Source organism: Thermobia domestica, chromosome 12 (assembly GCF_964235325.1).
Source record: "Thermobia domestica chromosome 12, izTheDome1.hap1.1, whole genome shotgun sequence".
In the NCBI taxonomy this organism is placed as follows: domain Eukaryota; kingdom Metazoa; phylum Arthropoda; class Insecta; order Zygentoma; family Lepismatidae; genus Thermobia; species Thermobia domestica.
This window is the reverse complement of record NC_137465.1, coordinates 216985858-217057946: the sequence shown is the minus strand read 5'-3', so window position 1 is coordinate 217057946 and position 72089 is coordinate 216985858. Positions and strand designations below refer to the sequence as shown.

Genomic DNA, 72089 nt, shown 5'->3' with positions numbered 1-72089 from the left:
ACTGTCAGAATTACTATACAAAACAATTACCCATACTTCACTTAATAAATGTATTCTGCCCGGATATTACAAGAATCGATGGGAAAACTAAAATTGCCGTTAAAATTAAAAAACTATAGTATTAACATATATAAACTAAACTATTATAATATAAACTATAACATTTAAAAGCAGATGATTATGGAGGACTAGCCACTTAGATAAAAATAAAAATATCTATCTTTTACATCATTCAGTCTATTACTTAATCATAATTTCCCAGATATACAACTTTTTGGTTTTGAAGTCAACAATAAGCAATTGTAAATATTGATATTCTTTCTTCTACTATTCCAGATTATCATTTTTGGTCCCAACTAATCCTAGATAATAATGTTAATTATATAATGGAAGATTATAATATCCAGTAACTTGCCTGAGGAAGTTCAAAAACGAATACGATTGGAAATATCTAAGTCGAGTATTATAAATGTAACCAAGAAAATTCTGTCAGTTTTTTTGTAAAAGTCTGTGGTCAAATGATCCTCACACCGTAAGACGAATGTCAATGGAGATAAGGCGAAGGTCAGGTGCTGGTGTGCATATATCCAACATACTACCCGGTTGTGGCAATTGAGTTACATCGTGAACTTGCATAAGGACAAAGTGAACATTGAACCTCTACAGAGCGTCATAAGGACTTGTATGCTCTATGAGTAGAAACTAAGGTCAAACGCTGCTGCAGCGGGGTGGAAGATATATCAGACTTTTAGTAAGGGTCTCGTGACTACGTGGACAGTGCAGCGGAGCTCTGACAAGTTTACGGACGGTGACGAAACACTCGAAGACCCAACACGTGCCGGAAGACCAACAAAATGAAGATCTCCAGGCAACAATTGAGGCGAACTGTGGGCAGACATATGAGGAACTGAGACTACAGTTCAGTGTGAGTGGAGAAACCACTCGGCAGTATCTCCTTCAACTTGGAAAGCAGTACAAGGTGGGTCAATGAATCCTATATGATTTGACTCCGGGCCAGAAGACAACGCGATCACACACCTGTGTTTCTTTGGTATCTTGTCTGAGGAAGGAGCCATTTCTGGACAGGGTTTTGACATGTGATAAGAAGTGGGTCCTGTACAAAGCTCCATGGCACAATTATCATTGGTTACCATCCCATGAACCTGTTCCAAAACAGCTGAAACATGCACTGCACCAGAAGAAGGTTCTCTTGTGTGTTTTGTGGACTGCTCTTAGGTGACATATTGATGTTCGAAGGTGGTGGGTGAAAAAGCGACAGAACTTTCTTGGTTACTTTTATATTAGATTCTTCATATCTAACACTTAATAATGGCACAGCTACCAGAATCACTTAATATGGCAGTAGTGTACCTGATGTTACTATTGGCAAAATTCAATATTTCATTCAAGCATACCGGACTGTTTATTTAGACCCGTTTGGAAGTGATTATAGACCTATCTTGATTAACACTCATTCTATCGATTCTAATCTACCTTTACAATATAATAAATTTGTATGTAAATGTACTTCTAAAATTAACAAAATTACCTGTGAACTCAATTGGTAAAACTATCAACAAGAAATCTCGGAAAATTTACATTCTTCAAATACGACCAATTGGAAGATAAACGTTCTAAACCCCGTCTCCTTTAGCCTAACCGGCATAACCGTGGGACGTAAAACTCACAGATTACATTTCATTTTCAAACGTTCTACACTATCTGATCTCACTGTCAGTTGCTGCAAAAGAAAATAATGACACACAGAACAAAGGAAAAGATCTGATATCAAAAACCCTGATCCATCAGCAATATCAAAAACCAATCTGGTAGAACAGAAAAGCTCAAGAAGCAATTTATAGAAACAAGCAATTAAAGACCCAGCTTTTAAAAAATTCACTCAATCGAAGAACTTACAAGATTTCTTAGCGTGCAAAAACATAAGAGCATTTACAAAGATTACATTAAATAAAATTAAAAGATCTAATTGGGAGAATTTTTTTGTAACAATCTATCATTCCAAATATTAAAAAAGTAATATGGAAATGTTTACACCAAAATAAAAAAACAAGCAATTCGATTTCTAATAGCTTGTATATTACTGATGATGATTGGTTAATTCAGTTTCATACTAATCTAACACCGTGCTATGTAAATACAAATAACACTGTGGTTTCTTAACTAAAAAATAACAACTCTATAAATAAGGAATCACCATTCACTGTTGTAGAATTAGAAGTAGTTCCCAAAAATATAAAAAAGAACACATCACATGGAATAAATAGAATTCATAATATAAACCTTCCTACAGAAGGTAAACAATTATTTCTGACCCTTTTGAATCACATATGGGAAACTAGACACATACCTGAAACATGGAAAAAATCTGTAATAATACCTATACTAAAACCAAATAAGCCTTGGAACAACGCAAACAATTACAGACCTACGACTCAAAATGTTTGAACAATTAATTTAAAATCGACTCCAATGGATTATTGAACATAACATGATTTCTCAGGATAACATTACAAGTTTCAGAAAAAATAGTTCTACATACAATTCGAAAGAACAACTTATCATGAATATATGAAAAAACGCTTCAACATCGAAGCTTCTTGGTTCTTTTAAGGATAGATTTTCAGAAAGCCTATGATTCCATTAATTTAGATTTTTTAATCAAAAAAACTTTTCAATTTGAATATTCCAAAGCAGTATATTATTATTATTATTATTATTATTATTATTATTATTATTATTATTATTATTATTATTATTATTATTATTAATTTATTATACGACAGACAAGTTTACATAAAAATCAACAACTAATCAAATAAATCAACAAACCCTCATATGGTTCTATGTTCTTCAATATTAATTAATCATTCTTTTACAACAAACCACTGATAATTCAATATAATTCAAAATTATTTTATCTCCACTACCCTTCTGTCCAAAAAAGTACAATTCTAGAAGCAACCAAGAATATTCCATTAGAAATAACTAAAATTATACGAACTGCAAACTTTTTGTTATCTAGAATGGCAAAAACATCATCAGACCTAATATATAAATTAGCAACCTTGGCTCTTTTGAACCAAAACAAAATATTGCCATATAATAAATATTTGCCATGGGTTTATAAAGTGTTTACAGAAATCAAGGAATTACATACAAGAATATCAAAAGGTTCAATCATATCGGCTTAAATATTTCAATATGAAGTGAATTTAATCAAAATTCCAACTATAGTCCTAAATATCATACAATGTCATAAATCAAAAACTTGCCAAAATTATATAAAAATATTTGGAAGTTTCATATATCGCAGATTCTCTTCCGCAAGAATTCCAACAAACTTTTACTGATGCTTCCTAACAAAAGAACAAACCAATGGGAGCTTCTTTAATAATTCCAAATATGAAAATTAAAAAATAACTTAAATTACCTAGAGCAGGGGGTTTTTCAACTTGAGGGTCGCTAGAGGGTTTCGAGGTGGTCGCGAAGATAAGAGGAAGAGATAAACATATTAGAATCTAATACCAGAAAATATTTTAAAATATTAATTTGAATGTTATGATAGGCATATTTTTATTTTTATACATAGATCCTACTGTTAAGAACAAAAACAAGTAGGTTTACTGAACATTTTCAACAGGTGCAAAGTTGTTTAAAAATCAATTTAAGTGAAATAAGAAAGATATGAATCTAATGAGAACTGCATATTGAAATACCAGATAAATACAAATGCAACAAAACCTGCATATTGAAATGCAATTAAAATTGAGAGCTAATGAGATACCTGAGCATAGTGGGATTTCACAAGTGCGGCAATGTCGGGTTCAGTCTTCGTGACGAACATTATCAAGTCATTTTCAATTGATAAACGATTTTTTTGTCTTTGTTTTAATTCTTACCATGGAAAGAAAAAGCGCTTTCGCATAGGTACGATGTAGCAAATGGAATTATTAGTTTTAAAGCAGCAGATACCAGACCAGGATATTCTTCTCTCCTCTTCAGCCAGAACTTACCCAAGTCTTCGTAACAGAAAACAAGTTGCAAGGACTTGTCGCACGATAATTCTATTAGTTGGTTAAGAAATTGTGGACTTACATCATCTACTTCGATGGCTCTTCAATAAAAGGATATAAATCCATCTTGAACCAGCAATTTCATTGTAGGGTGTAATCGTTATTTACGTCGTGGTTCGGAATAACTTTTATCTCTCATATATTCCCCCTTTTCTTAGTTGTGATTCCCAGTTACGCCATGACGAATACGATTACTGCCCATGCCTACAGTTTCAACTTACGATGACTGGGAGCATGGCAAATGAAAATGTAAGCAACGTAAAGTTTGTTGTTAAGCTACACGTATAAAGAAAATTAAATATTAAACATATGACAAATGATAAATCGCTTTTCAATAAAAGAAATATAATATTACTATATGAGCATAAATATTACATGTATTTACGTTTTCAATATATTCACAATTAACAATTTAGTACTAATGATACGATGATGGCGTGGCTTTAATAATAAATAATGTGGTGGCTTAAAATGTTAGTAAACACACGTGTTTCTTCGGCTAGCCTGTCGATGTTGCGCCTTCGATGTCCTGTATTCGGGTATATCCGCTTTTCTGAAGTTGAAGTCCCAAGGTTGAGTCCCAATCGTTTCTTCTTCACTAAGTTTTCCGGGTAACGCTGTGCGTATGTTACCAACTTCACAACCTCGATCGAATCGTGTTTTGAAGCTCCGCTTACATTCACAATAATAAAGGATACTCCAATTGATTAGTAGTATGACAATGTTCTCGTGAATAACTATTACGTTTAACTTCCAACACTAATTAATAAACTGTTAAACTGATAGTGCATGCCTCTTTATCACAATCGAGCTACAACTCAAAACGAACGGGCTACATTCTAAGCAGCAAGGTACGCTGCTCTTCGGAGAAGGGCGCGCTACGACGCGAAAACTGGGAGTAAGTAGGCTCCCTCAAACTGTCCACTGTAGACTGAATGCTTTTTCCAATTCACTGTCATATACATGTTCTCGGGGCTGGAGCTTTCCGGTGATGACGTATGATAACAAGTTCACACTCTTTGGCTGAAGAAGTGCGGACATTTTAAATAATCAAATCAGCGTTGAGCAATGACAAGAAGTAAAGTGTTTTTGCGACTTTCCCGTTCTTCTGGACTCAGAGAGCGTTCACAAAGGAAATCACTGTCTCTGCGACGGATGTCCATATATGGTCACAAAATCTTGCCCGGGCTCACCAACACAGACGAAGAGACATACCAAAGCGATGACAAAAGGGTTTCTAGAACATTTGGATCTATACGAGGGTTGGTTAATAAAGTTCAGAATAAGTCTATTTTCCCTATATTTCTTTTAAATCGCAAAAATGAGCTGTAGGACGGTGACAACCAATTGGGGCCTGAACAGTGTCCGAGCAAATTGATTCAATTTGTGAAGAGAACCCTGGCCGTTGAAGGGTTAATAGTCCATACTGGAATGTCACTTGAGGGTCAGTGTATTTTGGAACGTCCTGTATATAAATCGACTGTCACTGAGAGTTCACCATAAAGACTCGATATATCGGGACTGTACTGTATTAACACCACCATTAACAAAATGTTCATTATTAATTTATTTGTATTTTCAGTTTATAGTTCCTTTTATTTGTTTACTTATTTTTTCAAATATCGGTTTCTCACCATAATTAAATGTACTTCGATTTACCTTTCAATTATTTTTCACTAAACACATAATATATTAAAGCATGCAAAGCCAAATAAATGTACAAATGAACATTGACACAGGAAATACTTAACTACTAGACAATAATGACAATGTGTATATCAATTTCGAAAGTGTAGCTTAACAACGAAATAAACGATAATGTCGGAATTCCTAATATGTAATTTGTGTAGTGTAGTGTGTATATATATGCACCTTTTTACAACGAACTTAATTAATATTTAAATTTTCTTATTCAAAATCTTTATGACACTCGATTATCAAACAAAAGTTTAATACAACATAAAAATGATTATATCAACTAATATATATTCATACGTATAAAACATTAATAATCCAAAAAAATTTCAAACAAGAATTCGTAAATTAGGTATAACATAATTCACATACTAATTATTCAAAATACTATATTTCAACTTATTAAATATCGAAATACTAAAAAAAATTTAAAATCAAATATACTATCAAGTTTTAATAATCATATTTCTCAAACAACAAACAAAAGATTCATTGATTTGTTTCAAATAAATTTAGAATCACATGTCAACTCACTTTTTTTTTATCAACATTACTCACAACAAATGTAAACTTTTATTTTATTTCTTTATTTATTTATTAATTGCAAGAAGTATGTAGACATCAACATTAGTGCACGGATCTTATATCACATGGGCGAACATACGATTTTCGGCTGATACGATTATAATCTAATCTCATCTTCAACAAACATCTTATCAGCAAAAGCAAACTACAACTCGATTCTACGGGCATTAGTCGCAAACGCATATCACATAACAAGGGGAATTTACAATCCACCTCTAAACGCATTAAACACTTAAAACAAACTCTCTCTACTCTCTACTCTCAAGCTAGGTATTCAAGGAGTGACGAGGAGCATATATCTCCGAACGTGAACCGCCCTTTAATGGCCTTTGGTTTCACGTTAAAGTACACGTACACCGTAACAATAAATTCATATAAGAATGCCGCTCTATACAGCCTTTGGCATCTTAAAATAGCCCTAACTCACTCGTAATGCTCAATTGCCATTCGGTTGAACTCAAACGCATACAGTTCAAAATGCTTTGCACACAATCATTTTGTTCGCTTGATGACCATTATCAAGATCAACGTGCCAAATATGTTTAAATCTGATTGCCTCAACATACTATAAGCAGTGGGATCTGTCAATTACTATTAACTTGTATAACAAACCAATTTATTTCCATTATTATTATTATTATTATTATTATTATTATTATCATTATTATTATTATTATTATTATTATTATTATTATTATTATTATTATTATTATTATTTTCAAATTCTCAACTCTCAAAATTCTCAAATTCAATTTAAATTTTTCTTACAATCGTGTGAGTCTTATAGACAAGTGCTAATTCGAAACAATATTCTCTCCTTTCAAACTTTTGAACATCAAAGTAATTCGTTAGTCTTGATCATTCTATCCCAATGAACTGTGTAGCGAAAGCTTCAACTAACACTTTTTTCATATTGACATAAATGAAAACTCTAACAAAATGAATGAAACAAAATTTTACCACCTGTATGAATTATTTAGGACAAAACGAAACTAAATTAGATATTCTCTCCTTTGCGTGAGTTGTTGAGCAATAGATAAACTTGTAAAAAACTATGAAAGCAAACTTTTTCTTTTCTTTTTTTTAAATATGTTTTCCACATTAAGATTACTTCTTCATTTCTAAATGTCTGTTTTCCAGAATAATGATTGGAATATACGAACGTAATATATAAACGTAATATGATATATGAACGAAATTCAAGTTCTGATTACATTTTCTCACTGAATATGCAAAATCTATTCATAAAACTAGTAAAGTTCAAAACTAAACGAAATATGCCTATATACTAACATTTTTTACGTATTGTATCATAATATGCAAAACAATTAAAACATCAATCTATACACTTGCATTACATAACCTAACTAGAAGATTTTCAAACATTTCATTATATACATAGGTTAAAAGGCGGTTAAGCCTGTCGAAGCGCCATCCTGCATGCCATTAATTGACAGAGCAGGTCGTAAGTCATAAATTAAACAGAAATAGGTTAATGAGTTGATCCCGAAGATCAATGAGAGCTGACTTACTATTTTCCTCTTACAGCTCGAAGTGTGCGGGATCGCCAACCTTCCCGACGATTTGGATAAAATCGCTTCTGCACGAAATCCTAATCCCTCCCAGCTGAATGCTTCACGCATTACAGCTATGTCATAATCGGGTAAATTTTTCCAACCCCAATTGGGCTGCCAGTATCTAGACCTGCAGAAGGTATTGAGAAAAAAATATGAAAAGGACAAGAAGAATACCCTGGGGGGGGGGAAGTTCGATACTACAGCCCTGCACCTCAATATCATCAATCACTCAATAACTATTAATTGTTTTAGGCCCGCTCATACCTACAAAATTAGTAGGTTTACAAAATATTCTTTTAAAGAGCGCTAGCCAAAAAATGTGCGGCCTCCTGACAAAATGCACTTATCAACTCCGGGTTATGTAGTCACATCCGAGGTTAAAGTCACAATCGAGAATATTAGCTTACACATTTGAGGTTATGATTATCTACAATTCAAGATGACAATTTTCCAGCAGACTGATAGAATTATGAGTGCGTAAGGGAACGCTAATCGGCATCCAGCACAAATGTGTCATGCTTATCTTTCTTTCTTTCTTTAAATGAGTAATGAAAGATGAATAACAGAGTTGTAATGACCTTAACGAAACAAGAGAATAAGGTCAATACCACGAGTCCGACCATGATAATCAGTGGGCTGAAAAGTATACAATGTTCAATTAAGAACCAACAGACTCTTCTCATACAAGAGAGATTGAAAAGAAATGAAATTGGAAGAAAAATTTTCAAATCTTGAATTAATCGTTACATTCGACAAATGTCATTTAAAATTGAAATGTCATATTCGTGATTTAACTAATTCTATTTTAAACAATTATTATTCACATTTTTCATTTCCGAGAACAAATTTATTTTAAAATTTAAAACAACACTTATCAAATTTTGTTCAAAATTACCGACATTAATGAATTTCAAGGTTGATAATACTTTTGATTATTCAGTTTCCATAATATTTTACGGCCAATCTATATATATATTATATATATTTTCCATTTTTATAAGCCAATTTTATCACACTTCCAATTTTACAATCCAAATTTATTATAGGTAATTGCTACCTAATTAAAAGAAAACATTTTATACTTCGATACCAAATTGTATCGGTTGTTATTAGTAGTTCAGTTTCCGTGAAATATTATAACAAAGCTTACAATATATTATATTTTCTAACGATACTCCATGCATTTCTTATTATTTTATTTCACGAAAACTGGACTACGTGAAGAAAAGAAGAGAGCAAAATTATTTATTAAAATTCCAAATAAATGTAATTTGTTATCTCTTTTACGTCAATTAAAGATGAATATCTAATAAAATATTAAATTCTTAGCGTCAAATTAAATATCTTGTTCTTAAATATATATTAAACGTCACAAGCCGAAAGAGAATTTTGAAGTGTGTGTATACAATTGCCAAATCACACACTAGCTGAGGCCCAATCGGACGCTACCCCGATTTCGTCACTTTAATTTTGAAAGAGAATAGTAGTGACGCCTCTAAGGGTTGAATCATATTTTTCAACCTTTTGCCTCTTCTTAGCTTGTAAAACAGTTTTTATAATTAAATTCAACTAAATTCGAACTTCATTAACGTCGTAACAGATACCCACTGACTTTGCATAACGAACACTATACGTGAATAAATTCATAAACAGATTTCTTAAATTCAGCATTATTTCCAATTACTTTCAAAATTATACCAAGTAATATTTAATTTTCAATATTTCGACGCCTAACCAGTTTGATGTTATGCATTCAATATACTTTTGCACATTATTAATGACAAAGTCAGATGAAAAGATTCATTAGCTGAAAAACACTTTTTTTTCCAAAAATCCAAAGTTTCATAATCAATTGTAGTATTCATCAATATTTCTCTAATTAAATTTCAAGTATCTCTAATTGCCTAACATTTCTCTAAATGCCTAATGGTATGGGGACAGCTAAGTGTTTATATAAACATAAAGGTAAATGAATAAAACTCAAAGAAAATAGAATAGTAAAATTTTTATTAATGACGTTTGGTCCCCAAAGCCAGAAGCACCTGAAAAGAAATAAGACATACAAAACATAAACATCCTAACAAAATTTGATACAGAAGTTCTGTATCCAAAACGGGATAACTATAGTTTTCAAAAGTGGAGGGGCATTATTAAAATTTCAAAGTCCGAAATCACGATCTAAGTTAATTACCTATTTAAAATTTCCAATACTGTCCTTCCTCTGGTTTTCCCTTTCATCTCTCATCTCCAAAAACTGCAAAGAAAGAATAAAACATGGCATTTAAATGAACATACCTGATTATAAATGGATACTGGTGGTTCCTGTGGATGGGCGCGTCGGTGACGGTATGCACACACTTGAAGCTGAAAAACAAATTCCTAACTTTCGAAATTCGATGGGGTATAATTAAAGTAAAAGGGTAATAATCTCTATTTTCATTCTCTATGAAAGCTTAAAAGTCATATTCGGTGTTTAATTTTTTTCGTCTTTTTCGGGATTCAGTCCAAGTCCAGGCAAAGTTCGCGCTTTGGTCATGCTACAACTTTCATTTTCCACCGGTGCCGATTACACTTGTACGCCTGCAATTTCATACGCTTACGAGTACTCTTCCAGTTACTTTTTGTGATTCGTCGGGCTTTTCTCCCTTTTGTGGCGTGTTTACTAAATTTCCACGCGATAATATGTCTTCGTTTACGGCGCTTAAATGTACGATGCATTACGGATTCATGCACAGATTTCTTTTTGCGTTTACACCTATCACTGTATTCGCTACGTAATTTGCTACACAATAGTCGCACGTATTTACGCTTGCGCTTTTTAGCATTCTTCGGAGCCGACATACACTTTTTTCGCGTCTTGACTTTCTCACAAGTTTGCTGATATACCAGCTTTACTTTACGCTTAGGTCTCTTTCTCTTGCGGTCGCTTGGTACTAACTTTCGTTTTCGAAGACACTTTTGTTTTACTCTTGCCCTGCTTTTCGCTGCATTTCTAATGCGGGATTGTGCGCGCTGTGAATACATTTTACATTGAAGTTGACGAGCATGAACATAATCACGAACGATCAGCTTTTTTCGAGTAGATCTACATTTGAACCTTCGTTTTCTACAATTTCGCAATGATGACGTATTAGCTTGATAAAAGGTGACCATATTAGAATCTAATTTACTCCTTTCTACAGCATGTTTACGATTGGTACGCATTGAGATCGAATTCAGATAAACTACCGAATCAGCAAAACCCAACTGGTTACCGTAGACTATTTCACTGTTCTTCTTGACCTCGGTATTACATTTTAACTTTTTCACTGATGGCCATTTCCCTTGGTTTGCATGCACTTGAATGGGAATGTTACCTTTAGGCTTAGTTACCGTAAACGTTTCTGACCGATTGTTTACAAACAAAGCGCTTGCCACGTACAACACAATTCGCTGGATAGGCCTACACTTCAAACTGTTAATTTGGAGCTGTTTCTTACTACCGTACTCGAAGTTAGTAAAGTCGGAATGGATTTGCAGCACAAAAATGCAATTCGCGTTCGGCGTGTATGGTACCAAAGACAGATTTGAATGCATTAGGTCGCGCAAGACCACTTGCCCGCGACGTAAGAGCAACAACACTGTAATTAAATCATCACACAAAAACAACAATTCAACTCTCAAGCCTTCCCTGGCTTCTCGGAGAGGGTGGGTACGCGCATTCCCAACGCTACCATTCGTTGTGTGTGAACCATCGGCATCCCTAGCCGGTAAATCAATAACGCTAAGTATACTAGAATCACAATTGTCTACAGATACACATAACGAGCTTTTGCTTACTGCTACTTCCACACTACGTATTTCCTTTTCCTGACTGTCACTAACTCTCTGACTTATTAGGCATCTACCTTCCGCGATGTGAGCCGGCGCAAATTCAAGAGTGTTTACGATTTCACTTTCGCCTTGCACTTCTTTGCGATTAAGCCGTGCCGTCTGCATGCATTCATGAAACTCAACGAGGCTTTTCTTACATTTTGCTACACTATTTTTAAACTCGGCAGTTCCGGAATCAACCTGATTGGTTACCTCAATTAATCCAGAGTGTACCTCAGTTAAGGAGTTATTCATCACTGCAATTTTGTTCCTCAACTCATCAAATTTATTATCAAATCTACTATCACATATCATTAAATCATTTGTTGATCCTGTTATAGCCTGCTGGAATTCACCTACTAATCTATTTATCTTTTCACTGTTGTTGTCTAGTTTCTGTTCTAATTTTAGCCCAAATTTATCAAAATGTTTCTCTAATCTATTGAACTGCTTTTCTAATAATGCCTGAATTTGTTCCAATACAATACCACTCTCCATATTTGCTCAACTTACAAGTAACCAAATCACAATGTAAAACATGCAAAAAAATAAACACTTGACTTCAATGACGTAATATAAACAAACACTTTTCTACAGCTAATGTAATTTCAATTGCACAAAACTTACTTTAAATTTTCACTTAATGAAGTGTTTCAATAGAAAATTGACACAAACATGAACGAATATCTTACAAAAGGCACATTTTTTTTTTCATTCCTTACTTTCTAAGGTGCATATGGATACAATTGTGTGTGTGTTTGTGTGTGTATCTGTGATCAGCTGTTCGATATGTTCGCTTATACGTACTCTAAAAGTTGACGGAACAAAAAGTTCGCGAACAAACAACAAGATGTTTTAATTTCGCACGAAACAAATTATGCTAATGATATTTCTGTGGTAATTAAATTTACTTTCTGTTTTCTTTTTCAAATCCTATTCATTATATTCTTTTTCTTTTCTTTCTTTTCACAAGTTGAAGCGATCTACGCATGATTATGCACCAAGTTAACTACTTGTGACTACGTGATTCAAATGTTTACTATTTTCGTATTTTAATAAATGAACGCTGAAATAATTAAATACAGTTCTATCCGAAGATTGAAGTATGTCCTGTCACGGTCGCCATTTCGGGTGTAATCGTTATTTACGTCGTGGTTCGGAATAACTTTTATCTCTCATATATTCCCCCTTTTCTTAGTTGTGATTCCCAGTTACGCCATGACGAATACGATTACTGCCCATGCCTACAGTTTCAACTTACGATGACTGGGAGCATGGCAAATGAAAATGTAAGCAACGTAAAGTTTGTTGTTAAGCTACACGTATAAAGAAAATTAAATATTAAACATATGACAAATGATAAAATCGCTTTTCAATAAAAGAAATATAATATTACTATATGAGCATAAATATTACATGTATTTACGTTTTCAATATATTCACAATTAACAATTTAGTACTAATGATACGATGGTGGCGTGGCTTTAATAATAAATAATGTGGTGGCTTAAAATGTTAGTAAACTCACGTGTTTCTTCGGCTAGCCTGTCGATGTTGCGCCTTCGATGTCCTGTATTCGGGTATATCCGCTTTTCTGAAGTTGAAGTCCCAAGGTTGAGTCCCAATCGTTTCTTCTTCACTAAGTTTTCCGGGTAACGCTGTGCGTATGTTACCAACTTCACAACCTCGATCGAATCGTGTTTTGAAGCTCCGCTTACATTCACAATAATAAAGGATACTCCAATTGATTAGTAGTATGACAATGTTCTCGTGAATAACTATTACGTTTAACTTCCAACACTAATTAATAAACTGTTAAACTGATAGTGCATGCCTCTTTATCACAATCGAGCTACAACTCAAAACGAACGGGCTACATTCTAAGCAGCAAGGTACGCTGCTCTTCGGAGAAGGGCGCGCTACGACGCGAAAACTGGGAGTAAGTAGGCTCCCTCAAACTGTCCACTGTAGACTGAATGCTTTTTCCAATTCACTGTCATATACATGTTCTCGGGGCTGGAGCTTTCCGGTGATGACGTATGATAACAAGTTCACACTCTTTGGCTGAAGAAGTGCGGACATTTTAAATAATCAAATCAGCGTTGAGCAATGACAAGAAGTAAAGTGTTTTTGCGACTTTCCCGTTCTTCTGGACTCAGAGAGCGTTCACAAAGGAAATCACTGTCTCTGCGACGGATGTCCATATATGGTCACAAAATCTTGCCCGGGCTCACCAACACAGACGAAGAGACATACCAAAGCGATGACAAAAGGGTTTCTAGAACATTTGGATCTATACGAGGGTTGGTTAATAAAGTTCAGAATAAGTCTATTTTCCCTATATTTCTTTTAAATCGCAAAAATGAGCTGTAGGACGGTAACAAGGGAATATATTACTGCTACTGTATCCACTATATACAAGAAATGGATTCAACTATTATAGAAATAGATGGATATCGTTAGATTTCCGTAACATGTATATTTAATATCCCACACAAACTTATAACAACTAGAAATCATAAGGGGGTGGCTAGAAAGAGAATGTGATAAAATAGGAGTCGTGATAAGAATTAGGTTGAGAACCACTGACCTAGTGTCATGTCTATATTTCAAGGAGACTCCTTTGCAATAAGACACGCCTTGTTATATATTAAAAAATTTAATCTCAAATATACTTGTATTTGTACGGAGGCGTTAAGTGTCATAAAAGTATTAAATAACTCTAATTGGTTCTCACAAAATTCTTGAAATATAATGTTAATTAAAAAATTATACCACACATTAAAAAATAACAACTTTATAAATACATTATTATATACAAGAGCTCACGTACAAATACAATGAAATGAAGAAGCAGACGGTATACATGAAAATGCATTTCTTTTGGGAACAAATACTAATATCAAAATTCCTTTCTGTAACTTTAAGTATCTTATTATGAATAAAATGAAAGGAAAGATCACTCAGTGGAAAAGGAAAACAAAGAAGGATCTGGAACTCACTATTGGAACCTTACAGATATAAAAGAGGAAAATATATGGGATTCACTAAAAACCTTGACAAGATCAAAATTAGTTTTATGACATCGAATAACCTTTAACACTGCCTTAACTCCTACTAAACTCAATGTATTACGAAAAAAGAAACAAGTTATTGCTGATGTGGAAAGAAATATGCACAATAAACCAATTATTTTCCAATGTGAATTGCTTCAACTAAAACGAAATACCTTCACTAATCATATTACAACGAAAATGATTCTATATACGAGAAATTGGGGTTTAATTAAGAAATTACTGTAATTTAATCAAGAAAATAATTTAACTCTATATATAAAAAAAAAGCTCTAACAAGCAGAGGGTTGATCTTCAACATAACTGTATATCAAACCACCTTAAATCAAGCAAAGGAATGACTGTGATATCTCTATTTACCCTATCTAATACAAAAATTATTTTCAGAACCATAATGTTCATAACATAACGTATAATTGTTTCTCGGTTATTCCATTGTACAATGTTTACTGTAAAGAGATAAACTAATTTCCTATCATTATAATTATAAACACTTATCACATCAATAGGGAGAAGGCTACGGAATCGGAACGTTTGGGCCTATGAAAATGGTGTCCTATGGGAAACCGAAATGAAATGGAATATATCTTTTGAAAAGGTTCAAGGAGAAAATACATAATTTAATCATAATCTGCTAAAATAAGGTAAAAATTAGTTTGAAAATTGTGTTGATGTGATATAGAATGGCGCGTTTCAAACTACAGATCTTCTAATTAAATTTATAAGTATCTGTATAATCAGTATATCAACCAGTTCGATATTTTAAACAGCAGTTTCTTAGAGTAGATTAGATTTTATCATTTTTTAAACCTTGTTAGCTTCAATATGTGTTAACAGTTGCAGAACTTGCCAGTAATTATAGAAATGCATGTATTACTACAGTAAAGTACGAGTAGACAATACAATAGGAATAGATGGAAGTATTAATGCAATAAGTGCATAGCACATAGGAAATAGTAACACAGATCACATAGCCTAACGGCAAGATTGGTAACTACGTGGAAAAACAAGCGTATCAAGTTCGTCGCGCTTGCAGTGACATCTAACTCTCGCTGGCAGGATAATGTAACTACTCACCAGCAGTGTAACTATCCATCTAAAGAATTCACCAATATAAGCAGTAGATCCATAGGCATAGACTAGTTACCAACATTAACAGTGTATCCATACAGCACCTTGACGTAGTTTATAAATAATATTTGCCATTAAATTCAAAATGCAAATATGATGTCCTTCTAGTAGTCCTAATTTCCTATCTTTATTCATCCGACTATTTTAATCGAAGGTCATATTAATAAGAGTTGAAATGTGGTTATTGTGTACCATATTCGTATAATTTAGAAATTGAAGACACTCATTTTTCACTCTATGCTTTAAGTACGAATTCAATAAAATTCAAAGAGAAAAAAATGCTAGACTTGTCTGGCAATCGAATCTTTCCTCTACTCTTATAATGCCGGTGAGCTATCATACAATTCCAGTTCCTCCCCCGTTGGCTCTTCGCTGTCCTGAACATTGAATTAGGGTTAGTCTGGACAGTATACCGATACAGTAAGCTATAGACCGGAATACGACCTCTTGTACTCTCACATTTTCATTGTTCTAAATTCATTGATTTCGTACCTACAAGAGATACAGTGAAAGAAAAATCAAACCTTTTCCCCCAATTTCTTAATAAATAAAGTTATATATATGCACAATAACACAGTTAAAATATAATACTAACACGCTTTCCATCGGAATCATATAGTAAAGCTAAAAATTTCCAAATTAAGGCTGCTAGAAGGTAAATATAGCTATTTAACTTTAATTAATGTTAGGTAACTATTAATACTATAGTTCTAACTATATACATTTATTAAAATTTCATTTAAAATTCTCTTATATCTTGTTTGAGTGCATTGTATTGCCCTTCTTGCAGATAATACAGGTGTTTTTACCAGCGGCGCAAATCTGTCTTCAATATTGGGTGGGTGGGGCGGGAAAGACCGTTCCCATATTTTTTTCTAAGCGTTGTTCAAAATATTTATGAAGTTGAAAAACAATGCTGTGGAGGATCAGGGGAGCAGAGTTGTCTTTAACATTGGGAGGCGGGCAGATTTGAGGCTTATTCTGGGGGGACATCAATTTCATTGCACTTTCCTTTGTGGCAATCGGACACAAATCATCACATTTCTCATCGAAAAACACATTTCAAATCAGATTATTGGGGAACAGTTCCCCTCAGTTTTAAGGTTGGAGGGGACATGTCCCCCTCATTTCCCCGGGATTTGCGCCAGTGGTCTTTACATTCCCAGCTCGCAGGACTGTTTATTTACTTTAAATTTCTCTGTTTTCTTAAAAAGTAATCGTTGTAGATTTTTTTTTTATCCTCTCTCCCTAAGTAAGTAATCAATAAATTTCCTAACAAAGCTTGCTTAAACATGTTGTGTTGAAAACTTTACCGGGAAGCGCGATGGTAAAGCGTTCACGTCTAGTGCATGGGTCTCTGGTTCGATTCCAGTTCGCGCCGAGTTAACTTTGTAGTGGACAAACACCGCGTGCATGAATGTTCTCAGGGTTCTCCCCTTTCCTCACCATTATCACCCATCTCATCATGATTGCATGCCTTGGCGAGCATTAAAAAAAAAAAAAAAAAGCTTACCTGAATTTCAGTCTCACCTAAAACAGTCACTCCTTCCTTGCTGTTCCATAACTAAAAGGTTGACATTTCTGCCAGAATAAATTAAGATAACATTCAACTTGGGAAAATCTACATAGATGTAATAATTACTTTTGCGTTGTTTTGGAATTCTCAAATTATGTGAACATTATCATGGAATGAAGCTCCTGAGCCCGTAGTGATGGAGCTCTAGTATTTGTATAACGGAAGTAAATCATGCTTAGGAGAAATTGACGATTGTAAATAAGAATCATAATTACTGCAGTTCCTTTTATTTAACATTAGTACTATGCACTTATTACACAATAGCAATGGAACTTAAAAGAGCAGTCTTAATTTTACTATCTCAGCCTTATTCTTTCTTTTATTTTCCATTCTTCAATTTACAGATACAAAAACTTTATAAAATTGTCCATGTTTTCCACAACATTCATTTAAGCACTGATAATTTCAAAGTGGAAATAAGATTGCAATACAAATACAGATCCCATTAAATAGGATACAAATCTGTACATTTCACAAACAAATGTGTATACTCAAATATTTATAAGATGTATAGCGTACAAAATATTACACACTTTTTTAACTCAGTAAAGGATAGAAAATCATGGAAATAAACACGAAAGAAAGCAAACCATCAATTTCCATTAGAGGCAACGGTAACAAAAATGTATAAAGCAATAATTACTTTTTGTTCTCAATTTTTTGATGAGTCATAAGTCTAGCAATATTCTGGTACACAGTCAGATTAACATTCAAAGTAGACCTATAGCTCTTCGAGTTAATTATCTGGAGCTATCTTCTTGCTAGTTCCTGGTTTCCACGTCGATAGCTAAATAAGAATATCATTCATATGGGGTAAAGCCCATTACGCTTAGTTTTGTAAGCAGTAACAAAGAGAATACATGCACCTACTGTATCTACAAACTTGTATAATGGTAGAAATAGGCTTGCAATCTAACGATAAATGATTAATACTGGTTACAGATTTCATACATAAAATAAAGAATATTATTTTTTGTCAATAATGACTGCTTCTGTCGTACAGACTGTACAGATACTCGCGTCTTCTATTCACGATTAAGGGACTGTGAAGTAGGTGGAGACAACCGATTTCCTTCTATTTCACACATAGCGTAGTTGAATCGGAAACACTGGTTCAAATCCTGAAGAGTGTACTGACTGCGAGCATTAATACTGACATTCACATTGTTGTCACTATGTGATACAAGGACGTGAAGACTTAAAAGCTTCTAGGAGTAACAACAGAACAGTTATGGTTCTTGTTTCCTTCACGTGAGCGAGAACCAAAAAATAAGGTATTTGTGACTCATCGCATTCTCTCAAATGCAGAAATAAGAGCTATGACGTTTATTCCACCCAATTAATGTTCAGGTTTCTGTATAAGCTTAATGCTTCTGTTCACTTCTGATACCTGTCAAAATAAAGAGCTAATAAAAATAAATGAGATAACGAAGAGATAAAAAAAGAGAATGAGATATATATGTATTTAAATTACTTCGTGGAATTCGATTATGGTAACCTGTCTTATTTCTAAAATCATCGTAATCTTAAAATATAAGATTAGCCAATATTCGCTATTTTTTATTTTAACACATCACACAAAGTAACTCTATTCGAGATTATGAGGGTGCTTAACCACTTTTGACTCATTCTATTGAACTTAGTATTGACAGAAAGTAATTAAGGACATTCATATCTACTTATGTATGCTATGAGGCGCGTCTCCTAATTATCCATATAGCCCAAACACATCTGTTATAGACTTTAATAACTAGTTCAAAGTGAACATACATCTGGTGTTGGAAGGTTCAAGTATCAGCAATTCTCTCATTATGTCATTCAAATTATCGGAACGATTAACCAGCTGTCGACATATAGTAGCCAAAACGTTGTGAAATATTACAGTACGTTTGTTTTATCTTTTCACACTTCCCGCCAGTGCACTTGGTTTTCCTTTAAAGTATTTTCTTCTAGCACTCAAGTGAACGTTTTAATCCAATAGACGTCTTATTGCTTTTGTCGTGTACGTGACGTTAGTTGTCAGTCAGCTCATCAAATGAGGTCATTGCTGTTTGGCGGGTATTTGAAGTGCTCAGTTGCCACAGGCGAATAGGTGTGTTACTGTGATTTGTAAGTGCTGTCGCGTTTTGCTGTTTCCTAGCGTATTGTAACTGTCAACTTAACCGTGGCGTGGGAACAATGCGTTTGCAAACAGATCCACCCTATAGGCGGGAAGCGTCCCAAGATGAAACAAACGCACTCTAAAGCAATTCCATAGGAGATGGTTACACCAGTCATACAGACTTAACTTGTCTTCGCCTAACTTCTACATATTTGATCCAATGAAGGAAATCTTATTGGACAGAAGAGCCCTCTACCAACAGGAATAACGGGTAAAAGTCTCGGCTCATCTCGATAATAAGCGTATTTCATTACAATTCTTCGGAAGAGTTTAACTTGAAGATCTAGAATTATAACGAAATTTCAGGGACTGGTAAAGAAAAATCATGTGCTTCCAGAATACAGAAGCTTATAGTCAGGTGGCAAATATCTGCTGCCATAGCAGAAGACTAAATAGAAAATAGAACATTAAACTTCAGTCCATACTCTACAGTTATCAAAATTCAATCAGTCACATCAGAATTGAAATAGTGATATATGGGTGTATGGTAATTATATTCTGTACTTACAACCAGTAGTGTGTAGTTTGGTATATGTTGGAATTATTTATCCTTTTCAGCACCGAAGGTATATGAGGCGTAGACCTACATTGGAAGGTGAAAACCGAACCAACATAATGTGTTCAAGTTTCAAATCTTTTCCATGGGAATAGAACACAGTACTCATCACGATATCGAATAGACCAACAGGCAAGCCAATTTCAACTCTAGATTTCAATACTTGTTGAAAGAAATGAATTGCGAGTAAGTAAACGAAATCTAGCGACGAAGATAACAGCGTTTATCGAAATCTTTTTAAATACTAAAATTTAATTCCAGACGCAATAAAAAGGGTAATTTGTAACTTCCCATTGCAAATAATCCAGCTTTCAATATTTAGTTTTGGTGGATAATTATATGCCAACAAAATAAAACAAAAGAAACATATGGGACTAGGATAGGAATTGAAAATAGTATCCATCTTATCGTGCCGGTGCGATAACTAATTCACTACTCAACTAGTCCTGGATCATAAACACATAAACTTTTAAATATCACTTTCACCGTAACAGTAAACCGCAGACAATAATCCGAATCTCAACTCCGTTCCCCTACTTTCGAAATTCCATTGAATTCGCAACAAATGAGGATAATGTAACGAAAATTCTATTGCCCCCTCCTTTCTGATAAATCACAGTACATACCGTTGGATAATGAACCAAAGACTTCAATGTATTTCACTTAAAACTGATTTTAAGAACGAGATTAAAAAGCATAATATGTTTGTAACCCCATCGTCAAAAGTGCCTTTACATCGCCGTGACGGGTATGTGACCGCGCAGTACTCTAAGGAAGGGATACTTGGATCAGGGGCGGATCCAGGACCGATTTCTGGGGGGGCGGTGGGTTGTCATGCTGCTGCTTTTAAGGGCTTCAAACTTTGGGATGGGTTTTATTTATATATATAAAATAAGAAAGTTTCCTCTTCTGAGGGGGAACGGTCCCTTCCTGGATCCGCCCCTGGCTTGCATAAGAATTTGTGATTAATTTTGAAGAGTTTTTGACTAAGGAAATAACGTAAGTATAGGGAGTAAAAACACAGATTTGAAGCATCAGTGCACTGTCATCTCTGAAAAGATTTCTATTCTCAGTTTTTCAATTTGTATGTTAAGTTAAACACCACATCTGTCACTGATTGCGTAGGTCATCTTACTTTTTAAAATTGCCTCTGCAGCTTATTTGTCCCTTCATTAATCTCTAGACATGATGTAAATAGAAGGGAAAGAAAGAGATACATCTGTAAGATGTATGTAATTCACTAATAGACTATAGGGACCGACTGAGCTAATTACTGCTACTAGCGCTTTTAACTCTTTGGGAATTTACAACGACATGTGCGGAGGACACTTTTCTAAGTCCTAAATCTGTGCGTGAATTATTTAATTTTCCTCACTGTAATTATTTGAGAATGGAAACTGATTACGCTGAACGTGAATATGTTTTGCTGTCATTAAACGTTTGGCCGTAATAAATGTAAAAAAGGTTCTTATTATTATAAAAAAAGATAAGTATTTATTCCGTGTATAGAACAATATAATACGGTAACTAAGCTACATCATAATCACTAATGCCCGCAGGACTTTTTCCAACTGGGAGGGGGGGGGGGCAAAAGACCGTTATAGAGTTTTTCGTTTTATTCTCTATATATATTAAGTTAAAAGTCATAACATTTATCATTGATAGCCTATATCGCCTTTCCTCGCTGTAGCCTATTAGTCAGAACATTCATCTCCAGACATGACGTCGAGAGAAGAGAAAGAAAGAGATATGAACAGTGGAGTAACTAATTTTACTGCGCCCTGGATCGATCGATCATCGACTTACTCATACCCGCCCCTGCCCCAAGCATTTCAGCTGCTGCGTTATATATACGGTTCCATGTCAGAAGAGCCAAACAAAAAGACAAAGACAGAAAGGACCGAGTCGAAACTGCCCCGGTCAAAAGGGCCCCACGTCAAACGGGCACTGGTCGAAAGGGGCACCGCTACAAAAGGGCCCGAGTCAAATCGGCCCCACGTTAAAATGGCCCGGGTCAAAAGGTCGCCACAACAAAAAGACCCGAAACAAAACGCCTCTCGTAAAAAGTGACCGATTCAAAAGGTGCCTCGCTACAAAACGACCCGAGTGAAAACGGCCCCAGGACAAAATGGTCTCCGCAACAAAAGGGCAGGAGTCAAAAGGGCCCGAATAGAAATAACCTCTTGGCAATGAACCCACTTCTCCCAGTGCTCTCGCCATTGTTGGAATCACTTCTGGAACGCAGTTTTTGAAATGTTGAGCAACCGTGCCGTCGCATTGCGCATGATGCCTTCTTTTGACTCATCAAAAGTGTCGGGTTAAAGAGTCCCGCGACAAAATTGCCCGAGTCAGAAGGGACCTGCCTCAAACGAGTCCGGGTCAAATGGGGCCCCGCTACAAAAAGGCCCGAGTCAAAAGGTCTCCGAAACAAAATGGCCCGAATCAACTGCGCAAAGGTATGGTGGAATTTCATTTACAGCGAAAAACATTATTGGTCTCGAAACAAAAATTCAAACAAAACACATCAAACCAATTTTTGTTCATTGATATGCATATTATGATGATTATACTTATTATTATATTACTTTTATTATTATTATCATTAATAATAATAACAAGATACAAGATCAGTGGCAGCCCATGCCTTCAAACCAGTATATGCCACTGCTTGAAACTATGAACTCTACATTAACATCGGTCGTCTATCGATCATTTTATGTTACTCCCTCCCACTCTCCCAAGGTGTGCAAAGGTGTCTTACCCCTTACCCCAAAGCATGGAAAGCAAACAATATTTTCGCAAACACAGCCAGGAGCAGAGAGGAAGTGACACAGAACCAGGGGCGGATCGAGAACGGACTTCTGGGGGGGCGGTGGATTGTAATACTGCTACTTAGATCTACTTTTAAGAGCTCCAAACTCTGGGATGGCTTTTATTTATATATAAAATAAAGTTTCAACTTTGCCCCAATCGTCCCCCTGGATCCGCCCCTGCCTGTTCACAAGTCCTAAAGCTTTGAGAAACAGAAATTGCAAGAACTTGTGAAATCCAGAGTCGTATCTTTTATAGCTTGTAAAGTATTAGACTAGTAATTTTGAGAAATAGGCGACAGATATCACTACCTCTTTTAATCATAGTTCCCCAATTGCCTCTCAATGCTGAATCTACATCGAAAATTCTACGCTCCCTCTAGGACTTGAACTCCAGAACCATGAACACTAAAGATAGTCCTCTACACAGGCAAAAAATTTTTGAAGAATTTTTGAAATTGAAACTAGCAGGAGAGAGATCACTTGTTGAACTAAATCAATGAATGAACGTAAATCCCGTCACGAATATCTCCATAAATAGTATATGACTAGTACGTACCACTTTCAAGCGGCTATCTAAGCAAAATGTGAGATAAACCCATGTGTTTCTTTCATGCTAAAAAAACAAATAAAACCTACAATGTTCATTAAGTAAATTGCGGAGTAACGTTCAACAAACTATGTATTCTGACGTAAGATACTGAACTTTCATATATACCTTACGTTGACTATGAACAGGGGCGGATCCAGGACCGACTTCTGGGGGGGTTGTCATACTCCTACTTTTAAGGGTTCCAAACTTTGGGATGGGTTTTATTTATATATATAAAATAAGAAATTTTCCTCTTCTGGGGGGCGATCGCCCCCCCTGGATTCGCCCCTGCACAGAACGCACACAGCTCGCTGTATAGCTGCAAGAGACCCATGGGTAATTATAGTTGCCCTCTTGTTACAACACGTCCAGTAAAGGCGCACCTATCAAGGTCAGTTCCGGCAGTAGAACACGCAGTTGACTGTTAGAAACCAAGTGCAGCATGCAACTAGTACCTCCTGTTTACTTTTCACGAATATTTTTCACCTTCATGCGCACAGGTCACGTATTGCGTAATATAATTGACATGCTGTGTCAAGTATATATGCCCTAAAAAGAAATGAGTACTCAAAAGGCAAAAACATGTAACTATATTTCTTTTCCTTTTTCTATTAGCCAGTTGAAGTTTGTATGACTGTTTCAACATCCTTGTAGTTTGCTTAGGATTCACTTCCTCTTTTTAGTTGAGCTTTTGGTTATGAATACCACCGCGACAAGCCGTGGTTCTTATGATAGTGGCGTATTTTCGGAAATAATAAACGTAGACTCCGATGCTTTTGAAACGGACAATAAATGTAGTTTGTAGGAAGATTCTAGCATCAATTTATGTGACAAACATACCTCTTTCTATTTAAAAATATTGTTTAGTATACAATATGCGGCATTCAAGATGGCTGCCATGATGTACACTAAATCATTTAACGCAGTTTCTACACCAATGCCAAATTGTAACATTTCCTTTTCCTCTATCTGTGCGTCTCTTTGTTACTGCCCTATCATGATACATTTTTCTATTACATACATATGTTAAACATAGCACACTCTCTCAAACAGATGATATGTCAAAAATGATTCACATTCTCATTTGTGGGAATATTCAAGCCTAAGCTGAAGTGTAAAATCATAACCTTTTACATTTAAAACAATATTGTGTGATATGCTTAGGCTTGAATACACCAATTCAAGATACTTTCCATGGTGACCACAATCCAAATCAATGCAGTTTTTGCAATAATACCAACATGTATGTAACATTTATTTTTCCTCCGTCCACGCATGTCCTTTATATTGTTCTGTCCCAATACTTTTCACTAACCCTGTATATAGATCCACATGTCTTCTCAGAGTAAAATTAATCTAATCTTTTTCACAGAATATTTTTATACTATACTTTGATCCAGGGGTAAAAATGGAATTTTAGAACTAAGTGGAAAGTCAACAATAGATAAAGTTGGATTGGGCTATGTCACGAGAAAACCAACTTCGAAATACGAGAGTGCAAGCAAACTTTCATGGAGAACGACTTAAGCGATAGCGATTGTTGCAGAACAATCAACAAGCAAACAAAACTAATATCACCACTCAATTTTCCTATTTGTTACTAATAACCACAGATATTTTTCCTTCTTTTCACAAACACTTCAACTTACTAAGGGTACACTATCCTCTTGTGCATGCCTCATCTCCACTCTTGCTTTGATCTCAAGTTTTTTACCCGTGGAACCTATTTACCGGGCCCTTTTGACCCGGGCCATTTCTGACATGTGCCTTTTTGATGCGGGGCCCTTTCAACCAGGGCCGTTGACTCATGGTCGTTCTTATTCGTGCCCTTTGGTAGCGGGGCCCCTTTTGACCCAGGTCCGTTTGATGCAGTTCCCCTTCGACTCGGGCCCTTTTGACGCAGCGCCCTTATGACTCGGGCCCTTTCTTCGCGGAGTCATTTTACCTGGGCCCTTTCGACGCGGGGCTGGTTTGACTCGTGCCCTTTTGACACGGGCCCTTTTGAAGCGGACCCTTTTGTCGTGGAACTCTTTGGACCCGGGTCCTTTTGGTGAGGAGCGTTTTGATTTGGCCCTATTGTTGCGGATACCTTTTGATAAGGGCACTTTTGACGCGGGGCCCGTTTGACGCAATTCCCTTTTGACTAGGGTCCATTTGTCGCGGAACAATATTGACCCGGGCCCTTTTGATGAGTCAAGCGGTGTAAAGTAAAACATTTTTAAAAAATTGATATTTGCATGAGATACCGTTATCACTGCAATCGACAACTGGTACTTCAGTACAAAGAGAACGTTACACAAACGTGCAGTCTTAAGATACTTTTTAACATGTATATGAATTGTCCAATTCAAAATTAATTATACTGAATCTAATTGTCTCTTTCTCAAACCAAAGGCCGTGGGGGGGGGGCTCTCATAATTTGTAAATGAGAGATACTGGCGACCATCATTTTTTGATTGTCGAGTGCATCTGATTTTTAAATTTTGCACCCTGGGTTCGTACATGTTTTTATATTTGATGAATAATATTTACTGTGTTATTTCGTTGGTTGGATCAGGGCATAATGTCCCTTTCAACATCTATTCAATATGAGACATGCACCTCTGCTTAACATGGAATTAGAACCACATGAGCTCACCGGGAGTGGAACCCGGGTCTCCCGTCTTGAAGTTGTGTACGCGCTTGATGACAAAGGAATACTGATATACAGATACGTATCAATTCAATGGAACACCTGAAAAAATGTAACTTACTAGATTACTATAGAGCTGCACTACTTTTCGCCCTTAGAACAGCTCTGATGTGACTTAATGGAGTCATAGATGAGGTGATTAGCAAGAGTGGAATACTGCATCATTCTGCGTGTAGTTCTCTCTACGTCGGACGGTATTAGTCCATTATTCGGCGGGCCAGGGGTATTGTTCAATTTCATCTACATGTTCCTCAAATCACGACACAACAGCTTCAGCTGTATGAATGGGCGCATTATCATCCTGGAATATGGCATAATTGACCGGAAACACCATCCCGCGCATAGGATACAAACGGTCCCCCAAAATCGGATCATAATCAGAGCAAGGGCGAGACCGGTAATCGTCAACATAGAACCCCATAAAAGCCAAGATATTGCCTCCCACATGGTCACAAAGTGTCCACCATGTTTCATGGTTGGGTGGAGACACTGCATATTATACGCTTCTCTGGTGTCTGACCACATAAACACGATCGTGATTTGAAATATAATGAACGAAGACTCATCCAACCATATAACACGTTTCCAGACATCAGCAGTCAATGCTGCATATTCGCGTCAACATAGGCGTGTGCTAAAGCTTTATGGTCCCTTATCAACAGTTTCAGTTGTGCAACAAACACATTATGTCCCTATCATGCAATTCGGGGCGGAATGATTTCGACATAGGCTGTGAGAACTGGTGCTCACAGCCTTGGGTCACTTTCATCACAGTCGAACGACAGTTCTAAGTGACAATCAGCTTTAATGTTCGGCAGTGCCTGTAACAGGGGGCTTCATTCCAACCTCTGTTCTTTTTCGCCAACGTGTTTTTGCCGTGAGTTTTGTTGGCAGTAATTATCTTAGGCATGATCCTCACAATACAAAAATGAAATGAAATCTTTGAGTTTTACGTCCCACGGTTATGCCGGTTAGGCTAAAGGAGACGGTGATGATGAGTAATGAATGAAATGGTGGAATGAAGAAAGTGGGAGGAAACGGGAGAACCCCGAGAAAACCCACGCACGCGGTGTTTGTCCACCACAAAGTTCACGTGGCGGGGGCTGGGATCGAACCCGCGACCCCAAGCACCAGAGGTGAACGCTCTACCACTGAGCCACCGCGGCCCCCCCTCACAATACACTCAACACATATAGCACTTTCGTTACACCAACAATTTGGCCTCATTGGAAATAAGAGGCTAACTATTTTACACTATCACTGTCTGTTTAGATCGCTGCACACTGCTATTCTATTGCTCTTCATAAAAGTTTCCCCTAACACATAACCAGCATCTTGAAGCCTCTTCTATCAGTAAACAGAAAACAGTCTTGCATTTATTTGTTGAAGTTTCAGTTCTTTTTCTAGCACTAAAATTATATCCGACGTGAACTGATAGTTCTTGAATCCGAACAACCAGGAATCTGACCAAGAACTCCTAGCGGTGCAACAAAAGTGCGTTCGCTACCTACTACTCCAGCTCGTGAGCTGAAGATCTTTTTCAATTTAATGTTGCATAATTATCCATCAAGGCTAAAAGAGACGGTGGATGATAGTGGAATGACAAAACGGGAGATTACCGAGAAAAGCCATAAGCATGATGTTTGTCCACTGCAAAGTCCATTTGGCTGGGCTGGATCGAGCCAAATACCCCATGCGCCACAGGCGAGAGATCTACTACTGAACCACTCATTCCCCGAAACAAGTTATTGTATATGATATTACAGATTCACATTTTAACATTACCGTCGCAAAGAAACTTTCACAAAATCAATTTAAACCAAAAATACCCACAAGGACTCATGTGGATTTTGTTTTTCAAAGCCTGATGAATACTATGTTTTTTAAAAACAAAATTCGTTTCAAATTAATTAAGTAGTAGTTATATTTCTTCATTAAGTTGCTTGAACGAGTGGATTGTTTCCGTGAACTAGCTGGAAACATGCAAAGCCCGATCTCTAACAAATAACACGAAGACTTAGGACTCCTGTCAGAGAACATGCGTTATTTACACTAAATTTTGTTTAAAATATTTAAGTTTATTTAACCTAATTTGTAAGCATTAGTTCTATCTGTACTTGTTTTTGCACACTTTTTTTAAATCAACTTTTTGCATTTCACGTAACCTCCATTAGTACCAAGCTAAAGCAACAATTCTCTCACTTCTTGACAGTACTGTCATATAACCATTATAGGTACCGGTATTATGTTCCATGTACTCTTTCAGTACTAGGTCATATTTGAAGATAAATAACGCTCAGAGAGAAACAGAACGTCTTCTGTCTTAGGGAATGACTTTTGATTGCTGAAATTTGCTTCGGTTCCCCTTTCCTTACAGGTATGACATATGCGTAAATTATATATAAGGAGTGTTCAAAAAGAAATGAGCTGAAGGCTGTAATGTTCACACCTGTGATAGAATGATAATATTATTGTGTGTGTAACAAATAGGTGTTTCGACAAGAGAGCGAAGTTCACAACCCGCGGCTAGAATCACGTGTACAAGCCACGCAGCGACGGAAATACGCTAGTTGACTCCCGGGGCAAGAACTCGCCTTAGATCCTCCCTGACCAATCAAACCAAACCACTGTCCCAAATATTTGCCCAATTTTGCGACTTTCCAATCCGGCGCCCGGGGCATATAAATAGTATATTACCTCTAATTTCCATATGCTAATTTGCAACACTCCAGCAGTACGATTGCTTCTAGACTAGGGATGGCCACAACCGGTTTTCGGGTCTGAACAAATCCGGTTCCGGAACCGGTTTTTCGGATCCAGGTCCGGAACCGGTTCTGAAAATCAGATCTTCAAGAACCGGTTCCTCGCAGAACCGGTTCCGTGGAACCGAAAATTTGTGACCATTTCTACGCTAAACCCGAGCTGCTGGCAGGCTGTGAACAGTGTGCTAGATGAAATGATGGAATCGACAGGCAGGCGCCTTTGTGATGGACAAACACCGTGTGCGTGGTTTCCTTGGGGTTCTCCCGTTTCCTCCCACTTTCTTCATTCCACCATTACATTCATTACTCATCATCACCGTCTCCTTTAGCCTAATCGGCATAACCGTGGGACGTAAAACTCAAAGATTTCATTTCATTTTCTTTGACAGGCAGGCGCCCAGGCGGCGGCCGCTTGTTATATTTGGCTAAATAAACTGGGTAACTGGCCAACTCATTGGCTAAATAGGCAAACTGGCCAACTCATTTGGCTAAACACCCACTGGTGGACCAACATTTTTTGTGGGGGCACAAGCGGGTCTGGGCGGGGAGGGCACAAGCGCATGGTCCTCTTTGCAGTGTTTTGAAGGTGAACTCTGTGCCTCCTTTGGGTGTTTTACGGGTCTTTGGGGGCTTTCGGATCAAGGTCTGGAACCGGGTTTTCAGATCCAGATCTGAAACCCGTTCCCAAGATCCGGTTCTGGAACCGGGTTTTTGGATCCAGGTCTGGAACCGGTTCCTAAGATCCGGTTCTGGAACCAGGTTTTCGGATCCAGGTCTAGAACCGGTTCCTAAGATCCGGTTCTAGAACCGGGTTTTCGGATCCATGTCCGGAACCGGTTCTGAAAACCGGATCTCCGAGAACCCATTCCTCGCGGAACCGGAACTTTGTGGCCATCCCTATTCTAGACAATATGAGTCATTTTGCCCAGAAAATGCATTTGCAGCAATAATAATTGTGCTCCCAATTCAAACTTGCCGTTATAAAATGCAACTTCTCAAGGTACTAACAATACAGTTTAATCAAACGCAGGGTATATATGTAATTACTTTTTATATGCCTTCTTCACTGGTCAAATAGCTCACATGCACACCTTTAGTGCACATGTTCTTCGGTTCGACTTGCGATAGAAGTACATTCAATGAGTTGAGTTGATTTTCTGCTTAACTCCCGTGCAGCAGCGAGGCTACATGAGACGTTGACATATTGATTAACGTGGAATCCAAACCACATGAGCTCCCGCCTGAAATCGAATCCTAATCTTCCAGGAAGTACATTGAAATATAAACGCATTACGTTGGTTCAAATTCCACCTTAAATTGAAGGTCTGAATCTCATATAGTTTCAGTAATGGGTTTGTGTATAGCCCGCTCCCCCCAGTTCTTTGTCACCGGAACTGGTAGAGTCACTACTACTACTACACTACTACTAATACTATTATTATTATTATCACTGCTACTACTATTACTACTACTACTACTACTACCGGTAATAGTAGTACTACTTCTACTACTTCTATTGTACTTATATAGAGAACAGAACCCAACCAACCCCTCCGGAACTTCTAACCCGTTCCTACTACTGGTACTACTACTACTATTGCTATTAAATACTACTACTACTACTACTACTACTACCGCTACTACTACTACTACTATTACTACTACCGCTACTACTACTACTTATACTAAAGCTTCCTTATCACAAGATTTACATCTTACATCTTTATAACATGCGATTCCGATTCATTATGAACTAATATGAATCGTTAGAATCACTATGATTCGTTAAAAATCACTGGGGGGAGCGGGCTATACTCAATCCCAGTACTGAAAGGGAGGCCTATGTTTAGCAGAAGGGGTCCAGCTCTTTTCTCTAAAAAATGTTATAATTTTGGCAATTTCTGTTCACATTCGGTTAGTTTAGGGTAGGGTTGGTTAGTTTAAGTTAGGTTAGGCTAGTTTAGGTTACATTAGGTTAGTTTAGCTTGTGTTATATTAGTGTAGGAGTCCCGCATAATTTTCCAAAAAATGATAGAATTTCGCTTATTTCTAGTAATATTGCGTTAGTTTAGGTTAGTTCAGGTTAGCTTAAGTTAGTTTATGGTAGGTTAGGTTAGATTTGATTACGTTATGTTACGTCTAAGTACTTGCATTACTCATTTTTCCTGTAAATTTTGTGTTTTTTACGTGCTTCTGGACCCCTTGTACTAAACATACCCCGAAAGGGACACTAAAGTATAATTCAACTAAACGAAGATTTTAGATTGGTTCACCTATTCTTAATCTGTACATGAAGGTGGGTAACAGGACTCATTTTGTAGTTCCACAGCTTTTTTTGGTTAAATTTACACTTATCTTTCACTCTGCTCTTATACAAACATGTTAAGTATTGCTAAATTTATGTATATATAACGAAAAAAGTTCAGTCAGTCACATATAGGCCTACGTGTATCTTTGCTACTCAATTACTTCGTTAAACACACAGAACGTAAATCCAACAAAATTTTAATTTTAGATAAAAGTTAGTAAAACTATTATTTGTGAATATTGATATTCGAACACTGAAACTTTTAACTATTTACCCTATAATGTTATAATGTAACAAACCTATTTTCTGGAAAATACTAAAACATGTAGCAGCACTTCTTTCCAATCGGTAATGACACAGCCGCAAGTCATCCATACTGCTTTAAAGAATGTCACATACATAATACAACAAGCAACATATTATAAAATAAGCGGATATTTAATTATAAATATGAAATCAGTTGTAAACACATTGAGACAAGACGGCTCAAGATATACTTCTCACCAAAAGATCTATCTTGGAATCGGTTCTTATCAGAAAAAGATGGACACATTCTTAAACAAGTGAGTATTAGCATGCGAGACGGAGCGACACTATCGACATCGCTCTCGCTCTCGCAGTGAAAGTTATGAACTAAAACAGTGTACTTCCGGATTCCCTTTGACTGTCATGGGCCTGATAGTAATGCGTAGAACAATACAAAAACACATTTAACAATACCAGTATATAATACAGTAATATATAATTAATACAAAATAGTATTTGGAACAATACCTTATTAGAAAAAAACAACGTAACTGCTACATTATGTATCCACATATTTTTATAACAATTATAATAATAAATGTTCCAAATGTATTATATTAATAATGATAATAATATATTGTCATTATTAACAATGGCTAAGGTTTATTAACAAGTGGAATTGCCTGTATATTTTTAATCTGACAACAAAAATTAATAGTATAGAAAATACTTTCATCAGTAGCTAGCGTATAACGCTCTCAATGTGTGAAAGCAACTTATTATAAAATATTGATGATTTTGCGTACATTTGAGTTCACTATAATGCGTATGCCCCACTATATGAAAAATTTTCATTATATCTAATAAAAAGATGAAATATATCACTATTTAATAAATATTTATGTTTTCTGTCTAACCGTAACACTTCTTAAATATAAATACAGGGGAATGTCAAAAGGGTTAATGTGGAAAATAGTTTCTTAGAGCAAGTTCGTCGAGGGACGTTTATATTTAGTCTAATTATTCCCTTTTGCATCAGGAATATTTTTGTTAACTTAATTGATGATCTCTAGCAAGTTATGCCATATTTAGTGAAAAAAATAAAACGTAGCATAGCAGAACGACATACAACATTCATACTTAATATTAGAACTTGGTGATGTATCTGAAATGTTATTTTCGAAAGTTTATTGACATGTTCTTCCCACGTGAGTTTACTGTCAACACAACTCGTAATCGTAATGTAGAATGTTCATGAGATCATAAAGAAGTCGTCGGCATAGACTTGGATCTGATTTCTGGTGGAAGTATCGGACTTTAAACTGTAAATCCATGGAGTTATATATATATATATATATATATATATATATATATATATATATATATATATATATATATATATATATATATATATATATATATATATATCTTCACTGCTAAAAATTGAGTTACTATTATCGAGAAAAACAGGAGACAACTGCTCGTCGGGCGGTAGTCGAAATCGATATGCGATGTCAATAAAGAACTCTAAACATTACTGAAATTTCTAAATGAACTGGTAGGATTCACATTAATCATGAAATACTATCTTGTATTCTTAAGCCTTTGTTTTGATAACTTAATCTTGTATGTTTCGGTGACTCCTTATCATCACTATCATCATCTTTCATATGTGACTGTTACATTTGTTCGTGGACTCATATAACAATTTTTCAGTCCTTGAATTAAAAAAAAAGCGTACTTTACTAACAGCAAAAAGAAGAAGCAACACTCAATTTATTGCTCCAATGAACCACTTGAATGGTTGATAAACTTCGCCGTTACATTTCTCACATTACGTGGCCTCTTGATTATCTCTATAGCAAAGTAATTCGTCGATGTAAAATCAGTTATTTTAATTGTGTGCCCATGAGACAATTGCTTACTTTGGTTCAAATTACCTAAATAACTTATAATATGATAAATTATTCCCTATTTTAATATTTTAAATGTCCATTATTCGATGAAATTGTGTTGATTTTTTTTTTTTTAAATTCAAGTTTCTATTTTTCCCCAATTTCAATGTTAACTGTTAAACGTACGTAATAAGAGTTTTTCTCTATAAGAAAGTTTGGTGTGTTAATTTTTTGCATAAAATTCAAGTTGCTAAACACAAACTTAAAAGTAGTTCCTTCATTCCCTCTGATATTTTTTATCTATTTATTTATTTTAATATATATTTCTCTCTAAATGAAAAGGGGTCAGCTGTGGTTTTCAAAACAAATGGAACATCGGAGTATTCTACCCTATGACCTCTGTCAGCATTTGATGAAATCTGATACAAGTTCTGACAATCAGATATATATGTTAGTACCAAAATATACTTGGTGCTGGTGTACTTCTGGCGCATCACATTCTGGAAGATTTATAGATAAAATTCAGTATTATGCATGAAAAGACTTATTTATAAAGAACAAATTTCTGCAGGCGATAGAATAAAATACAAAGTAATACACCTGTATTTTAGATTTATAAGTGTAAAATCATTACAAGTGCTTTACAACGGATAAAATAAAGAGTGCATACGAAACACAATTGTATTAAATACTATTTTCCACCGGTGACGTATTTCTGAACAGTGTACAGAAGCTGTGTTTTATATTTACAAGTGAAACGCTGTTAGTATGAAACTATGACAAGTGCTATAGCAAGTCATATCATTGCCAACACCCTCTTGTTTTCACTATACTCGTTTACGTGTCTACCCATCGTCACTGACGCACCCGCTCGCCCCCTACCCCCAGCTTCGACCTGCTCAGACTAGCTTAGATGGAATTTGTGCTTTTATCTGCCACCTAGCACAGGTTGGTTTGCATTCTTGCACTAGTTTTTATGCCATACATCCGGACTCCGTATAAATATGCAAATCGTAAAAGAATTGTAATTTTTCTTCTACAATTACTTCTGATGACCCATTTAATTTTATCTTGACAAGTGAGATATTTTCATATCGCTTAGCGCAAATCATTTAGGACACAATAAGAGGGAAATTAGTGAAGTAATTATAACTTTTTAACAATTATTTCGAGTGTTGGGTGAAAAGTAAACCGTTATATCTCTCATGTTAAACATAGATAGTACGTTTTCATTAAAAATTGCTGTACATCCAACGAGATGACTAAATATTGTAATTTATTTCTTCAGGGTAATCATGAATACATCTGATGTAGATTGGCAGAACCAAAAGATGAAATGGAGGGAGAAACTAGAGTATATTATAACAACATCCTTGTTTACAGATGTACAGTTTATTGTGGGCGATGGAGTGCAAGAAAAGGTATCCTTTTGCTTCTGACATTAATTTTAATTCAGTTAAATTCGGCTATTGACACATAATGTGAGGAAGGATTAAAATCCAATTCTTTATGATAGTATCGGTAGTTTTTGAGTTACAATGAATAAAGTTCAAAATGTAGATGTTTATAGCGTAATATAAAGATAATATATACAATTAATTCCAAATTTGAGTTAAACATGTGGGTATATTATTCAAAAAAAAGAAAAAAGATTAGGTTGACATATTTTCATTTGTTATTGTGTATCACTAGTTAAATCAGTAAATAATTTAGGAAAATATGACAGGTCTTTTAATTGATGGTTGCAAAGGAACTCGAAAGCTCATGGATGAGCTCGAAATGTAAGCTGAGGTCATGGTGTGTGTTGACAGACGAAATAGCTGCTATTATGGATAGCGCCCATGTGACTGTGTACAGTGTTGTTTATGAACGCCTAAAATTTACAGTGATTGTATGATAAATGCTGCTCCAGATGTCTGTCGAATACAGGATAAATAAAGAATCTTACGAAAACTCATGCAGTGTAATGCAGAGGAAGATTTCATCAAACTGAATTGATTGATTGGTTGTGGTTTAATTGGGAAGTCAGCAGCCAGGCTGTTTGTTTACAGGGGAGAATCGGAGTCAAAATTACGCGTGCAATGTGAACAATCCACTTCTGTACTCACCAAAAATTTCAAAAGACCTTGTCTTCATGTACGCTTATGTTTATTATGTTTTGGTAGTGTATAGCATACAGCATTACATGTACTGGCCTGAGAAGGTAAAAAATATAGTACTGGAAGCTGAAGTGACCACACATCATCTAAAAGCCTACAGGCAAATTCTTTTCGGTTTTCTTTAGTTACATAATATTGAAATACTTAATAAGCTGATAGATGGAAATACTAAAGTAAACTGTCTTTCACTTCAGTCGATGAAGGACGTTAGCCAGCGAGATGGCGCCCGTTCAGCTAGATAATGCATGTTTAACCCATCGGCATCCAAGATCCATAATTTTTGGCTTTCTGAACCGGGGTTTAGTATCTCTTAATTCAGATAGCCCCCATGTTGTTTCAGGACGCTTGGTCAATATGCAAAAGTTTTAGCAAGAAACAGCTCAAAAAGGCAAGGAATGCACTATATAACAAATTTTCTGAAATTTTGTGTAGAGGTAAAGACAGAGCTTCTAGAAAATAAGCTCTTATGAACATGCACAGTACCTTTTTGCATGTATGTGTGTTTGTGTGAATTTAATTGTAAATCCAAATTACATTCTTTTAATTCTTTCTAAAACTTTGTAACACCAGATATCACAAATGGAACCTACTGCATGTAAGCAAAGTCCATTTTGTAAATCACTTCTACGAGGGAGAGTTTAGACGAGTTCTGTCTCCCCAACACATATACGCACACACACTTCACTGGGTACGCCACAAATGGAACTCACAGAGCGCATACTTTTTGAATCCATACCTTATGATTTGTCTGTCAACACCACGTTCTATTGTGCTATCTTGAAACTGTTGCTTCCAGATTCAATTGGCGGTGGGGACACTCGGTCGAAAAGGTGTAACAGCTCTTTCAGTCTAGCCATCTAGAGTGTTTTCCTGAGTTTTCCCTCATTAACACCAGGCAAATGCCGGGATGATACCTAACATGAAGGTCCCAAATCGTTTCTTTCCCCCGATAGTGTGCTCTCCGAGGGACGTCATCCCTCATACGTGAAGGGCATCGATGGCGCTAATGTCCCGAAATATATATAAATAAAGAAAGAAATTGCCATAGAGAATTGACCGGAAGTTTTTGTCTCCAGAACGCAGCAACATTCTTATTGATCACAATGTCTACACTCATTTTAGCCGACAATTTAGGGTATTTAAATTGCTAAACAGAGCCCTTCCCGCTGGTGTAGTGGCTAGCTCTGTGCTTTTGTGCGCCGGGTCCCGGGTTCGATTCTTGGTAGGAGATCATTGAAGTTTGATCTCATAACTGTGGTTCGAATTCCACCTTAAACCCTTAAACCGTAGTTTCAGGTTTCATGTAGACTCTGTGCTGAAAGGGACACTAAAATCAAATCCAACGAACTGACTTCTTGAGTGAGGTATTTGTAAATGTTAAAGTTGAAGATCTCACAATGCCAAGTGACCCAAGGATCATATGCCATAACATTGATCTTCACGTGACATTGGTGATCAATAAAATACCAACAGATTTGTTTTTGTAGCTCGTGTTTAGATTTAAATATTGATAAAGGCCTTATCCTTGGTTATATGCAACTAGAGTATACAATTTGCTTACATTATTCCTAACAGTGAAATGGTATAAGTCAAAATACTAACCTGGAAGTGTTCCTGAAAGATTGAAATTGTCTTCAAATGTTCATCTCTATTTCGAGCAATATCTCGAGTATCCATCGTCGGAATGGTAATAAAATGGAAATTGTCTTCAAATGTTCATCTCTATTTCGAGCAATATCTCGAGTATCCCTCATCAGAATGGTAATAAAATTGAAATTGTCTTCAAATGTTCATCTCTATTTCGAGTTATATCTCGAGTATCCATCGTCGGAATGGTAATAAAATTGAAATTGTCTTCAAATGTTTATCTCTATTTTGAGCAATATCTCGAGTATCCATCGTCGAAATGGTAATAAAATTCTTTAGAATATTTATTAATTAAATAGTAGATATTCTGGAGGGATTTTATTCTACGAGTACGCATCGTCATTGGATGTACGGAATTCATCGATTTTCATTGAAATATGTTTTGCCAACAGAGAGTTTCTAAGGCAACGTCTTAGAAGGTGGAGCGGCGTGTAGTTCGTGAAATAGTTGTTGTATGGAAGAATTTCAAAAATTGGTCAAAGAAAATTTGTCATCTCTAAATTTGTCATTTTGCCTGTTAACATCTCTAAATAGAATGTACGTTTTAATTAATTATTGATTAAAATAGTGCACTTTTTAATCTTAAAATAATTTGAGCTTAAAATAAGAGATAGAAAGTTTTCAGTTATTGTATATAGTACCGAGATCAATAGATTTTCATAAGTATTCTATTACAGTATTCCCACTAACCTTGAAAGTCAGGGAAATTAAAAAGAGGAAATGCTTCCAAATATGTCGAAAGTTAGGGAAATTGCTGTATTTAACAGAAGAGGCAGGATTTTTCCCCCCAGTAAACTATGAATAACATCTCAAAATATCAAGACAGATTCTGAAAGATGGCGATGATTAAAAGAAAAGTCAAAAAAACATTAGAAATAAAGAAGATTGAAAAACTCCGAATGCTGGTAAAACTGCAAGCTTTGAAAGAATAAATTAAATTTAGAAACATCAAATACTTCACAAGAAAATAATAAGTTACGTTTGTTTATTGTAGATAACCAAAAAGATAGGCCAAATCATAACACATGTATACTTGTTTATGTTTATGAGTGTATTGAGAATGTGGAGATTAAAGATATCGCTAGTTTATAATTATTGTATGGTGCTACTGTTTTATTGTATCCCAAACGTAGGAAATATGACTCATAATAACTATTTAGAAGAAGAAACTAAACCTGTACTCTATTTAAAACATAACAAAGAGAGAATTGGGAGAATTAGACTGAAATGGAACAGTGGAGGCAGGTTACAAAAATGTACAGGGTGTAACATAAATGCATGACCAAAAGTGACGAGGTGATTGCGGACATCCAATTGAGTAAAAATGTTCCTATAAACATGGGTCCGATGCCGCTTCGTTTCATAACGTTCCTAAACATGGGGCACTGTCTTCTGAAGTTTATATGTGGTATAAACGAACTCTGTGGTCTCCATCAAATACATTTCTCAATTACTTATCTTAGAAAACATGCAATAGTTGTAACCGTTGTTTACTACTTGAGCCATTAACTTCGCACTTGGACGCATTGTCTTTCGAAAACGAAACGAAATCTTCCCCATGTTTAGGGACCTTTTGATGTCAGCAGTCATATGCTAATATGTGGACCGCTGGTGCTATTTGAAATCATAACACTATGTACTGGTTGGTAACACTGACAACAAAATAACCTCAATTGTTGATTAGTTTCATTCTGTAGGTTAGTATAAATGTATATGCACAGGAACAATTCCACTTGATTGTATTTTTCCTATAATATTGAACATTTCCATAGTGAGTCATTGGAGGGACTCGACATTTGAACACCCTGTATCTCGAAAACGAAGCGACATCGGACCCATGTTTATAGGACATTTTACCCAATTGGATGTCAGGAATCACCTCGTCACTTTTGGCCATACATGTATGTTACACCCTGTATATTTTTATAACCTGAATCCACTGTTCCATTGCGGTCTAATTCTACCAATTCTCTCTTGCGAATTTATTATTGCGAAATATTGATATAAGTTCCTTGCATTCAATTAGCAATGAAATGGTATTTTGTTACTAATTTTATATATATATATAATTATTATTATTAAAATTTTAAAAACCTATATGGAAAAAGAATTTTACGAAATTCTATTTGTCTTTGGCAGGTTATTCCAGCTCATAGACTTATTTTGTCAATGGTCAGCCCTGTGTTTCAAGCCATGTTCTTTGGTTCCCTTCCAGAGACAGGTATAATACACGTAACAGACGTTGGTCCTGCTATATTTGAAAAACTAATTAAGTAAGTATCATAAGCATTTCAGAAATATTCAAAAATAAATAAACATTCAGCTGTCTTAATGATATCTGTTTCCTGCACACTTTGATACGAATACCAGTAGTAAGGTTTCAGCGACTTTCAGTTATATTGCTACGCACAAAGAGGATAACTACCAACCTTGCTCGCTGCTAAAAAGTAAGAAAATAGCATAAATAAGGGTCGAAAATACTCAAAGAAGAAGAAAAATGAAATGAAATCTTTCAGGTTAACGTCCAACGATTACGCCTTTAACTTAACGGAGAAAAATGATTAAGGCAAGTGAATGATGATGGAAGAATTGGTGGAATGAGAATATAGGAGAAAACGGGAATACCCCGAGAAAACCCATGGACGCAATCTCAAAGAAGAGGAAATAGAGAAATAACTAAATACTAAACAGTAATACTTTTAGCACGATTGCTGCAGTTAAGTTCATGCGTTTTAAAGATAACAATTATATATAGGTACACTCATGTCCAAAATTATTGTCGCATGTCTATAAATATGTTGTTGCAGGAATATAATTTGATAACGATTCGCCCGGTATTTCTCATAATGTTAGTGTGTGTATAATCGGCAAAGACATGTATGTGGCAAATTTCATGTCAAAAGAGCAGTAAGTAAGAACAATAAAACGAAAATAAAACTTTCTTGTCCATTTAGCAACATTCTGTTTTAATCATTCAAATTTTCGTACTTATAATTCTTTTCCTATGACATTTACCACACATATACATTTCCCGATTATACACATAGTATTGTAATGTACCGTTACAATTGAGGTAATGACATTTTTGTTTGGAGGGACCCAATATTTTTTGAACGTACTGTGTACTGTAGATTTTTCAATATATAATTTTTGGTCCATGTAGTAAATTCATTTGTTCTTTACTTAAATCAGAATTAATGTGGAAGGTTCGGAATAATCTAGGAGGAATTATATTTCGGGGAATATCTTTATTTATACATTATTTTATCGTAAACCCTGTATATGGGCATTTCAAATGGATGAGTATTGAAATTATAGACTTTAATGCTATACGAAAACATAGGCCTGCAATTGGATAGAAATTTTTAAAATTATCCGCCAATCTGATATTTGGCAGAATAATTTAGACCCCCTTTGTCCCTCTGAGATGCCTATATCCTCCCAAAATCCGGTTTCATCCAGTTGTTACTATTTTCTATTCGCTTTATATTTTCCGCCGCCAAAACTCTTTGTTCTGATTGGAACTATTGCCGACGCTCTAGTATTAAGGCGCGCTTCTTGTCACTTCTTTACTTAGAAAGCATTAAGCAACACCACAACAGTTTGCTCTGGATGTATATTGGAATTTTTCAACTAGAATACAGTATAATAAGGTAAAAACAGTTTCAATTAAGAAATAGATCCGTAGAGAGCAGAAAGAGTCCCAAGAATGTAGGAGTTTCACATTAAAACAGTTAAAAAACCAGTGAGATATGGACTTCAACCCAATCGACGCCATGCTTGTAAACGTAAATAGTGATGGACAGAATTCATCTTAGTGTGTGATCTTTTGAAAAATGTTTTGAAGATTAGTGTTTTCCCTTGATAACTCCCGTTATATTCAAAACTTTCTGTTAGGTTACGATAGGCCTGTCCTAACATAGTTTCTGTTTGTATACGTAGTATATGTGATTTTTTTTTACATGGCGGTATTCATAGTCTTCTTTATAGTTAAATGAACTTTCCATGAGTGTAAGTTAGCACAGGGACTCTCATTTACTCCTAAATTGACCGAAGCTGCAACGGAAATGGGTTGAACGATTTTTTGTGAGGGTTCTTTTCCCATCAGGAAAGGGGCCTATCTTTCTTCCCCATTCATAGTAAGCGGAAAATATGATTTAATTAGTTGTAGTCATTGGGCTCTGTTTATTCCGTTTCTTTTTTATAGTGCATAGAGCCGGTTTAGGACGGTGAAGTTCAGTAATTTGTTTGATTTACGTATAGTTGAACTGTGTGATAAGATGATTTAAAATGTGCAATGATATGTATTAATATTTTTTTCTTAGTTTTGTGGGATGTAGCATGTAGTGTGTGTAATTTAGTAATTTGACCGTAGGAGTGGAAGTGTGATTTATTTATTTCTGGACAGTGTATTGTTTAATTAGTCATCTCTTGTAGATAATTCAAACGGATAAACCAATTCGCAACTCAAATTCACAGTAACACTCTACTGTAATTACTTATTAGATTTCTTATAATTATCGGTGACAAAGTAAAAATTTTAGTTACTAGTGCAAAGTTAGTTTTCGTACTATTAATGCCACCTCGTGCCGAGTTGGGAACTATTCGCCGCTAGGTTTTAGTTACTACGATACGTAACGATCTGGTCAACATTCATGAAAATGGCCCTTCTTTTGCAATTAATTATGAGTAAATATTAGTTCTGGCCCATACGGATAGGTATTTAAATGATTTACATTATAAATGAATGTTTCTGAAAAGCACAGTCATTTATATAGTCCAGTAATCGAATTATTAATAATAGTCAACTTTGCTTTTTGTCTTAACCTGGAGTTCGTCTATATGGCATTATTTTGTTGTCAGGCTGCAGTTTGAAATTCTCTCTCTCCGTTGCTTTCTGTAAACGATAGCATTGTTGACGTTTTCCGAAATATAATTGCATGTAGTTAATGATATTGAATTTTCGTTGCATACAAAATAATTCGAAGCCGTAAAGTGAAATATACTGTAAATTGTTTTGAAAGAATCTAATGTCAGTTCATACAAGCTCAAGTGTAGTGATTAGTATACTATAATAATTTGTTGATTTTAATATATAATAACACTGCTTTGAACAGTCTTGGGCGTAATGGTAGAGTACAGGGTGTCTAAAAATGAATCGACGTAATAGAAAATGAATAAATGAACATATATATGTGAGTAATGATAATATTAATGATATATGTATATGGTAGTGAATATGAATAAATAATAGGACATGCGTGCATATATGTGCCCAGTTGTAACTTTTGCTACAACATATTGATTGTATATATATATATATATATATATAATACATTAGTACATTAATCATTACGTGAGAACATTTGTTTGAGGATAGTGTGTTGTGTAAAAATGATGGATTGTATTTTCACTTTGTGGCTTGACATTTAATAGTAATCGGACATACTAACTGATCATCCGGCCTGACGATACAAATGGTGGTCATATAGCAAATGATTCCGGATATTTTCCAGTTAATCACAGAACAGAATAACCGTTTGCAGAATTGATACAATTTAAAAATACGCGTTCAGTTTATATTTGCGATACTACTCGGCAACTTTAACTTTTTCCACGTCACGTGATTAGGCTAAGTTCATTGCTGTTTGCAGAGGTGACACAGTGGATAGGATCGAATAATATAGGAAATTTATTACAGTAGAATCTCGTTTTTCCGTACCAAGGTGCGATCCTTCCCATCTAAATATTTTCATTTTCCTTAGTTTTTCAACTAGGTAGTGATTGAAATTAAGTGACACCTCAAGGTTGGCACCCTTGCAGACTTGGGAGCTACTAGCAAGATTTGGCAGACAACTCGCTAGTACAAAATTTATTTTATTTTAATTTTTTTTTAATTTTGGCAAATTCCTGTTAGTGTTTCTTCTATTTTATCGACTTTAGTCTAGTTTTCCATAATTTACTCAGAACTCTTCTTATTTTCTGAGGGGTCCGGTATTTATTTATTGGTTTAGAAATTTCAAAATTTAGGGTAATGACGCCATGCTCCTCTCCCTTTTCTTTCCCTTGTTGGTTTGGATCGGATGACGGTTACTGAATAATAATTTCACAAGAAATGACTTGTGAAGTTTTTATTTACAAGACACAAACTTGCTTCTTGGCAACAAGTCTTCCCCAGTAGGCTACGCACTTTAGTAGTCCACGTTTTTCGGCATATGAAATTATATTTGGCTGTTGATTGTACGTCGAAATTCGACCACTTATCTTTGTAGTTTTAGTGTCCTAGCTTATTCCTTTGGTGCGCCGCTTTCTTTTTCTTTCTTTCTCTTCTGTATTTATCCCTCTATTTTTTCTCCAAGTTTTTTTTGTATTCCTTCCCATCTCCAGTTTTGAACTTGACAAATATCAACCATTCAATATATATTATTTGAACTTGATTTACTTACTGATATGTCATGGGATACGATTCGTAGAGGTATTCGTTGATCTGGAATATTGAGGAAACGTTTCTCCATCATATTTCGACCCATTGCAATAGCGAGCGATGGTCCAGTACACGATAAAATGTTATCATTTTTCATTATTCGTTCGGAATTCCCCTTCGGATTATCAGTCATTTCTGCTTTTGTTTCTATTGATAGCCATAAATGTAAATGTTGTTGTAGTTGTTTTGGGCCCAAAAGTAGTGTTATCATTATAGAACCATATATTTATACATATTCTGTCGTGCGAATTAAATGTCTCCTAGTTTAACTAAAATGCTTGAGAATATTAATTTTATCATTATGTGCGGTCAGTTAGTTAATTTTGCGATATATTCGAATTCTCTCATGTGAAGTGTTGCAACCTAAAAATTTAATTTGTCGGGTTATTGATTTGAAAGTTTAAATATATGTATATTAAGGTATATGTATATTAAGGTATATGGGATTTAGGCAGGTTATATGGGACTGCATGTAGCATGGGATTTAGGCAGGTTATCGTAACCCTAATGTATCCTTAAATTAATCCTCAAGTTAGTAAACTGAAATCCTTCTTTAAAACTACATTTCGATTCCATCCCTTCTATACGAATCCTCAAACCTGACCAGTATTTCCAGCTCAGTAATCGTGCTCTCGATATAAACGAAAATCCTTCTGGACTTGGAAAATTCTCGTTCATTTATACATTGTGTGAATCTAACAACAAATATGTGTATCTGGTAATACAACTTGATGTTGACTGAAAGATAGTCAGTGAATGAGATAGTAAGTGGAATGACCGAATAAGTAACATAGTCACCGTGACATTAGTGACGAAACTTTGCTCTTTATATCCAAGAAATGGAAGAAATGTATCGATAAATACTTCTTGGACAGAATATGTGTCAGTTACAATGAGTAAACATAATTTCATGTGTGTGTATAAAGATGAAATAAAGTTAAGTGTATGGACACCAGAAAGGGTGCTTTGATAATACGTATGATATTATAGCTCGTCTAGAGCTATGAGAGAGGACTCGTATAATTACTTTAAAAATTTTCATATATGAGATAAAGACTCGTTTCTAACCCTCACCTCGTGTTTTCCGTTCACTCATCATATTGTAGATTGTAATTTTTCACAGACTTATATCATATTTACCAAAAGTTAAATAAAAATATAATTTTTTATCTTTCTTTTTGTCTGACTGTTAATATATATATATCATTACATCGCTATTGTTTAATTTCGTATGTGGATTGATATATTAATATGTATATTTATTGCATGTTTATAAAATTCTGTGTTTAATTTCCTAATAGATGTAATAAATGTACGCCAATTGTAGTTAGATGGTTTCTTTAAACTATTTTCACCCATGTCGATACGCTGTCCTGTATGTATGTGAGTGTGTGTGAATGAATGATAAATTTAGTTTTAAGGTGGTAGCATTTAATATTGATTTACTATGATAGTGTTCATAATAAATGGGTAATAGCATGTTATATGTATTAGTGTATGACGGGGGTGATGAAAGATAACTAGTTCTAAAGTAGTCTAAATCGGCTCTGGGAGAAAAGCCAAACTAACAGGATGAGCTTGAATAACAACAGTTTTTAAGAAATCTCAAAACTTCTATTTGTGGAAAATATATACATTACTTTAATTTTTTTCTTTGCTGATTCAAATGTATGTTCGATCTCCATTATGAATATTCAGATACTGGATATAGGTTATTTAATATTTCGAAATAATAGACAAACAATTAAATTAAAACTTCTCGTCACCTGGGCTGGATTAAGGCAACTCCCACTTGTACAGTTGCCTGGATCCAGGTCGGGGTAGTATGAGAGAACATGTGTCTCTTCGGGATCACTTCAGAATTGATCCTCAAGTAATAATCTTCGAATATGAATCACCTTTTTAATAACTATTCAAGTCCAAGTACCCTACTTCCATCATTATCCAGTAATCCTTTATCTCTAGTTCCTTCTTCATTTCTTCATTTCTTCTTTTCCTCTTCCTCCTTTTCTCCTTTCTCCTACCTTTTTCTCTTCTTTCTCACTCTTTCTTTTCTCTTTCTAATAAAACTGAAGAGGGGTCGTGACTGGAAGTTGTCGCTATAAACACGGCAGGCACGTAGACAGGATTTCGTGAAGGAGGGGGGGTCCAGGACATAAAATACTGTGGTCATCACACCAGGGGCTCGAACTATTTTACTGTAACATACATTGGTTTGTTTAGCCAGGATTTCGTAACGACGGAAGGGGGGGGGGTTGACATGAAATTCTGAAGGCCCAGGAGCTCGATCAATCTAAACTACTTTACTATCAATATATATTGGTTAGTTAGGACAATAAAATGAGGATATGTTGGTAAATATTTTAATAACAAACTATGAAGAAATCTCGAGTAAAATAATAAAAAAATGTATCGAAAAGATTTTGCAATATTTACGTCCTTCCTTTGTATATTCAAATACAACAATTCTCCTTTCATTACGACCTCAACTATTATAAAAAGTACATATTCACTATTATAAAAAATATATACTCAATAATGTCTTGTAAAATATTTTACAATATCTACGTTCCTTTCTCTGTTGAATCAAATGTTAACAGAACTTTCTTTCCACATAAATGTTTGTTTTTATTATTCCGTCAACTACTGTCTGTTCCAAATAACAGGTTAAAGGAGCAATAGAAAATTGTTTTTTAAATAACATGTTTGATACTGCAAGGATGCGATGACGAAAAATTATGATAAGAAAAATATCCACGCTGTTGCACAACGGCACTGTGCTTTCGGAAGCTTGAAATTTCCCTGACTAGTAGCAGAAATTCTGAAAATTCCGTAACTTTTCTGGAAATTTCAAATTCCCTAACTCTTCCAGGATATCTCGCTCACCTCGCCACCATGTATTGCAAGTAATACAAATTTCCTCATAAGAAAGAGTAAACAAAATCTTCCAGTAGTTTTTTATTATTATTTTTAACACTGAACATTCTTTTTCTCATTTCATTTTGTTTCATCCTTCCTTATTTTTTTCATTTGTGGTCTCGAAGGGGGGGGGGGTCCGGGCCCCCGCCTCTTGGCTACGTGCTTGGTCACGGTCATTAAATTGCTTTGATGTTTCCCTTCGGAAGTCCGATATGAATTAATCAATACTATAACATACATACAAAGCAAGAATTCCAAAAATCATTTATTTTTATTTCATATTTGGCTAAATTAAGATTTAATTTACAAGATTTAATAATATAGCGTAAATTAACGTAATAAAGATACTCACATCTTTTCCCACTCACGACGTTTTCTTAACTCTTCAGTATCAGTATTAAAAGCATCCTGCAAAATCATTATCAAATTATATTCTTACAAGAAGACAGTTATAGATATGCGACAATCATTTTGGACATGAATGAACATACGAGAGGAGTTGGAAAATTCATGAAATCACCAAGAAGAAATAAAAATTGAACCATGCCATTGTAGTCATTAGAAAGGTCATGTATTGTGAACCTCACATCCCGTATATGATCATTTTATCATTGTTATTTTCTTTGTTACATATTCTGTAAGAATATATGGCGGAGGATCTAAGGAAATCCGAGAAGAATGAGCTTTGCAGTGTCATGAAGTTTTTTGTGCTGCAAGACAACCTCTGTGGAAATTCATAAAACTTTGCAGGATACTTTGGGGGTACGCGCTCCTGGATATACAACAGTAGCGAAGTAGGTGTAGGCGTTTTAAGACTGGTCATCGTGAGACTGAAGATGAACCTCGCTCAGACAGGCTTTCAAATGCAGTGACCACGGAAAACATCGACTAAGTGGATGATGATCATGGAGGATGGACGCATATCGATCAAAAACATTGCTGCGTGAGTGGGGATATCACGTGAGCGTGTGAGTGTCATAATAGCAGAATATTTGGACATGAGAAAGGTCAGTGCCAAATGGACCCCAAAATGTTTGAATGCTGACCAGAAGAGAACACGGGTGCACATGTCACAGGAAATTTTGCAAAAGTTTCAAAACCCTAGTGAGTTCTTGTGCAGTCTGGTAACAGAAGAGGAAACATGGCTGCACTACTATGATCCAGAGACTTAACAGCAATCCATGGAGCGGCGCCACAGTGGATCTCCTCGACCGAAGAAGTTCTGAAGCCAAAGATCAGCTGGGAAGGTGCTTGCATCGGTGTTTTGGGGTAAGGACGGTGTCATCCTCGTCAAATATCTTAAAAAGAGTGAAATCATCAATGCTGGGTTTAATCTAACTATTTGATTGAGCTGAAGGAGGCTCTGAAGAAAAAACGTCGGAGAAAGGTAGCAGTGGTGTTCAGTTTCTCCAGGACAATGCACCCTCCCACAAGACTCATCAAACTACGCAATTGCTGGTAGATTTGGGCTTCACCTGTGTACCTCACCCACCCTACTCACCTGATCTAGCCCCCTCCGACTATCACCTCTTCCCACATGTCAAAGACAAACATTTTCCATCCGATGAGGCACTCATTGTGGAGGTGGAGGGCTGGTTTGCACAGAAGGACAAGGCCTATTTGAAAGAGTTAGAAATGTTGCAACATCGTCGTGAAAAGTGTATTGAGCTTCGGAAGGAATACGTTCAGTAGCGTATTAAAATAGTTATTCCAGGTAAATTTCTTGTTGGTGATTTCATGAACTTTCCAGACTCCTCTCGTATATATAATATTACCTCCCTAATATTCCAATTCCTAATGTAGAATTACCCCCGTAACCCCATTTAGTTTTCCAAAACGCCTAAATATGTTCTCCCATATTTTTAATGGGGAGTTTTAATGCAGAGTTTTATCTCTTTAATTTCAGAAATTCGTCAAATATCATAGTGTTGAGAGAAATAAAAAAATCTGAACAGGCTCTTTATTCTTGTTAGGTTACGTTTTCAAAAAGTCCTTTCTTACTTCTTGCTTCAGTAACAAAAAACGTTTTCTTCTTCTAAATTTCAAGTTTATAGTTACAGTAACATGACCAGGATATAGATAAGTGAGTCATTCCTACTCTCTTATACAATAATTATTATTAAGTATTCTGTCTTTCGGCAGGTCCTGGGACTAATGTTTATTATTATTATTATTATTATTATTATTATTATTATTATTATTATTATTATTATTATTATTATTATTATTATTATTATATTTTATTTTATTTTATTTTAGATTGAAGTCTGGAAATGTTTCCTCCACGATTTTCAATCATCAGCTTCCGCTTTTAACTCTCAATATTATCTTCTGTTTCTTAAATCATCGATCAGTTGTGTTCTTCTTCTTCCTATTCCTTGCTTTCCTTCCATCTTTCCTTCTATGGCAGTTTATATAATAGCAGTGGCGGCCGGTGGATTGTGGTTTCAGTGTTGCAGTACGAACGACAAGAGACGGAAGATATAAAGTTGACTCATTGACTAATCAGCATAACTTTAGATGCAAATGCTATGTGACATGTTAAATTAAATTAAATTCTGTTTTTAAAAAATAAAAAATGCAGAACATTTTATCTGATTAATCACCTTAATTAATTAGTAAGTTCATTCTCCTCTCTTTGATTGGAGCAAATCTGTCTAATACATGCTGGTTGAACTCTGGTATTCTTAGTGTCAGGTCTTTTTCGATGGAAAGCATAACCAATGGTGATAACCTTTCTTGGGACATTCAATTCCTTGAAAGTGTCAATTCTTTCTTATGTGGGAAAAAACTTATCTTATTTTGCTAACGCCATAGGTACTGTTAATATTAATTTCAAAGCTTTGTAGATTTACTAAATATTTTTTCTATATTATTGCGAACGATTCATTTTAGCAAACTCAGTCCCTGACAGTGATCCGAATTCCTCTTCAACGTTGACTGAAGAGAGTTCGTAGCAGAGATTAGCGTTATAAAAAAAAAAATGTACATTGAACACACTTTATTCACAGTTTATCCAGGAAAATTTAAAATAAATTGAGGAAATGTATCTGGTGCAAACAACACTACTGTCATAAGATATCCTGTAAATGTAAACTGAATTTTTTTTTTCGAACACTCTCCTGAATTGTCCTTTGCTTGTTTTGTCTAAGCCTTAATTGTAAATTTTTCCTCAGTTGAAAGCTGGTCAATGTTTTTTGTAAGTTATTTACAGAAGTCATGGTATACAATTCATTCAGAATTTGTAGGTTATTTACAGAATTAAACCACACACAATAAAATTAAACCTAGTAATTAAAAACCAAACCAGCTGATACAAAATAGGTACTGGTATATGAATTCCAAATGTCACATATTCATACATCAACACACACACTCATGTGCGTAAAAGAAAAAACTACATTCCAAATCATCTGTCTTGGTTGTTACGCAATGCACGATGAACACAATATACTTCCACATGAGGCGAAACAATGCTTACCAATGTGATATGTTCTGGAAAGGAAGCCTCGAAACCCGCCAGATGAAGGATCAGCATGTAACAGAAGACAAAAAAATCAAAGAACATCAAAACAAACAGACTACCAGTTCTACACCCAGAAATGTTAACTGGGAGGGGTCCAAAGTATTTGAGGGAGGTCCAATACGTCTACATAATATGGAACCTGTCTTATACTGCACCCGAAAAGACGATAAGTAATTCTTACTTACTGTCACCTATATTTTTAGAAAAAATGATAGAACGATTATTTTTATAAGAAAAGAAGAGTACATGATGAGGCGTAAAATAAAATATTTAGCCTATATCAATCGTTTCTCTGTTAAACAAGTATAGTTCGTTAAGAAAGTTTACAAATGTTAGTCAAGTTTCGAAATTTTTGGGAGGTCCGAACCCGGTGGACCCCCTCATGGCTACGCCCCTGAGCATTGCTAACTAGTCCCAAATTCAATGTGGCGTTCCCCATCATACAGTTTTATGTGGAAATTATCAATAGTATAAAATATTTTATAAAAGAAACATGTTTATACTAAAATACTATATACAGAGGGGAAGGGGGCGATTCTACATACTGACTTATTAATACTTGATTCACAAATGACTGTAGAAGAAGCCTTCATTATCAATATAAGCTAAGAATTAACTTGTAAATGCGGGTCTACTTTCACTTGTTTTCTCCTCTACTAGATATTTTCTTTCTTAATTTGTAATTCTGCAATCACTTTTTTTAATTGTCATTATATTGATTTGCTTCAGTGCCCGTAATTTAAAAATATGAATGCATAAAAACAAATTTCATTTGTTAATTGCTAGTGAAATAAAATTCAGAAATCTTATTTAGCGCGAAAAACCTTCTCGTTCACTGGAAACCGTGCTGTGTTGCAGAAGCACTGCAACGATCAGTCCCTTTAACTTCTGAGATAGGGGAAAGGAGACTTAACATTTGCTCCAATTGCCGCGCTGAAGGAATCTGGTCGTTGCATGCTCGCTGCAACACAATGTAAATTAGAGACTCTGTGACGGATTATTTTTGGCTTTTTAAAACGGATTAACGGAACGGACAGTTAGAGAAGTAAAAAATATGTTATTTAAAGTGTATATATGCAAGTATTAAATAATAAAAAGTATTTTTTCTGTTCTTTACTACTATTGATAATATTTTTTTCTTGAAATACTTTGGTCGTTGCGCAACGCTGCAACACTAACGGTACCCGCCACTGTATAATAGTAAACATTAATCTGTTTCTTCTACGTAGGCTATTTATGCACTATGTGACCACTTAAACCTTGCTCTCTTGAATTTCCGATATCTTGGTACTAATAATATATTTAATGGTAATAGAAGACACGAGGAAACAGGGAAAAATACATATAAAAGAGGAATATGCATAATGTTAATGAATTATGTAAACGGTTTTGTAGTGTAACGATAGGAAGTATCAGGTAGTCTAAAAATTAGTTAGTCTTTTGCGCACGAGATGGCGTTAATGTCCTAAATCTCAGGGTATATGAGTCGCAGCGGACCAGGCCTAACATCATTCGACGGGTGACAGTTGAAGTTAGTAGATGTACAATACGCAGTGGTGCTATTGAGCCGGTTCGGTAGAAAAGGTTGTTAAAATATTTCGAATTCGCAGAACCGTTTGTTCTACCTCAGACATAATAGTAAATTTTACCCAGTTATGCCCAAGAGCAGTAAATTTTAATTTAACTATCTTTACAGTTACGGAGTAAAGACATATGATCTCTCAGTACAAAGTATAAGCGTTTATATCTTAATCTCAAGTGCTCAGATATCAAGAATAAGAACTAGGATCACATGACTGTAGTGGTGAGGATTATTTATATTTGAAACGCATACATGCCATTACAAACAATTATCGATCCATTGCTGGATTAAAATCTGTCCAATACTTTTTGACAACCATCTATCTTGGATAATTCATTTCCAACATATTCGCAGTGCTACCTAATTTCGTCACACCACCTTATATTGGTATGCAGTGTAGGTTTCTACTTGTCACTAGTGGTATCCAGTAAAAATTTTCCTTTTGCTACCTTGTACAGTTTGTTTCCTAAGAGAGTAATGTCTATCGATACCTATGCATCTACTCTCTCTCTCTCTCTCTCTCTAAATATATATATATATATATATATATATATATATATATATATATATATATATATATATATATCAGTATCTCTCTCTCTCTATATATATATATATATATATCTGCTAAGTTCTCGTCCCGACCCAGAAGGACTTGAGCTTTAGGCATGAAAGTGTGAGGCTATTCAACATAGTTCCCTCGAAGGTCAACACACTTGGCACTTCGATGCTGCAACTTCTCCAACTCCTTCAAAAAAAAAAAAAAAAAAAAAAAAAAAAACTCTAGGTCTGCAAAAAACTGTTCTGCAGCTGTTATCACCTCTTCATCACTGTAAAATTTCTGTCCTTTCAGTGCTGTTTTGAGTTTTGGAAACAGATAATAATCAGAAGGGGCAAGATCTGGCGAGTAAGGTGGGTGGCCAATGCACTGAAACCCTAGGTTCCTCAGAAAATCCATTGTTCTGCCAGCCTTGTGGACGGGAACATTGTCCTGCAAGAACAAGACACCTTGTATCAACTTTTCCCGGCGCTTTTCTTTAATAGCGTCCTTTACCTTAGCCAGCAGACTGCAGTAATACTCTGCAGTTATGGTTTGGCCCTTTGGAAGGTAGTCTAAGAGCAAAACACCATCCTTATCCCAGAATATTGAGGCAAGCACCTTCCCTGCGGACTTTTGTGCTTTCAATTTTTTGGGCCTTGGAGATACTGAGTGGCGCCACTCGCATGACTGCTGTTTGGTTTCCGGATCAAAGTAGTGCAACCACGTTTCATCCTGGGTAACAAGCCGATTCAAAAAATCGTCCTTGGAGTTTGCAAAATGCCGTAAAATCACCTGCGATGATCTCACACGTTCGCGTTTCTGATCCGCGTTCAAACATTTCGGAATCCATTTCGCAGAAAGCTTGCGCATGTCCAACTGATCATGGACTATTGACCCAACACGCACTTTGTCAGCTATCTCCTGAAGCGAAATCCGTCTGTTGCTCAAAATCAGGTCATGAATATGGTCCACTTTTTTCCGGAGTTGACACTGACACTGGCCTGCCACACCTGTCACCATCTTCTGTTGAAAATTCACCACGCTTGAAGTTCGCACACCATCTCTTCACAGTGAAGTATGAAGGGCACTGTCCACCCAATGTGTCTAGCATGCAACCATGGAATTCCTTGGGCGACTTCTGTTGCAGGAAGAAGAACTTCATTACACCTCGCAACTCCTCTTTGGTGAATTTGATATCTGGCTCCGCCATGGTTCATTCAATTACCTGTAAAATAAAAACCGTTCATGGTAGAATCGTGAAATTTGGTACTTAAACATATAAAAGATCAACATTTCACATGACATCAATTACATCAGGGTAGTACATTCGGAAGGGGGTCGGGCCGAGAACTTATCAGCCGACCCTCATATATAGTGGTCGAAGTGAGACAGTATGCGGTGATATACCATACCGCCTCAGGTTTTTCAGTGGTTAAGACATACCGTCACTGGAGAGTAGATGCTAAATATCTTTAATAAATCCATTTTATACACAGTAATTGACAAATAGTTTTGCACGTAAAAGATTTTATTTCTTATGTGCAGCAGAACGGTAAGTTCAGATTATACTGTCAACAGTTAGCGCGAGTGTACCTAACAAATAAAAGAATAGCCGGCAATGGCCAACTGAAAGAGTGTCGTATCAACTTGACACCGACAAACAGCATACAGAAGTTCAGAGAATTAGACTGGGTAATTTTAATGCGTCCACCGTATAGCACGAACCTGACACCTTCAGATTATCATTTGCTTCGGTCTCTGTAGACTCCCGAAACCACTTTTTTCTCTGTATCTTTTTTTTTTTTTTTTTTTTTTTCATTCAAAGACCACAGCAGTTAAATATAGACGGGACTATGGTGTTACTGGAAAAATTGCAGAAAGTCATCGTTCACAATGGTGCATGTGTGATTCTGAATTTTGACCTACAAGGTCTCGATACGTTTTAGACAACCTAATATGCTAGATTGTATATGATTCTGGGATTTATGTAGCAAGAAGGAGAAAGGAAGAATAATTATTTCAATTGTTATTAATATAAGAGTTCTTACGAATGTAGTGATTCTTACTGACTGGTAGGAATAAAAGAAACGCGGTAACTGGGATTTAGACAAAACATTTTAGAGATGTTAATGGTCAGAATTACCAATTTTTGGCTTATCAAAATACCTAGACATATTTATACGCTCTTTGATACGACATTGCACAAGTTGGTATATTAAGACATTCTATTCTTTTATTTTGTGATATTAAAAACTGAAGTATTTTCTTAATCTCTCTGGGAAACCAAACAATAAACTAGTAAAAGTGAAATATTTTAAATAAAGTATCGAAAAACATCCTGGTAAAAATAGTGAAACTTAAAAGCAAATATTGTAAACACGGAAGACTTTCACAGAAGAAAATGAACAATCCTATTTTCTCAAATCCGAAATAGAAAATGAAAGTATGGAAAATAAATATATATACTCTAGAAATCTTACAAAAATCATCACTTCATACTGCAATCACAACCCAACCTCAACAGTGGCGTTCTACTTAGCGTTAGTGGTGTGCAGACTAAGCTGTCAATTGACTGTGCCTGATCATGGACTTCAGCCAAGTGTAAGTACGCAACCATGAACTCTGTTTGCTATTGTAAAGAAATATGCATATGGCAGTCTTAGTATAAGAACGAGAATATGTAACCCCGTGTAAATCAAAATAGTATTTATTATCATCTCCATACCCTCATTTACTTTAAATGTTATTCATTTCTCTTTTATCATTTTGGTGACGGTCATATATTATGTACGCATATGCAATAAACCCACGTTTTGTAATATTCTTTTAAGAATTTATTTGTCTTCTTACAAGCACTATACTACCTGCCCTATGGCACTCAATCATGTTTTTTATTATTTCTTAATATTGTGTAATCGAACACTAATCGAGGAGCTCGCTTTTTTTTTTTTTTTTTTTTTGGGCGTTTATTGACATTCATCGCCAGACTGACATGACTGCGCTCTCGCATTTTTAGTTCATTCAGTGTTTCTCTTGACTGTGAGTTTTCATGTCAGTACGGTGTTTCCTGTTTCTTAGTGCAAGTTACATATCACGTTTTCACTGTTTGCATACAGTGTAGTGTACTGCAAAATGCTTTTTGAAGCCAACCACGAGTCCTTCAAGTGTCAATAAAACTTAATAAGCGTAACCACGTGATTTTGGTCACTATACAACAAAAACTAGAAAAAAAAATCACTTCGAAAAGGGGGGAAACATCATAATGCATGGTATCAATATTGGTTTGTCGACAGTTTACGTTGGCTCTGTAGTAGAGCACTTTCTTCCGATGCGTGGGTCCTTGGTTCGATCCCTGGGCAGGTAAGTTTATGGTGGACATCATTATGTCCGTAGTTTTTCTTGGTACTCAAGGTTTCTGCCTTACTACATTCCGCCCATTTCTTCCATCATCATGCAGTTGCCTTAATCACTTAATCATCATCCGTCTCCCTTAACCTAAAGTAGATAATCGTGGAAGGTTAAACTGAAAGATTTTCGACAATTTATGATATAAAAAAATGACGAAATTCTTTATATAGTAGGATATTTATATCGTTTGCATTTGCATCCAGAGTGAGTTATTTTTGGTGTTCTCGTTAAAAACTTGTCAATATAATTTAAAGATTAAAGAAATAGGTTAAACACTGCGTACTATTCTTAGAAACACAACACTAAGCAAGTTAAAATAATTCGAAAAATGTCAATATATTAAAAAAAAAAGAAAGAAAGAAAGAAAAACTCTTACGCATAGATAAGATTAAAGTAGGATTAAGACATCCAACGTTAAATCTAGATAAAGGAATTTCGACAAGAATTGGGGTAGTGTTTTTAGGAATTTTATTCAAAGAAATACTAATCCCATCAATATCAATGTCAACAGGTAACTCGACTTTCCGGACAGGTTCAGAAACTGCAAAAATGAGCATTTTATTTCGTTCTTACGCAAACTCAAGATGAACCAATTTTAATGGTCAAGAATTTTTTTGTGAATAGATGCTACGTTGTTGGAGATTTTTTGTTATTCGTGTATGACAATAGTTTTTAATCTTTATTAGCAACATATTATTAAAAATATATATATATATATATACCACGATGTTAACGCAGTGAATTTCTTTAGTTTCCAATGTGTTGTGACAGGGGAACTAAATTAAACTTCATAGAAATTTTAGAAACACAGTTATATATATATATATATATATATATATATATATATATTAAAAGTGGATGAGAAAAGTTGTAGGTTGGAGATGGGTTACAGATGTGATACCAAGATTAAGTTTCATTGGCGCGTGTTCTTTTTAATAGTTTCTTCTTTCATCTAGCTGTTTTATCCATTACCTCTTATTTATAATGTTTTTTTTTTTTTTAATCTAATATAGCTGGATTTATAAATCAGAGTTGAAATTAGAAAGTATGGAAGAAGCTTGTAACATGATTTTTGCAGCCAAGAAATATCTGATCCAGCAATTGATAGACGAGTGTAGAAACTACGTCAGAGTAAATCTAAAACCTGTTAGCGCCATCCAGTTGTACGAATCCAGTGATTTCATAGTTGAGCAGTCAGTCCGAGCGCTAGCTAAGAAGGTACTTATTGCCTATATCTAGGAATATATTGCATAACGTGGTTTTGAACAACATGGATTCTCCACTAACATTATTTTTATTACTACATTTATTTGAGGATTTTCAAAAAGGAAGTTTTTCATCTCCAGTGTTGTTGTTGTTATTATTATTATTATTATTATTATTATTATTATTATTATTATTATTATTATTATTATTATTATTATTATTATTATTATTATTGGTCTTGAATGGTTTGTGAATCTATGGGATAAACTCTGTCGGATTAGGCTGTAGAGTTTGTGTAAACAAGAAGGTTTTAGTAGAAATCACAACGTAAAGTTAGTTGCATCTATTAAAAAAAGGAATACATCTACCTCGTTCTTTCATTTCTACTGTAAAATTGGGAATTGTGGAGCATTTCATTCGAAAGATCGAGAAACCGCTAAAGGTCAGTTTCGCGAAGAAAGAAAGAAAAAAAAACCTGGAGATGGAAATGTTCCCTTTTTTGAAAATTGTATTGTTCGACTAGCGCTTAGGGTTGCCAACTGACCGGTTTTTCACCGGCCTGGCCGAAAATATTGCTGTTGTTTTTATTAAAGCCGGTGACCGGTACTAACTTCTTACCAGTCCCTCTTTCTTCTTTTTTTTTTTCTTTCTTTAAAATTAGTATTTAGTCCGAAGCAGTTTCATCTAGTTCGAAGTATAGATTTAAAATGTAATTTTCGTTCTGTAAATCCAAAACTTACCTTTCACCATCTACCAACTATTAATATATTTTGCTCATTTGTTTAGATAATTTAAAAGAGGTGACAGGAACTGCATCAGGGAAAATTTGAAATTTACTTGTAAGGAATTTTATACATTTATTGAGAGTGAAAAAGGACTTCTTAAAGCAATTTTCTTCTTAGTTGAAGTATAAGTTTAAGGAATAAATTTCATTTTCCAAATGCAAAATTGTCACGTAAAGATTAATGTACTTTTGTTCATCTGTTTCGATAATTCTAAAGAAGTGGCAGTTAGTGGTAAATGCAATAAAATAATCAATGCCGATTTCAGTTTCTCATTTATAGCACAATCTATCAATTAAGCTTATTAGTGAATGTACTAAGGATATGTGTAGAACACAGGTGCTAATGCACTTTTGTTCACGATAGTACATTTCCTTCTCATGGATGGGTCCGAACAGAGAGAGTTCACATTTAGACCTATATCATAGGGAATTTTGAGGGAGTGCCGTTTTATTTATTTATTTATTTATTTTCCAGCGTTTTCAACCCTAATAGTGCTCCATGGCAAATTTTAAAAAGTTGATAAGAGTATATTGAAAATTGATCTCCAAATATGACACGAGGACAAAGTATAGGGTTCTTAACTATGTAGATTATTTCTTTTTAGAAAGAGAGAGAGAGACCATTTATATTTCATTTCATTTCATTTATTTGTCTGTTTCATTAGCTTACAAAACACAAAAAATTCTCATGTAAGCATTACAGTTGCCAGTAAAATACATACAATATTATCAGGTATCAATAAAGTATACATAATATTGTACTTATGCATCTTACTAAAATATAAAACCATAAAATAGCAGATATTAAATATATAAACATGGCCATTTACATGGTAATTAGAAAACCATTTACACCACACCCGGCATGTACTGAGGAGTAAGTATCTGCTACCAATTCTTCATTTAATGAATCATTCAAATATTCCTTAATAGTATAATAGCATTTTACAGCAAGTAGGTTAAATAACTTCTTAAGGAAACAGTAACATTAGTCATATTCTTTAAGTACATTGATATACCCTGCTATATTTTCAAGTAATGGACAAAAAAAGCTTAAATTTTGTACCATGGTACTATCGGCGGGGACATCATTTACAATACCCTGTAATACCACAAGATTAAGTTGTTTTATTTTTTCAAATGCACTACATCAGGTTATTACATATTTCAAATATTCATATGAAACAAAAACTTACAATACCACTTTTGCCATGCAGTATTGCAAACTGAGGGCGCTACAGAATCACGAACGTGAAATTTTAGAGGTTTTTACAACAGTAGTAGCGCAAAAATCAGACACACGGTGTAACGCACATGCAAAGTACCTTATAGTCAAATATTACGTTCAACATACGACGGTTTTCGAACAAGTACAGTTACAAAGCATAGCTACAAGAACTTGAAATTTCTTCTTCTTATTCTTCTTCTTCTTCTTCTTCTTTTTCTTCTTTTCAGGCTTTCTTTCGGAAACGTGGTTCCAATTTCGTACATGGTTTCTAATAGACATAAAGATGATAACACCGTTTATAGCAATTTGTATCTTTTAAACTATTCGGGAGATACAAAAAAAAAAAAAAGTTGTTAAAATTCGAAAAAATTGCTAAAATTGGATATATTACTTAAAATGACGTGTTTGAGGGAACTTTTTTAAAAATAATTTTTGATTTAGTTTGCTTCTATAACATTGCAAAAATACTTTTTTGGTAGATTTAATTACAACAAGTTCTCGGAATTACGTAATTTTGAGCAGTATTATCATTATTTACCATATCTTCATAATGGTTTGAGATATCAAGTTTCTGTAAACTGCATTGTGATTCTCACATCTATTGAAAACCATCTATGCAATTGGATGGGGTATTTAACTTAATAATCTGAGAGTATCAGAATAGTTAATTATATGTTTTAGTTAATAGTTGTAATAAGTAAGATAATATTATGGTAGTAAGGTCTTCATAATCCTTGTTTTTAGTTTGTAAAACTTTCCTTAGTCTTTTAAAAGCTGCTTTATAAAGATGTGAGTTTCTCTTGTTTTAAGTTCGCCGTTTTTCGAAATGAAAGCTTTTGAAAAAACTAAATGTTTCAATGCCTTGTAACTTTGTTCCTATTCATTCAAACTCCATCCATCATTTCATGATCGTAGATTTCATGATCATGACTCACACGGGAGGGTCCCACAAGTTGTCGCTAAAATCTGATTGCCATATAGCACATCTGATAGAGCATCATGAGAAATGAAAATGAGCAAAATTTAAGGTGCTATGGACCAGAAGGATAGGAGCTACTATAGGCTTGAAAATTTGAATATTCAAAAAATTATATCATGGAATTATGTACGTTTAAAGTAAATATCTTGAAAACCGTTAAAGCAATCAAAAAAAAGTTGCACAATTTAATGAGAACAAAATGCCCTATCGAAAACCACAAACAGTGTTGCCATAGATGAAGCAGTGTTGCCAACTCAGCATAAAAATATTTTGTTTCTAATAGCACCATTCACATATTTTAAAACGCACTATTATCACTAAACATAATAGTGAAGTGTAGTGGTACAGTGTTACACATTGTTAGAGCTACGTATGCTCAAAATGTAGAATGGAGAAGTCTGATATGTGACAACAGATCATAATGGTAATAATGGAATCTACGTCTCATACTATGAATTTAGTTCAAATGCATAACACCGATAGTATAACAGCAAAATGTCAGCAATGTCACAAAATATTGATGCATTTGAAAAACGAAATTGAGTGTTGCCATTTTAACGTCCTATGTCAGCACCGAAGCTATATAGGACGGAACCTATAGTGTAAAATAGGATTCGAACCACTATGACAAAGGAAGATAACAATGAAATGTAAGGTGAAAAGTGTAACAAAAACATGTCCGAGGCAGAATTGGAACCCGCATCCCTAATAGGTTGGTTGTCTAGCCTTCTAGACCAACGCTATCCGGACCGACTAAAAACGAAATGAGATAGTAATAAAATAATTATATTTCCAATGTGAATATGATAATATTACAGTGTACAAACTTAATCATATGGTATGTAGGAAAGGAAGTAAAAGAGTATGTCACTTAACACGAAAGACATACGCCAATAAACTACTCTTCGAAATATTGATAAGATAATCTGGAGAATCATTTTACAGAATTAGAAAACACGTGTTTCTTTCCAAGTGTGTATCATTTTGTTTTCGCGAGTTATTTGCTTACTCACTGAGGCTACGGAAGTGTAATGCAGATCCGTCACTTTTTCCCAATGCATTCCTTTATTACCCTGTGTTGCCACATATCAGACTTCCCCATTGTACATTTTCAGCATACGTAGCTCCAACAGTGTCCAACACTGTACCACTACACTTCATTGTTATGTTTAGTGATAATAGTGCGTTTTAAATCTGTGAACACTTGTATATGGTACTATTTGAAACAAAATATTTTATGCTGAGTTGGCAACACTGCTTCATCTATGGCAACACTGTGGTTTTCGATAGGGCATTTTGTTCTCATTAAATTGTGCAACTTTTTTTTGATTGCTTTAACGGTTTTCAAGATATTTACTTTAAACGTACATAATTCCATGATATAATTTTTTGAATATTCACATTTTGAAGCCCCGTAGGTTCTATCCTTCTGGTCCATAGCACCTTAAATTTTGCTCATTTTCATTTCTCATGATGCTCTATCAGATGTGCTATATGGCAATCAGATCTTAGCGACAACTTGTGGGACCCTCCCGCGTCAGATGCACTTAGTCCATCCGTTTCATTTGCGTTGTTACTGCTGTAGAAGTCACCATTTGTGGTTCTGTGGTGTCCTTATTTTGCAACACTGCATGACAAATGTGGTTTTGAAAGTTTTCGCTTTATATATAGAAATATGTACTAATCTGACGTAGTACCGTATGAAAAAATATAACTTTATGTTAAACTGACTGTTAACCTTGTAGTGTTGCCATCGTTGACAGTGAAAAGTTTAATGCACACGTGAAGTCAATGCTTATTAAAGCAAATAGCAAATATTAGTACCAGAAACTACATAGTTAATTACGAGGAAGTGCTAATTATGTATTTGCGAAAGAAGTTCAAAATTCCTGTTGCGCTTGAGAAACCAAGAGTGGGAATAGGCTTTAAAAAAGTTTGTAGAAGCCGGACTGTGTAGCTACATTTTGGAAATTTGATCTCAGCTACGTATAAGATTTTAGAAAAATGATTAAAAACTTTCAAAATTCATTTTAAGTCTGTAACATTCTGAAAAGCTGTTTGAGTTGTTAGATACATTGATTGGATAGTCCATTGGTTCACATTCTGTAGACTGCCTTAAGGTCTGAAAACCCACAAAAAAAAAAGCCTTGGTTTAGCAGTTAAACATAGTTCAGAAAAGCATCATGATATAATTTCGAATGAGTTTAAAGACTCAGAGATAGAAGATAGTATTGAAACCGTGACTTGTAATGCATTAATTGCAATTCCCGTATGTTTATCTCAAAAAATGTTCAATCACGAGAGAATAGCAAGATAATATTTGAAATGTTGGGAAAGTTGTTGTAAATTGGTAAGTATTTAAACTTTCTATATAGTCAAAATTTATGTTTGTCTGATGTGTTAGAATTTGCTTTAGTTCACTTACAAAATCCGTATATATTGTTGAAAAGGTGTGTCCATGTAAGTTAAGGCAATAAAAAATAAAAAGAAAGAAAGAAAGAAAAAGAACATGAATGTAAGAATGAATCAAGTATGTTTGTGAATGGTATTATATAAAAATATGTTGAGATTGTTTGAAGGATACTGTAGCAGGCATCTGCGACCAGCTATGCGAGATCTAGATGACCGTTGATATCTTTTTCCTAAGAAATGGAAAAACAGCCAAACTGTATGCTAAGGCGTTATGTGGAGGCTCCCCCCCCAGGGGCGTCATTTCAGACTTCGCTTGGGGGGGGCAAGAGCACCACCGACATAAGACTTTCACGTTTTGTAGTAGTATGTTAGTAGGCAATCTATTAAAGTATATGTATTCCTCAAACTCTTGGGGGGGCAATTGCCCCCTCCTGCCCCCCCTAAATGTCGCCCTTGTCCCCCCCTTAGGGTCAACTTTATTTGTTTATGTCTCGGCGTAGGTTATTTTATTATGTACCCCCTTTTCTTTATTTTTAAAAATAAACCTTTGATTTCTATCTTTCGCCACATTCATGGGGTAGGGATTCAAATTGATATATTTTGTGAGTAGGTTTCTCCAAATTTAGCAAGGCAGACCCTATCGTGTGGCCAGAGAGTAGCACAACTGAATTATTACTTTATAAAAGTTTAGCTGTGAAACTTGAATGCGCCGAAAATTCGTAAATCAAATCTCGACAAAATGAAATAAACAAATATTTTCTTGTATGCTTCATATTAATAGAATCATGTTTTGATGTTATTGAATACGAATGTATTCCATGAGGTGGAATTAATAGTTATTAGAAAATATTCTAGTATAATGTGAATATATATATCACCATACTTTCTTAAATTTAGTATGTTGTATAGTAATGTCTAATATAGTTATCACCGACCCCAAGCCCATTTATCGCATTTAAGCAAAATGGAAAAGACAATGTTAATTTTAAATTTAATTGACCAAGCCTCGTATATAAAAGAAACATTTCGAAGCTGCTTTCTCGTGAGTTTGATATGTTTGTCAATGTGTTGGTATTCTCGGTCTCAACCAAATCGCTCAGGACTCTCTTATATTGCCGAAAAAGAAAGGAAATCGCCCAGCATTCGTTCCACGAGGAAGACTCATCGATATTTTTAGCCATGATTCTGGTCCCGATGTTATGAGTGAAAATCGGGAATTCCCCGGCTCGCTATATACAAGCTATAGTTAACTAAAAGAACCCTCAGTGCTGTGCACGATCTCTTGGGCGCGAGACCCGTTGTAGTCGTCGTTCGGAAAAGCACCCACGAAGGCACGCGTAGTACATTGTTCTAAAGTGGACCTACGTTTTTTTCTCCAGACGCGCTCCCATGTACGGGTTGAGCTTTACAAGTTAAGTTATGATCCAGAAATCAAATAGTTATCTTGAGTGTAAAGGGAACTTAGTATGTGCGAGAACAAACTTCTCAGCTTAGTAACAGTGGCTGTGTGATACTTGCAAACGTTTTAGAGTTATTTCGTGTTGTTATATTTCGAATAACAGTGTGCAGACGAAAATTCCTTGAAGCCAGATCTGAATTGCTGAATGGGAGAGTACTAACGCTTCAGCACGGAGAAATCTGAATCATCGTTTACGGAACCCAACAACAAACTTTAGGGACTGTCCAATCTGCGGCGCAGGAACCTTTCTGTGGGCTCCCTGCATCTAATCAGGACTCGATATCAGGACCAGGATCGTCCCGAATAGGTTGATCGGTCCAATATCACAGTATGATAATGTGTTTCAATATTGCCACCGAGCCACCAAAGGTTAGAAACAAATAGTCGTAAACGTTATAATTAAGGATTTGTTTGGTTGTATGTTTGATGTAATTTTATATATATCATAATCCGTATTAAGTGTCATTACACGTGATATATCTCATAAATTGAATTTTCTTTTAGTTGCTCACAAGATTGGTTTCGAACTTATTGTTTACGTTTGATTTAAACACACATACGTATTTAAATATTCAGTCATTTCACATTTTTACGGTACTTATATTTTATCCGCCGCTTCCCAGCTTCGGATGCGATAAAATATAAGTATTGGATAAATCGAATTTCGTTGTGTTACAGCTGGGAAGAAAGAGAGAGAGAGAGAGAGAAAAGGAAGGAAGACGAGTGTTGATTTGTTTGTATTTATAGGAAATTCTAACCACACGAAAGCCTCGATTACATAGTAATGAAACTTTGAAAAGGAAACATAAAATGTGTTCATCAGTTGCTATTCAATGTTCAGTAGTAAATTTTTATATGAAGTTATTATTTTGCTTATTTTTAAATATAATATTAGTTATTTTAATTTTGCATTTCTCTTGAAATGTGTAGTTTTAAGTAAAAAGGTCAGAGTTAAGCACAAACTAAAAATGATACGTGAATTATTTTCTTAAGATGTAGTAAAAAAAAATAAAAAAAGAGAAAAGTTTTTAATGTAATTTTTTTTGTATTTGCATATATATATATATATATATATATATATATATATATATATATATATATATATAAGAGTAATGTTTAGCAGTGTTCAAGAATAAAGTTAATAATATAAGTGTAAAAAATAACTCATAAACTTTTGAATTGTATAGCCTATTTCGCGTTTTCCGAATTCGTGTTCCACGTTTCTACGATTCCAGTTATCTTTGTCAAGACTTATCATTCAAGGACATTGAAAAAGATCACGACTCATAAATTTGGAAAGAATCATCGTCCTGTCGGCCACCATATTTATGTGGGCAGCCCTATCATACAAAAAAAAAAAAAAAAAAAAACACAATCTTTTAAATCTTAAATTTGTACGGAATGAGGAAATCTTCTGGTGAACTACAAGACATTCTGTTTCGTATAATATGTGGCCGGGAAAAGGCATTCACCAGAAAGCCGTGAGTAAACTTATGGTGGATAAACGCGCACTTCTGTAAAAAGTAGTTCTTTCAAATCTTTAATCATCGTGATGTAGTTGTGAAAATATTGAAATTAACCACACATTTCTTATATACTGATTCATCAAGTTTAAATTAAAAGGTATAATTAATAAATTAGTGATATCACGATAACATGATGTATGAGTTAGCAGTTTAGCAGTGGCGGAAGAATACAATTTGACAACTTGTTCAACTCTTTCTGATGAATGGTGTGTTAATAGAAAGAAGAAACACATCATCCTAGTGGAAAAATGGCATTAACATAAAGAAATTGTAAGACAAATTACAAAAACCAACATCTAAAATTGTTCACAACATTTGACAAGCAGTGCACGATGTTAAAAATGTGAAGTGTATCTGATTTACCCGAATATTCGCACGTACTTGATCGCGTCGCTTTCGTGATGAAAATAAAAAAGGGCTAAATAAATAAAATAAAAATTAACAAATATAAAGGTGCTGGAAGTGATATGTTATATTAATACATCTACTTAATAATACTTAGTGTTATAAAATTCATGTAAGTATTAAAAGGGCAACAAAAAGAAATGTCTTCACGACAGCCCGAGAAAAATATATGTCAACGAATATTAGTGTTGTTTAATCCAAAATGTTCCTTTTCTCTCCGCATGATTAGTTATAAGTTGCATGTGTACTAATATTGTAATGTTTATGCTTTAATGTGAGTGCCTGAACGAAAATCAAACTGATATTTCGTACAGTTACTCACATAATGATTCATCGTATGTTCACGCAATTGAGGAAACTGGTCACGAAATAATTTGAGGTCTTGGTTCGAATCCCAATACGGTGATATGAAGTAAAGTTCCGAACATTTCATGAAAGGTAATGTGGAATTGAATGCGAGTAATAGGATTTATGACCTCTAGGAACCGAAACCTGATTTCTGATTCCGAACCAGCAGTTCCATAGACATATTTGAAATAACAATTATCATTATAAAAATATTGCCCAAACATGAGACAGAACCCAAGAAGTAACGTGAAACCCAACCTTCCACGTTATGGTAGTTAGTAAAACCTTCATAATCCTTGTTTCTGCTTGTAGATATTTTCTTAGTCTTTTAAAAGCTGCTTTCTAAAGATTAAGTTTCCTTTGTTCTAAGTTAACCATGATTACATATGATACTATTTTTTCATCGTTATATTAAAAATGATTTGTGATATGATGAATAAACTGAGTAGTGCTAGTAATAAGTATGTAAAAATTAATAAATCACACGGCTTTTAACTTACAGACCCTTTACGCTATCTTGTAGCCTGGAATCACCGAAGATCACAATTCATATACATTTCATAAACTTCAAAATATCTGAATATTTATTCATCTGTTTGATCCTTTCAATTCTTTATGTCCCATCCCGCATAGTTTGCATTTAAAACTGTGATACATGTAATCCTATTAAGTATTTTATAAAAATATTAACATTGATAACAGTTTATTTAGAAGAACGTTTTAATTTCTTTAGTCTGAGATTCACTGAATACGGTTCTTATATGCATCTTTTTCTCACTATTTCAGTATATGCAAATAATGGCTCAGCTGATTGTAGATGACGAAAGTTTTGTGGCCATGAAGCGTGAAACTCTGTCAACATTTCTAGATCAGGATGATCTGAATATAAGACGGGAAGTGGATCTCTATAAGGCTGTTATCAAGTGGGCTGATAGACAGTGTGCAATACAAAGTAAGTGTACACCAAAGAACAAACGAATCAAAATTAGTCGGCGAAGAGTTTTAGGCGATGAAGTAGTTAGGAAGATCAGATTTCTTATTTTCTCTCAGGAAGAGTTTGCTGAAGCTGTTGGTGACTCCGATCTGTTAACTGCTGAAGAAAAGTTAAATGTTTACAACTGTCTAATACTTCCAGAAAAGCACGCACCTTGTGGCGTCATTAACAAATCTAGACAGATCAGAATATGTCCTACTAGAACAATAAATTGGTTACCACTTCGAGAATCTACGGAACCAATTTCACTTTATAGTGTCCATTACCGTGAAGCAAATGACAGAAGGTTCAATTCATTAGAATTTAGAGTCAAGAGCAACATAATGTTGCATGAGGTGTTATTTGCTTTACGGCCTATCCCAGGTTATCCATCAAAATGGAAAGTAATTCCTGATTATATTTCACTGGATACTGAAATCTCAGTAGAGATTAAAAGGCAATGTAAAGGTAATATTGAACAAGTTATGCACCCATATTCCGTACCATTAAAAGAATGTGTAAATCTAACAAAAGATTTTAGCCTGCGTGTAGGACCAAATCTCGAAGATCATAATTGTAGTCATAATTCCGATGTTAATTTCAAGATAGTATTTCCTAAGCCCATTTTTCTGTCAGTAGGTGGGAATTATATCTTACGAATTACAGGAGATTTGAAACTCGATCGTTTCGCTGTAACACGTCAACCTTGCGAAGAACTATTTAAGATTGTTAGTCAGGAAATACAAGGTGTTGCTGGATTCATTATCTCCGAATTTAACTAAGAATTACTTGCACAATTAAATAAAAAAAATCTTAATGATGTGTGATGAGATTACATCTTGTACTTTCAAATTGTTCTCACGAAAATTAATTTTAATATTTTTAAATAGTGAACAAACCGACGAAAATAGTTTGGACTGTACAAGTACATTTACCAATCTAAAACTGCATTTATTAATGTATCAATAGAATTAAGTGATTTTGTTTATTTGCCGAAAAAGTTGTCCCAAGAACTAGAGACGTTCAGAAACTACATAAGCGCTTAATACAGAAGTGTATTAATAAAGTATTTTCGTGTGTAGGTTAACAGTGCGAGACAAAGTACTTTGGAGGCTAAAGAGAATTTTGCTCTTCAAGGAGACAAGACATCTAAGATATTGATTTACGAGGATTGAAGTAAACCGTTTTCTTTTCTTAGTCAACCATTAATATTAAATAGATATAAATGTTGTAAAAAGGCAGTACGTGATGAATATTACTAATACAGAGTAACTCTGGTTTAGGAGAAAGTCGAACCAACTGGTGCTTTACATGATTGCGATACTGACAGTAATATCTAATTCTGTCTACATTATAACTTGCAAAAAGGTTTAATAACACGCACATACTCTAAGCTTGCAAGTCAGAATATCGATCGAAATATATAATTAAAGAGACAGAAATGTAGTTTTAATGTCCTGGTATTCCTGGTATTGTAAACTGTGTACAGAGAACCAAATGTCGTTATTTTATTATTAATCAAAATAATGCAGGTAAAAACAAGTGAATTAGTGTAAATTGTTGCTATTATACGAGGCAGTGAAAAAAATATGTATATTTTTGTATCTATTTGAGGATACAAAGAATATTAATATCTTGAAAGAAAAATATTGGAACTTTCAGATTTGAAAGTCTCTAAGGTATACTCTACTATTAAAACTCTTTTGTTTCCCAGATAAGTGTTACCTCAAATGAATAAGAGTCATACTTAGCACACTCTTTGTTTTGTTTTATAAATGTCTGTGAATATTTTTATAGTTTATATGTTGTTGCAATATTTTGTTTTGAATAAAAGCTTTGTATGCTGAATTATGGGAATGGAATTTTAAATTCATTCATAGTGTCTGATGAAGCCAAGTGGATAGTTGACAAATAATAATTTTTACAGTAAAAGAATTGTTTTCCTTACTGAGTAGTTTAAATCAGATTTAAGTCTGTTAAAAGTAAAGCTTGTACAATGGAAAATATGCATAATCGAAATCTGCATAAGTTAATCTATTATTAATATCATAAATTACTTTACTATGCCATATCAATCTTCCATTTCTACAGCTGCATTCATTAACGCATGTTTAATTTTCAGGGAATAAACATTGAACATTGATTTTTTTTTCCCGTTCTCATATTTAACCCCTAGACGTCAGGCTTAGCATGTATAGCTAAATGCGTATATATAGCACGTCCAGAAAGTAAGTTCCGTTTCAATTTATCTCCGCTGCAGCGCTGCGATCGCAGTTCCGCACATGCGCGGTAGACGCTCTGTAATCAAGGAAAAGAAACGTGCGCCATTTGGAGATCGCTGTCAGTCACGTACGCTTTGTTGTGCTTGTTTACAATGTCGGTGTTGATTGAAAATCCCGCCGCTTGTGAAATCAGAGCGGTGATCCGTTTTCTGAATGCGAGGAAAGTGAAACCAAGTGAAATTTATCGGTAAATTTGCGATGTTTACGGACAAAATGCGATGAGTGATTCAATGGTGAGAAGATGGGTCCGACAATTCAATGAAGGACGTAGTGACGTGTACGATGAAGAACGAAGTGGGCGTCCATCTTTGGTTACAGAAGAACTGGTTCATGCGACGCCCTGACCTCGCTCCTAGCGACTTTCATCTGTTCTTACATCTCAAGTCTTTCCTTGGCGGTCAACACTTCAACAATGACGACGAACTGAAAGAAACTGTTTCCAACTGGTTGAAGACACAAGCGGCAAACTTCTATGAAGAAGGTATACAAAACCTTGTGCCACGCTATGACAAATGCCTGCAAAATTTCGGCAGTTATGTGGAAAAGTAGTTTAAGAGTTGTAGAATTTTGTGCAATAAATAATTTTTCTGTATCCGTACACAATTTAATTTTATTACCAAACGGAACTTACTTTCTGGACGTGCCTCGTATTTCACACAAAAATATTTCCTTTCATCTTCGGAAAGTAAACGTTTGTTTCTCTTTCATAGTACAGAAAACTTGCCATTTAACGGGCAGAATTTCACTAATGCAGCAAATGTATAGATCCGTATCAATTTAATTGAAACATGTGAGATATTTGGGTTAGCAACGGTCACGCGGCCACTGCAGCGCCGGGCTCTTGGTGGTGGTGTGTTATGGCAAAGTTCGCATTACGTGAGTAGTAGCAGAACTGCAGAGTGCAGTGAACTGAGCAGACGATGATATTGTAAAATGAGCGACCCCTTTGACTTCCAAAGACATCAAATTATTGGCTCTTAATTATGCGACACGAAAGTAGCAAGTGTGTCACGAAGGACAGTGTCCAAGTTGATGACGTCCTACCATACTTACGGCAAAATTACATCGACGAAGAGGAGCAGTGGTCGGAAGAAAACATTCAGTGAGAAGTCGCGCCGATCCGTTGTGCGACTGCGTTGCAAGTAGTGGAGGATATCAATCAGCAAATCACATTCCCCGTATCGACAATCACAGTCCGTTGCGAGTTAAATGATGGACATATGGGGTCGGGTTACATAGGCTAAACTGCTGATAAAAGGGATTATCGTGCTTCAGCATGACACTTGGTGCCACGAATACCAAACATGCAGCACGGATTACTGATGACTGTAAATACGTGATGTAATTTGATAAGTCATCATTCACCTTATTTGAATCCACGGGCCATGTAGATGTGTGATGACGCGGAAAGAAGCGTGTGATCTGCTATCTTCACCTGATCGTGAAACATGACTGTAACTTAGTGATGGTGTGGGCCGAAATAACCTAGTTCTCAGTGGATCTCGTGCTGATGCTTGCCTGTCGCATCACTGCTCGTGATTGTCACCACTTTATAAGACCATGTACAAACATCCTTTGGTCTAGAGTTCGATTCCCGGTGAGACACTTGTTCGAAAAATGTAAATGTCTTTTTCAGGCCAGCCAACCTAAGTGAAGCTTTCCCAGATTTTCCTCCTCCATACCAGGCAAATGCTGGGATGGTATCTAACATATAGGTTCCAGGCCGCTTTCTTCCTTTCTTTTCCTTGGATAGTGTGTTCGCCGAGGGACTTCATTCTTCATATGTAACGGGTTAACATGGTCATATATGCCGAAACACCAGAACTTGCCTAATCCTAATCCTATGGTCCAGATGTTTCCGAACAATGTCATCATATTCCAGGAAGACAATGTGGCCATCTGCAATATGTGGGAATAGGAACAACCAAGTCAGAGGTAAGGCACATTAGGCACAGAGTTCCACAAGAATCAATATTAGGTCCTATACTTTTCCTAATATATATTAACGATCTTCCTGATTATATAGTTGCCAACAAGAGCATCCTTTTTGCTGATGATACAAACATTTTAGTTGAAATTCCAAATAAACCTTGCTCCGAGGAACACTTATTTAAAGACACGACAGATAAACTTACAGAATGGCTGAAAGTAAACCAACTCAACTTAAATACAGCGAAAACAACAACAATAAATATTAATGAACACTAAATATACATCAAATACATATAGACGGAAGACTCATGCAGTTATCTGACACTTAGAAATTTTTCGAGTTAAAAAAAGACTTTACGAGGGGTGACTGGAAAGTTTTGAGTCTAACATAGAAAATGAGAATCTAGAATAGAATAATTATATGTATTAGAATAGTACAACCTTTGATATTAATATGTATCAAGCTCTTGGTTCTAAGTAATTTCTTTTGTCTTTTACAGGCTCTTGGAGTGAGTGAAATGACAGAAGTTAGGAAAATGGAAAAATCGAGTATAGGCCACTCAAGTATCTGCAATTAAAAGGAATGTAGGCGTCTGAGATCCACCAGAATATGGTCAATACCGTAGGTGAATTTGTCCCTTTATGTGCCACCATCAAAAGATGGCTGCAGGAATTCAGGCGTG

General features: G+C 35.1%; 1 protein-coding gene across 1 annotated transcript; it reads left to right on the top strand.

Annotated features, from left to right (window-relative positions):
• Positions 1-15418: 15418 nt before the first annotated feature.
• LOC145667044 (BTB/POZ domain-containing protein 6-like) lies at positions 15419-69037 on the top strand. The gene is made up of 5 exons (XM_081734737.1): positions 15419-15521; positions 34895-35027; positions 39552-39685; positions 56886-57090; positions 67006-69037. Exons 2-5 carry the CDS (start codon positions 34902-34904, stop codon positions 67972-67974), a joined length of 1434 nt encoding a protein of 477 aa, XP_081590863.1. The 5' UTR covers positions 15419-15521; positions 34895-34901; the 3' UTR covers positions 67975-69037.
• The last annotated feature ends 3052 nt before the right edge of the window (positions 69038-72089 follow it).

Coding starts and splice junctions, on each gene's coding strand:
- LOC145667044 (XM_081734737.1), top strand. CDS start 34,902: ATGAATACATCTGATGTAGATTGGCAGAACCAAAAGATGAAATGGAGG. Junction 35,028..39,551: donor GCGATGGAGTGCAAGAAAAG/GTATCCTTTTGC, acceptor TGTCTTTGGCAG/GTTATTCCAGCTCATAGACT. Junction 57,091..67,005: donor TCCGAGCGCTAGCTAAGAAG/GTACTTATTGCC, acceptor TCACTATTTCAG/TATATGCAAATAATGGCTCA.